The 53,866-nt window shown below is 41.0% G+C and overlaps 1 protein-coding gene across 3 annotated transcripts; it reads left to right on the top strand.

Moving 5' to 3' along the window:
• Nucleotides 1-972: 972 nt before the first annotated feature.
• TRAF3IP1 (TRAF3 interacting protein 1) lies at nt 973-46,812 on the top strand. Of its 3 annotated transcripts, none has more exons than XM_049800287.1 (15): nt 973-1,169; nt 1,982-2,050; nt 6,331-6,492; nt 8,363-8,494; nt 8,651-9,121; nt 10,339-10,416; nt 18,039-18,114; nt 23,452-23,550; nt 29,116-29,203; nt 29,974-30,057; nt 30,700-30,820; nt 30,971-31,007; nt 31,831-31,907; nt 42,742-42,965; nt 45,695-46,812. In XM_049800287.1, the coding sequence occupies exons 1-15, from the start codon at nt 1,047-1,049 to the stop codon at nt 45,858-45,860; spliced, it is 2,007 nt and encodes a 668-aa protein (XP_049656244.1). In that variant the 5' UTR covers nt 973-1,046; the 3' UTR covers nt 45,861-46,812. The 3 variants fall into 3 exon arrangements, with proteins under 3 accessions (XP_049656244.1, XP_049656256.1, XP_049656249.1); XM_049800292.1 differs by having other exon boundaries at nt 1,034-1,128; XM_049800299.1 differs by lacking the exons at nt 42,742-42,965; nt 45,695-46,812 and adding an exon at nt 33,443-35,417 and having other exon boundaries at nt 1,032-1,169.
• Nucleotides 46,813-53,866: the final 7,054 nt, after the last annotated feature.

The raw sequence follows: 53,866 nt of genomic DNA, 5'->3' as shown, positions 1-53,866 counted from the left end.
CTGTCAACACCTCCTCTTCTTCCCAGGCTCACCAGATCCTGTAGTCCCAGTCCTGTCTGGGAATGTCATCAACCCACCATTGTGTTGGGCTGGGGGAAGACAGAAATTGCTTCACTGCAACCACCTGCTCTCAGGAGCCCAGGTGTAATTACCCAGTCAGCGTGGAAGCTGTCTGCTTCCCTTCCTCTGCTGAAAAAATAACCTCTTTCCTTGCCTGAACTAATACCAGATAAATTTGCTTTGTAATGTCTCTCTTTTTGTCCCCAGATCTGATTCATTCTTCTAAGGTTGTTCAGCAAGGCAGGGGAGCCAGAGCTGTAAGTTGAAGCACAGGTGGCACAGCCCCCATGCAGCCCTGTTGAAGTTCAGCTTTCAAACACTCACGGTCATGACTGGGCAAGCAGAAGAACAGTATTTTCTTTCTCAGGTTCCCAAACCTGGTCACGGAGATTGGCAGTGATGTGGAGGCTGGGGCACAGCCAGGTTTTTGCTTGTCTATGGGGGCTGCAATAGGGGGAGGATGAAGTGTAGTACGCTGCCTGGTGGGAATGGGCCTGCAGGAGACGAGGACGGTGCTGGGGCTCCTGTGCTTTTCTTTAATGGCCATGGCCTGGGTTTGCTACGTTGTGTGATGGGGCAATCCTGACATTGGCTCCTTCTCCCCTATGCATCGCTCTTGCTTGTAATTCTTTACCTCAAGAACAACTAAAACACCCCAACCGCGAACACCAAAACGTACAGTTGAAGTTTGAGCACTGTTTATCTGCTGATTATTCAAACAAGGGCTTGGGGTGTGACTAGCTGCGTGAGCCAAGAGGCTTCGGGGCTGATTCCGGGGGCTCTTCCCTCAGGCGCGGGGCGGGGGCGGGGGCGGGCAGGGCCTCACCAGGCCGCCGGGCCGGTTGCTAGGGCCGCGCTGTGCCTAGCAACCGCCCACTCCTGCTCTGCGCTTGCGCAGTGAGGCGTCCTGCGCCGCGGGGCACGCCGGGAATGCTCGGAGCAGCCGCCGGTGGCGGCGGCGGCGGCGCGGTCCCGCCGCCGCCGCTATGAACGAAGCGGTGGTGCGGCGGACGCAGGAGTCCTTGGGTCGAGTGATCCGCAAGCCGCCCCTGACGGACCGGCTGCTGAGTAAGCCGCCATTCCGCTACCTGCACGACGTGATCACCGAGGTGGGCCGGGAACCGGCCTGCGGGCCCGCTCCGCTGTTGCTAGGCAACAGGGCCTCCCTGCCGGCTCGGCCGCCCCCTGGCGGGCGGGGGGAGCTGGGGGGGTCGGCCGGGCGCGGGGCTGTGGGGGGGCTCTGCCGGGGGGCTCTGCCGGGGGTCACCCGGGAGGGGGGGACCCAGGCGCCTTACCGGGGCCTGCGCGGGGCTGGGCGGCACAGGCGGGTCGCTGCTGCGAGGGGGTACGCTCCGAGTAGCAAGTAAATCCTCGGGGTTTTAGGGCAGTGGGTGAATCGCCCCGGTTTTAGGGTAGCAGGTAAAATCTCCGGGGTTTTGCTGTTGCTGGCGGCGGTTAAGACCAGAAGAGGGGTCTGACTCGATCTTTCATGAAACCTGCCCGTAGGTTGTTTTTCCATCTCCCACTTAAAAAAAACCACCAAAACACAAGTCTTAATTTTTCACCGAGCTGCTGCTGCTTTTACGTATAGTCACATGCAGAGAAGTCAATAACGTAGAGCTGTGTTTAAAATGCGTATGCTGGTGTTTACATTGTGAATCTACCGGATTCACCAATCATCAAGGTTAAAGATGGAATTAAATAGGAAGGGAGGCCTGAGCTGTAAGCAAGGATTAAGTCTCCTTGTTCCAGAGCGTGTTCAGAGATGCAGCAGACCTCCGAACCTGCTTTAGAAATAGTTCTAAACAAGGTATCATGGCTGAAAGCAAATAAGGCCAACATATTTCCTATTGTCGCACCAGCTTTATTGAACAGAGGCCTGCAAGTGTTCTTAACTTAGTCCTTTTCTTTTATTTTGAAGGTAATCAGAGTGACAGGTTTTATGAAAGGACTTTACACAGATTTTGAATTGAAATCAGATAATGTTAAGGTGGGTACGAAACTTCCTTATTTATTTAGCTTTAATATTAGTATTCTTTGAAACTTGCCACAGAGTATTTTTGGTCTTTTCTGCGTTTGATGTCAAGTACCTGTCTTTAGTTTTGCGAAGAAATTATAAAAGCTATTGCCTGTTGCTTATATTACGCAATGCTGAGGTGAACACCCATAGATTGCATTTGTGGATGTGACACAAAAAAGGTGCTGTGTGTAGAGAACTGTTTCTGTAAAGATCTCAAAACAGTGAGGGTTAATCTGTGACCAGATGTAGGTTTCCAAAATACTATTGTATTACAGATGAAAAGAATCAATATGTAGCAAGATTGTCTTGAAGTAGTTAGGCATTGATAAAAAAATCACAAACACTAGAAGTCTATTTACAGCTTTTTAAAGAGTCTTGGGGTCTTTCAATGGAATGTATGTTTTTATATTTATTGCTTTATATATGTGTGTCTATACACACATACATATATATATATACTGTATACATACAAACAGCAAATAAACTTGCCTAATATCCTAGGACTTGCCGAGGTATTCGTCTAGTATACGCATTCCACAATAGGTTTATTACAGTATTCAAATGGCTAATTACTGAAAGAGGAGGTTAATGTTATTACTGAAAAATGCTTTTCTTAAGTACAAGGGTGACTTTAGTCTCTGCTGCTCTTCAGCTGTATGCCTCTGCTGACCTGATGCTGACTTCTCCAACTGCCAACTTGATTGGAAACTTTGGTTACTTATTCATGGCAAATAACGTAGTGTTTGTATGTTGCTAGTTAGACAGCTACATCCATTGGTGATTGTTTAACTTAGCAACTGAAAGTATCAGGTCTATGAGCCTGGCTTGTCATCCATACAGCCAATTGTATAGATGTTTTATGTACTTCTTGCAGCTAATTATCAGTCTGATATGTACATTTATTTCTGTGACTGTTCTTATTGTTGTTTGGATAACCAAAATCTAAGTTATTTATGCAATGGATTGTTGTTTTTGTTGGTACTGTCCCTGTTGAAGCTTGTCAATAGGTTCTGTGATGAGGAGCAGCTTAGCACATCCTGCTTCTTCTTGGGAGAGCATGATGCATTTTTTTTGTGGATTGAAAAAGCAGATTTCTTAGCAACTCCTGGGTAGGTCTTTGTTTGCATCTACATACTGTGATAGCTGTCAAGTTGCGCCAGTCTTGAGTACCTCTCTGAGAATTTCCTTCACAGTCCATAAGATCGTGGTCTTCAAGAGTTCAAGCAGAGGAGATCAAAATGCTGTGGTGTGGGGGGAAAACAGCTGTGTTCTTCTCAAAACACTGGTCAGCAGAAAGACTTTGTTCTCACAGGATGCTTCCTTACTGTGATTTTGGTTGGATTTGTAGAAAATCAGGAGGGTAATCGTTATGCAGTGACCAAAACCAACTGCAGAGAGCTCGAGTCTGAGGGCAGCAGCTGGAGTCCATGTTGTGAATAGCTGTGTATATTTCTATGCAAGGGTGATCTGCTTTATGTAACTCGAGGGAATCGTACTTATCTGGTGTGATGATCCGGCAGTAGATGCACAGACTTGGAACGGGCAGGATGCTTTCAGAGAAAAGAAAAGGTTTGTACCCACTGTGAAATAATCCCAGTGCTGCAGTCCACAGTCTGCTTGTTGTGGGCTGGGAAGAATTGACAGGTGCTCTTTGCAAGCTGGCTGTTCTGTGCTGTTGCAGATTACGAGGTGTGTAGACTGAAATGATGAAAGCCCCAAAGCTAATGGTCCAGCCTCTGTAGTGGCTGGGGCTGCTCCTGGTCTGGACATCCCCTTACATGCTATGCAGCATCATGCACACATACGTGCAGCAACTGTCTTCGTTTCTAGTTTCAACTCGCCTCTCCCACCTCGACGTAGCAGTGGGGTCCTGAAGTACCCACTGTTTCTTCTGTGCTACCTTTTATGTCTCCACTGTTGGGATAATACATTCTGCTCGGGTAGCTGGTCCCCTCCTCCTGCACAGAGAGATGCAGGAGGCAGGCTGGAAGCATTGCACTGGCCAAATCTGCCCCGCAGAGCATGCGCGTGGACCTCACCGAGTTCTAGATTGTTTCAGGGATATATAGTCATAGCAATCAATTGGAGAGAGATGTAAGGGGAATTTAAAGCATGAGGATTCCTTAGTTGTTGGGACTTCTCAGAAACAAATACACCTCTTCTACTAGCTACATTGGATGATATTGCTGTCTGCGTGTTTATCAGAAAGGTTCATATCTAGTAAAACATTGTTCTCTTATAAATGGAAAGATTGGATATCAGGCTTGCTCTTTTAATCTTTCATATCAGCTTTGTATAGATATACACACACAAAAAGGCTCTATATCTATATATAAAGTCTGAGCACTTGATATAGGGGAGACACCTTTTTTTGAAATCTACCCAATAAAAAAATATTTTCTTAAGCTCTCAGCACTGTTTCAGATGTTTGTGTCTATTTTGATGGAATTTTATTTACTGATGCAGGTGGGAACCGTAGATTTCTTATTGGGTTCGTGAGGATTTCTTATATGGACAGAACACACTGATAACGTAACTGCTGAAAACGATGAGGATGTACAAGAAAATTTTGGATCTTTATTTGCAAATGCTTGCTTTAGAATAGCGTCCTTTCTCCTTCTCTAAGTTAATAGATTGTGTATGTCCTTGGAAGGATGGGCAGCTGTTTTAATAGAAGGAGGTTGCAGTGTTTCCTTCCTTTCCTTTTTTATTTTTCAATGCAGGGAGCACTGGTGAGGGTGAAGTACTCCTGATGTTAATGGAGACAATCTGAAAATCCCAGCTATGTGGCAGTTGTTTGTTTTAATCCATTTAGAAGAGCCGAACATGGGAAGTACACTGACTCCAGAGACTGTCTTCCCATGCGTTTAACTATCATTTATGTGCTTGCAGCAGAACCCAATTCTTGTTTATGGAGAGTGGCTCTGGGACTTGAGATACCATGTGAACAGCCCTGTTAAGCTGCAGTGCCACAGGAATAGATAGTGCTACCAGATGGCCTGTAAAGAGTGTTGGCCTTGCTAAGCCGAGGAAATACAGTTGCTTTCCTCTGTATCAGTATGTCTGTCAAATTTGATCTAGGTCATTCTGGATCTGTGCACCTGAGATACTCGGACAGTAAGTGCGGTGCAAAATCAGATGTTTTACTGGATGATTACAATTGCTCCTTTTCTGAATTAACTGAAATGATAGTGGTCTACTTTTCAGTTATCAGTTTGAATGCAGTAGTTTATATTCTTTTGAACTGATACCTATTAAAACACACATACAGAATTGTTCTTATATGGGTTTACTTTTTAACACACTAGTAAAGTACTTTCTTTATCTCCAGTCATGAGTGTAAAGGATGAGTGAGTAGACTTCTGTGCTGGGCTGGTAAATATTCCTTGAATTTTATTATGTTTTATTAATAAAAACCCTTTTATTTTCCTCACTGAGTGTTCTACAGCTGCAGAGACTTCACATCATGATTTCATTCCTTGGGCCAGGAACCCTCCAATAAAATTTTACTTGGTGGGGCTTTGTTTATTTTGTCTTTATTTTTTCTTATGATTTTGCATAATCACTAAAAGACATCATCTCTACTGAAGGGCACTTGGGGAAAAGTTGTTTGTAAAGTATAATTTTAAAACTAAAACACATCTGGCAACTGTGGAGATAAAAATATATGCCTGTATCCCTTTCCCACCATCTTTTGTATGTTTTCTTTACTCACTATTAAGTCTGGTTTGTAAAATATGTGTGCACTAGACTCATACTAGTCCCATAACTTTGGGACTTTTGTGCTGAAGAATATTCAGGGCAAGAACTGTCCTTCTAAGCAATATCTGCTGTAACAATCTCATTGTAACTCTTTAGTGATTCTTTTGGTAATACTTGCATGATTTGTTAAACAAAACTTTATCTTTAAAACATAATCCGTGAAAATAGACTGCCAAGGGTCTTACAATGGTCTTAAAATGCACTGGAGCTAAATGATAAACATATTAAAAAGACAAAGTTATACTTTCACTTTGGTCATTCCAGTTCAATGTTCATCCATTATCAAAGCTGTCATTTCTTAATCAGAAATAAATACCTAATTATAAATCAGGGGCAGCCCTCTTTCTTGAATTTACAAATCACATGCTGCTCTTGTTGTACAGATGCTTTCTACAACTATTCCTCCCATCAGAGCTTTTCTAGTCTTTAGGTGGTATGTGGAATTATTTTGGAGTCTCAGTATTATTTATTAATCGCTCTTTTACTAGGATAAAGATGCCAAAATCAGCTTCCTTCAGAAGGCAATTGATGCTGTTGTAATGGTAACAGGAGAGCCACTGTCAGTAAAACCAGCACGTGTTGTGGCTGGACACGAACCTGAAAAAACCAATGAATTTCTTCAAGCAATTGGGAAGTGTTGCTTAAATAAGGTATGACATCACATAATATATTTTATACGCATGGTGATATATTGTCCGAGCTTATTGACACTCCTCTGCTGTTTTTAATTACACAAGATAGACATTGGGTCACCACTTAATAACAACAGCAACAACAACAGAGAGATGGTGTATGATCCTTAGTAGAGTTTGAGCCAGGTCTCCATGCAAGTATAATCTGGATATTTTAGTGCTTTTAATGTATACTGTTTTTTATTTTTCACCTTATTAATTGGTCATTTAATAACATTTGTTAGGTTTGAAGAAGAATATGAAGCTTCAGAACTTTTAAACCTTTTGGATGCAGACACATTAATTATATGACTAGATGCTGCCACTTTTGACTTTATCTCCTTTAACATTTCAGTCAAATCTCTAATTCTCTAATAAAAGTAACTTTTCCAATGTGCCTGCTTTTTTTTTTGCTTTTTTGAATATGGAAATGCAGCAAAGGAGAAATTTGATAACCTGTTAAAAATAACTGCAGCAGCAGTTCTTAAATCATTGTTTCATTAAAAGTCATGGGGGTTCTTTGCTTACAGGTGTTACAGAGATTTTTGAAATAGAACAGTATTATCTAAAACCCTTGAATTAATGAGTATGAAAAAATTGTGTATATTTAACTGTGACATACTACAGTGTTTACAGGCTGTCTGCAAGTTTAGTTTGGATTATCTTTGTCTGATAATCTACTCATTTAAACTTGTGTTATTTTGTTTTAATTAGCTGAGTGCTGTGAGCTTCTTCCTTATGACTTGCTTGAGATCAGGAAGGGGGAAATTGATAAACATAGGCAGAGACTGGATGAGTTAGAAAATTTGCTTGATGGAACAGCTTTGTAGAACGTTGTGATGAGATTTAACATCTAGAGGGTATAGGCTACCTGTTTGAGCTAAGATAATTAGCCCCTCGGCTTTTATTGTGAAACATAAGCTTTATGTTCATTTTGGAAAAGATTTCTTCAGTCTCTAGCTTGATACTTTTAGTGCTGAGCTGAGCACGCTGCTTGGAGTTAGGTAGTTCAGGCAAGTGTTGATAATGTGCAGAAGTTTGTGTCCAAGTGTGAAAACCCACAAAAATTAATAGTTTTGCATTTACAAACAAGGAGAGAATCAGGAGTCAACCCCCAGGGCAATATCCATTTTAGTGATCTAAAAGCTGTTCCTGTTTCAGGAAGGAGAATTCTCCTTCCTGAATGGGATGATTTTTTTCTTTTTTTTTGTTAACATAGTCAAACTCTTTGCCACTTGGACACAAAAACATGATGTTAATTTGCTGTCTAAATGATCTAATTAGTAGTTGCTTGTTGTCTTAACAAATGAACGAGATGCAGAAGCTTTTAAAACAGTTTAACTGCAGCTTATTGGAAGTTATTCTTAATGTAGTTTTCTTTAGTGACTGTTGGTGATTGAGCAAGTATTAGGTGAAAGTGGAGTGGCCTAAGAGTGGATGGAAGTAAAACATATTGTGGTATTAAGAGTGTTTAACCATTCTAGCAGTTGTGATATAAGGATTTGACAGTCATTTAGCTTACCATTTTGAAAAATATTTAAGTTGTTGGAATAAGAATTGCTATTGTGCTATAATACATAAAAAGCACCATATATTTATATAGCTCTAGTACATGTAATCAAATTATTACAAGAAGTACAAAGAGGTGTTGGACGTAAAAGGGCATTATTATTCCTGTGAAAGAAAGTTTCCAAAAGAGCAGAAATATCAGCTTTATTTATAAAAAACAACAAAAAAACCCAAACAAAAAACCCCAACCCCAAGTCATGGTGATTGCAGAGTTAGGAAGAAAATAGATATTTAATAAAATAATTTACTCATTTCAATGATGGTTTTCTATTCCTTGCAGCTGTCCAGTGATGTTGCTGTAAAAAGGATCTTAGCTGGGGAAAGAGCTGATGCTAAAGGGAAACCTCCATCTAAATCTCAAGATAAAGAAAGCAGAGAATCCAAAACAGAAGAACAAAAAAGCCATAAAGAGGTAGGCATTTACAACTTTTGTGGGGTACAGGGGCTACCACTCTTTGCAGTTTGTTTGTTTGTTTGTTTTTTGCTTGCATTTTTGTCTGTGTAAAGTGACTGTGTGATAGAGTTGCCATATATTGGAATTAATTTTCAGTTTTTACTTTCTTTTTAGGGTGGAAGAGACACTGAAATTAAAGACAGAAGCTCAAGCAGAGACAGAAAACCCAAAGGAGATTTGAAAGAGAGCGAAGAAAGAGAAAAAGAGAGTGATAAACAGAAGGATAATGAAGACAGGCACAAAGACCCTGACAGGGACACCTTTAAAGAAGGAGAAAAACAAGAAAGGGAAAGAAACAAAAGCAGAACAACAAAGCAAGGAAGAGAAACAGAAAAAAACAAGGGAAAAGGAGGCATAGAACGAGAAGATGATCTTGAGCGTGATAAAGGACAGGAAAGAGAGAAAAAAAATGAAGGAGGAAGAGAAAAGGACAGACTAAAAGGAAGAGACAAAGATAAGGCTAGGGACAGAGAACGAGAGAAAGACAGAGATAGAGGAAAAGATCGGGAAAGGGATAGACAGAGGGACATAGAAAAAGATAGGGAGCATTTAAGAGAACATGGAAAGGATAAAGCAGAGAAAAAGGTAATTGAAGCATTATTGCAGAGAACAATAACTTTTGGCATGCTGTGGTAGGGACTGAACGTTTGTTATAATGACCTTGCATGTTCGTATTCTCTGCTCATTTAACAATTAAGTACTTTCTTTAACAGCAATTACTCTCATGAAGTGAAAGTGTCGGTGTGGATTTGATCTGGTAAGAGTGTGACTGAGGCCGTATGTGTAAATTCATGTCTCTGTCGTGATATATCTTGACTTGAGCCATCAGACTCATCTGACTGTGCTTCTTGAACATCTAATAAGCGTTTCTTTTCTGAACTCTGCATGTGTGAATTCTCCTGATCACATTAGATTATGTTTGGCAGAGAGAGGTGGCAGCGACTATTGGAACCGTGTACTTCTATCCTCATGTGTCTCCCCAGTAATGCATGCTGTTCTTGCAGCCATAGCTGGCTTTTAGGGAAGATGGGGCTGAAGAGAGTTCCTTTGGGCCATAACCAGTCTCTCCTGAGCTGACTTCTTCTGTAGCAGGACACACAGGATGGAGTTGCACATCTGTATTTTTCTTCTGGCTTTCTAGATTAAGCTGCTTGCTTCCAGCTTGGGTTCTTGTTTTTGTTTTGGTTTGGTTTTTTTTCCTTGAAAGAACTGTTGGGAAGCCCATCTAGATTCTTGCAAGGGTGCTCTGTTTGCAGTGGACTCCACACATCATGTTACATCTTTGAGAAGGAACACATACACTGTTTCCCCATACTTGAGGCCTTCTCAGTGTAAAGTCCTAAACTGCCTTAAGAGCCGTCTCTTCATTGCTTTTCATTTTGTTGTTCTTTTATCTTCTCTCTTCCTCCTCTAAATATTTCCTATTCTCTTTTTCCGTTCTGTTGCGTGCTGGTTCATAGTAGAAATTTGGGATTAATGGGCATCAAAGATGATTCTGTTAGGGGGTAGCTTAATTTTATTAGATGTGAGGAAAGCAATTCTGTCAGTACCTGTCTGCTGGCTTTAAGGATTCTTGCCTTCCTGGTGTTACTCAGAGAGAACAATGTTTAACTGTTGATTTTCCTTGGTTAGTCTCCTGCGTGGGGGAGGCAAGGTAAAGAGGGCAGGTAGATGGATAATGTAGATGGATGCATGCTGTAATGTGCTTAGTTCCACTCTATGCTTATTTTCCCTTTCACGTTACTCAGGTAAGTAGCTGGCTTCTCAGCACACTGAATCTAAAGCAATTAATTTCTTTTCAGTCTTCAGATTCTGAGGAATCCATGCTTAGAAAAATGCAGAGGCCAACTAAAGACAGCAAGTGCCAGCCAGATAATGAGGTTAGTAGCATAGAAGATCTGAGAAGGTGAATATTTTTGTTTGTTTGTTTTTTAAATTTCTCTGAGCTTGGACAAAAGAAGGTCTACTCAGCTTATTTCATTTTCCAGATATTATTTCTGTGTATTGATATGTTGGGTACTTCAGGAAAAATATTTATTTGTTCAAAGCTTTCTGTTTATTCCTCTGGATCTTTCGTGGGAAAGCTGTTAGGATTTTTTTGTACTTTAACAGAAGTTACTGTTTTGGAAAGAAAATGAGTCCAGTGTTGAGTCTGGGCCCATGTTTTGCAGCTGGATGATGGTAGGGCAGAATAGCGACTCGGTGATTGCCTCTGAACAGTAGCTGTTGCTTGTGATACCATTGTGTCTGTGTCTGCTGCTTCTTGATGACCTGAGGCAATTGGGGCAATTATGGAGCCATATGGCTAAAAGTTTAAAGAGTGAGACTTCAGTAAATTAACCTAAAGCAGCTAGGGCTAGGAAAAAATAGGCAGGATCCCAAGTCTAGCAGGAGTCTCTGTTGAGAGTCTGTGGGCTGCTGACATCATTGTGTCTTCTACATGAGATGACAAATTTATAGCTATTCTTTGACTGAAATCCAACCAAACTTTTTAAATTATTGGCACTTGGAGGGAGAGCTTATAAAATAGTTTTTAGCCTGAAGCAAATGTTCATGGCCAAGTTAAACTTCCTGCAAATTGGGTCTCTAATGGAAATTCTGAGCCTCATCCCAAACTATCGTAGTGCTCTTGGGCACCACAATAATACACTGGGGCAGTAAAGTTTCATTTCCCGTCTTAAGTGCTTTTGGGAGTCATTCCAAGGCATGTGGGTTTATTACCTTAAATCTAGATGACATGCTTTCCTCTACTTGCTTGCGTAACAGTAGACACTGCTTAGTTTTTAGGTGATGAAAACACACACTTTAGACCAGTGCATGACAAATGCTCATCATCTTAAGACTGTGGAGGAGACAAATTAAATGAAAATGTTCCCAATGAATTTTTAGAGTTGGAGAGCTAAGATAGCTGCACAAAGTGGTTTAGAGGAAATTCCAGCATGAAATAATTGGGAAATGCATCTAAAGGACTGGGGTTGATCTTCCTGTCCTCACAGTAGTTTCACAGCAGGGTAACGCCTTTATTTCCAGGGATTTACCCTGATTTAAACTACTGTAACTCCATTTGAGTCACGTGGCAGTGAAACAAGTGTATTAAAAAGGGGGGAAACAATTTACGTCTTTATGCATATGAAGAGTATTGAATCAGATTTTATAGTCTCTGCTGCATAATTAATAAATATTCGGCATCTGTCTTTAGCTTTTTGTAAATATAATACAAGTGAAACAATTTGGAGCAGCCCCTCTCAAGCAGTGGCTGATATGCCAGTACCTAACATGTCACCCCTCTTTTCTGCCTTAAGGATTGACCTCTTGTCTTTTCTCGTTTTGTTCCTGTTGTGCTCATTTACCCACTTTGCCTGGCTCCTAGTCCTGCTCTCTTTATCTTCACGCTCCTAGCCACAGCTCCTCTTTCTTTCCAAGCCTAGTCTCACATGGCTTCACATCATAGTGAACTATTTGTCTTCCACTTGACTTTCATCTTGGCAGCATAAGGACATGGAAACAGTGGTGGGGGAAAGCAGTAGGGAAATGGGAACTTTTATTTCATTTGAGATGTCCACAGAATTTCAGGCAGAACGGCTTTTATGCTGCATTTACTTTAGAGAACAAAATAATTTAATTTTTTTTTCTTTCATATTCTACATGTACAGCAAAGCTGTCACTCAAAGTTTAGTTCCTGGCTTTGCTCCTATGAGATTAGCAGTCTTAATAAGATTCAATCTGTATTCATACAAGTCTTAATTTTTCTTGCTGCTAATTATCAGAGGCCAGCTTTAAAATACTACTTAAATTTTGACAGGCTGACTTTTTCTTTTTAAATGTATTTTTCTGGTACTAAAGGAACTCTGTATGTTACCCAGCATGTAATAGTCATCACACAGGTATCTGTAGTTTTCTGGAATGAAAAAAAACACAAGTATAATAAGTAGGAATTAAGAAGAGACATTTGGCTAACACATGGCAGAAGAAGACTACTTGCTGCTTCAAGGCTAGCTACTGCATTCCACTCTGTGATCAGATTGAGTTGAGTTGTATTCTGTTAGCTCTCAGTCCATCTCAGGTAAAAGTCTTGTTTAAAATGGACACTTCATAGCATGACTTGTTGACCTTCTAAATAATAAAGATGTTTGTCTTTTGACAAAAGGTGATTCAGGTCATAGAGCTTCTAAGCGTATGGTGCTGTTTATATGAAGTGACTGCAGAACAGGTATGTCATTTACCCCTAAGGCCAAACACGTTGGAAAAGTCTCTTCCATTTTACAGATGGCTGCCGAAACTCTTGGCTAAAGCTTTTTGTAATATCCTGTCACTTTTGGCCACTTCTATAATGACTTTTATTTTTGCCCTACAAACTGTATGGCTCTGGAATTGGTCACTTGAATCAGCCTTTAAGTCATATCTAATGAACTTCTACTTCTGTTGGATCTCATCTCAACTATATAATGAAACAACTACTGAATGAAAAAAGACATAACTGCCCTAGAAGCAACAGAGAGAATCATTCCATGGAAATCTGCTGGACATGGCTCAAATATTTTTGTTCTGGTGCTGTGAATGACCCTCTCTTTTTGGTGTCAGTTATTCATAACTGGCTCATAAAATACAAATCCGTCATTAAAACTTATGTTTTAAAAAGCAGGAGATGTTTTGTGTTTGAAAGGTTTTAATTAGCAGAAGCTAACACCAATAGAACACCATCTTGCGATCCTTCATTTGAGTAAAAGATAATTGATCGATATTTTCTGAATAGGTTTATCACCACAGCAGTCAAATTGACCTTAGCAAGTAGAGCTCTTTCCTTGTTGCTGTTGCACACTAATAAATTCTGCCCGTTAATAATGATAGCTGTTTTAGGAATAAAAACTGGAAATACAGGCAGTTCGAGAGAAAGAGCAAAGAAAGTCTTTGAGGGATACATAGCTTTCAGTAAAAGCATTAGAAATGAGCCATGTTTATTTGTTGAGGAAGAGTCTGTTGCACAAAATTAAAACATGTATTTATATATGTAGTTGTATTTTACATAAAACTTTTACACACACATACACTATTTACAGCATACATACATGCAAGTATACCTCCTGGCACTGTGGATCTAAATAGAAGAAAAGTATTGTGGAGGGTTGATTGAATTAGATTTCTGTTCACAGACTTAATTCTTGTTTATTATTAGTGAACTATCAGTAGATCTAATGAATTAGAGGGGAAAAATCACAGTGGCTGATTTATATAATGAGTTATCTCTCTCCGTTGCTTGGGTAGGACTGTTTTTTCTGCCTTTGACTGTTGATGCATGGAGTGGCCATGGTTAGAGGAGATGTATGTAAGCATGTATAGAACTAGTTATGAGAGCCGTATAAAAGTCACTGATAGAAATTGTTCATGACATCCTTGCATGAATGTAGAGTTTGATTGTTGTATGGAAAGGAGGGAGAATTAACAGTTTGGCAGGATGTCTTTTCAAAGCATGTTCCTCTTCTTGACCTGCTGAAACATTAGAAATCACTGTTATGTCTTAAAGTGAAGTGAACCTATTTAAAGGTTAGTAATGAGGACAAAGCGTAAGATTGGATGGTTTACAACAGGCTGCTCTATCCTCTCCAAATAGAAATGTAATTACTCAAAACTGGGAAATGTGCATACATCCATCTAGGATTCCACTTTAATATGTTTTTTCCAGGATGGTGTGAGATGAAGTGTAAGATTTGTTTTTAATGGCTCCAGTGACTGCTTTTCAAAGTCTTGGAGCCTCTGAATTTGTAAGAAGAAGAATTACCTATTTTATCTCCCTCTGGAAAGACTCAAATCATAAATATTGTGGGATTTATGTTTTTGTGTGCTACCATAGTGATTAAATTTTAGCTTTTACTTTGCACCTGTTGCCAGTGTGCACATGTGGCTCTACAAGAATGTTAAACAGTGTTTATAGTCACTACCTGACATAAATAAATGACTGAATCCACTCCTCCAGGAGCCTCAGCACCTATTCTCAACTCCTTCCCCACCTGTGCTAATAATTACATCACCCAAAGAGCTGCTGAAGTTTGAGTGTACCAGATGTGGCCTGCGGGCCTGTAGAGCCAGACTCTGATGGTATGTGAGCTTTAATTTTGCTCCTTGCATAATGTTGTGATTGTGAAAGATGGTAGTAATTAAGATGAACTAAAATGAAGATTAACCACTTCAATATTAGCCATGCATTTTAGACTTCTGTCTATTTTTCTTCATAACATGCCTGTATCAGAAATAGTGTGGCCAGCAGGAGCAGGGAAGTGATTGTTCCCCTGTACTGGGCACTGGTGAGGCTGCATCTCGAGTCCTGTGTTCAGTTTTGGGCCCCTCACTGCAGGAATGACATTGAGGTGCTGGAGTGTGTTCAGAGGAGGGCAACCAAGTTGGTGAGGGGCCTGGAGCACAAGTCTTATGAGGAGTGGCTGAGGGAACTGGGGTTGTTTAGCTTCAAGAAAAGGAGGCTGAGGGGAGACCTTATCACTCTCTACAACTACCTGAAAGGAGGTTGTAGGGAGGTGGGTGCTGGTCTCTTCTGTCAGGTGGCTGTAGAGAGGACAAGAGGAAATGGCCTCAAGTTGAGGCAAGGGAGATTTAGGTTAGATATTAGGCAAAATTTTTTTACTGAGAGGGTTGTCAAATATTGGAATGGGCTCCTCAGGGAAGTGGTTGAGTCACCATCCCTGGAGGTATTCACGCGTAGACACTTCAGGGCATGGTTGATGGTTGGACTGGATGATCTTGAAGGTCTTTTCCAACCTAAATGATTGTATGATTCTATGTTTCTATTTCCTGAAGTGTGAAACAAAAATATTGGTAGCTCTGGTTGTGGGTCTAATAATAATTGTAATAATCCAATGAAGATAGTATAAATCAAAACTAGTTTACGTCAAAGCAGGACCATGTACTGTCCATTCGGCTAGATTTTTGCAAAGTGTAGGATGTAGGGCTTTCTTTTGACTGATTGAATACCTGAAATTCTGAGTGTGCATGTTATATTACAACACGTTATATTACACCTCATGGAGGTGAAGGAGATGTAGTTTCTAAAGGGCTTAAACTAACTGTTGAAGCTGACTTTTGCACAGACTGCCCACTTTCCTATAAAGCACCTCCAAGTACTTCAGCTTCTCAGTTTATCTCACACAGTTTGCATGCTGTGATTGTCTGTTGTTAATAAGCATTTCCCCTTTGTCAAGAACTTCTTTTGAGCTCATGGTGCATTATAGCATATACAAAAGCAAAATTTGCCTTCAAAGCAAACTTACCACCATGTCCCTGACATGTAAACTTCATTCCCCTCCTTCACGTAGCTGTCTCTTTGGGGCCAGTGGATACACTGTTGTCAGCTTGTAGAGGTGAGATGATGCTCTTGCATGGTCACCTAAAGTAGTTTGAGTAAAAAGACTTACAAGTATCCTATATTTTTAGACACCTTGTAGTGTTTGTTATTTTCCATTACAACATGTATGGTCCATTGTCCTGTATGCAAGATATTATGGAAAATGAATGTTCTACACTGTGTAATTTGACAATTTTCTTTTACAGGTTATTGGAACATATAATGCTAACATTTGCATAGGAATGGAAGAATTTGTAGTTCTCATTTATGTTATAGATATGGTCATTATCAGCAGGGTTGTTGATAACTCTTGAATGCAAACTGCATAGACTGTTAATTCACACAACCTTCAAAAAAGCAGTTAAGGAGGAAATCCTGTGAGGTGCTAAACATATTTCAGGATTTTGAACAAGATGCAGAGATGATTATAGGGAGAGAGAGCCTAGAAACATAAAATGGTATTCTATAAATCACCTGTACTTCATCTGTTGTGTTCAGAGGTGGTTGCTTTCTCTTTAGCAACAAGTGTTGCTAATGAAACCAGGCACTTAGGTAAAAAGACAGGAAGGTTATTAGAAGCATGAATGGGCTGTTGGAAGCTACTGGTTTATTAGTGTGTACAGTACTGTAAGAAGTGGGAAGCCCTGTGTGCATGTATAGTGGGCCAGATGCCATCGCTGGCTTCATCCTCTGGTCTACATGCAAGCAGAAGTCATAGAATCATTTAGTTTGGAAAAGACCCTTAAGATCATCGACCTCACACTACCATTAGTGTGAGGTCATTAACCTCACATTACCAAGTCCACCACTACTAAGTCTGCCCCTTCTGCTAGCTGAGATTGGTGTAAGGGGATGGACTGCTTCCTTCCCACCCTGATCACATGCCCAGGAGTTTTGGTGGGCTGGCAAGAGTCCTCCTTTACACCTTCCACCTCCTTTGGAGGCATTTGGGCCCCAGCTGTCCTTCAGGTAGAGTGAGTAGTAAATCTATACTATACCCTACCTAGACTAGTGGCAGCTTTCAAGGACCTGCCCCTCTGCCTGCTCTTGCCAGGATGTTTTTTTGAGCCTTTTCGTAGGGCAAGTGCTGTAGCTGCCTTCAGCTTCTTTAGTGCTATCTGTGCACAGGCTCAGTTATTCCTTCACACACAGGGGACCTCACAGTCCAGGTGGCCTTGTCTCTGGGGACCAATGTGATCTTGTCTCATGACAAGGTGCTGCTTATGCACGTCTTTTTCCCAACATCCCTTCAAATGGACCTACTGATTTAACTTGCTCCTTTCCAAGGGTGTATGTCCATTGAAATGTGTAACATAGTGCCTTCGCAGAAAGTATTGTCAGTCAAACTTTCTTGACTTCAGGCAGTGCAAGCTATATTCAGAGAAAACAAAAAAATTCTTGTGTGTGCTTGCCTGCTTTCATTTCCTGGCCCATCGGAATCACTTTCGGACTAAGGTCAGAGTCCTCAGAAGTGTCCTGAATTTGCTTCCAGTTCAATCTTTTCCACTTTTGAACTCATATTCTCCTTCCTGTACCAGTTGCACCTTTGGATCATCCATTGCTTGTCTGCTGGACTTTCTGGCAGGACCCATTTTTTGGTTTGTCCAGGGTCTTTGTCCAGGGAAGTTGCCATTTGAGTAAAGGACTACGCAAGTCTAGTGGCACAGTTTTTTAGTCTTTGCTTCTATTTTGGAATGAAATTTAAAATACTTCCCAGAAGGTTAAAGCGGAACTGTGTATCTGGTGTAGCTGAAACATACAGGTGATTATAAGCATCTTGCTCCTTTTGGTAGCTCAGTGGTAACTAAGCGTTGTATCCCAAGACCAGCAGTGGCATCATAGATGCTCTACAGATTTCACAAGATTGTTCTTCCTTGGATGCTCTTAGTTCACATTTGGAGGTTGTCTTTACAATAACAAAATCTAATCATATAGGTTCATTTAGAAGCATGTATCTAGGAAAAATACTTGCAGACTTTGAGGAAAATAGACTTGACATATTTTTAATCATATATGTGTGGGTGAGTTTTGCAAGTGAATATTTTTTATGTATAATACATATAGATAAAAAAGCAATGCATGTAAGTAAATTTAATATATAAATATATATTTTATATACAATTATATAAATTTGTGTTGTTTTTTTTAAAGAGTGAAAGTCCTGCAGGAATATTAAGGCAGCCTTCAACAAAAGGATCAAGGCAACGCGCCAAACCCGGAGGAGAAGGTAACTAGAAGGAGGATATTATTTCTATTAAATATGCTGGAGGGTTATTGAATAGGAATAGCATAAATACTTAAATATCCGTGTTTATTATTTTCAGTGCTTGTTTTATACTCCCAGTCTGCATTTATGAATCCAATAGGCAATTTTTCTGCATGGATTTGATACATAGAAAGTGGTGCTCAGTTCAGTTTGCTCGTGTTCTTCATGCACAATTGCAGATAGAAATTCAGCCTGCTCTTAATATTTATTGTGTTCTCTCTGAATGGGCTTTTTTAGTTGGTCTACAACTATTTCTTTTTCTATTAGTTTCACAAGAACTGTTTCTTTGTTTAATAATCTAGCAATTTTAGACAAATATGCCTTGTAAAACTTTGGCTTTTTTTTTTCTTGTGACTGAGGATTAGTGAACAGTATGTCTGAGTTGATTAAATTAATGCACATTTACATAAAGACAAATGTAAAAGTTTGTTGAATGTTTACAGCAGAGCAATATTCAGCACAGTATTTTTGTTTTAGTGAGACTTAAGATATGTTGTTTAAGGTTGTTTTAGTAAGATGAAAAAAATTTGTGAGGCAAGATGTCCTTTCCTGTAGGGATAAATCATAAAGCCACGAACCCTGAATTTGTAACTTTATCACTTACCAATATTTGGGAAGAGTGCTCTTCCTAAATTTAGCTAGGGAATCCAAACTTCACTTATTTTCTCAGTCTTTCAATTGTTTCTCGAGGATTTGAAGTCTTAGCATTTGGTCTTCAGAAATTTTGTGTTTATAAATGAGATGATTATATTTGTCAAAACCCCCCAAACAACAACAAAAAACAACAAAAAAAGGTATGTTCCCTGAGATTAACTGAATGCAAAAAGAAATTTCCCTGGATATTTGTTTGATAAGCAGTACACTACAGCATCCACACTTGTGTTACACTTTCTGGGGTTTCTTCAGTGAAAAAATGGTTGGGTGAATTCAAGACTAGCCAAACCTTCCTGAGTGATTTCCATAGCTTGAGACACTTAAAATACTCTAGGTGTAAGCTGAAGAACAGGTGAAGATAAGATGTTAAGCAAAACCTCTGGCTTGCAGCCCTTTTGATGATTAGAGAAGATTCCTCTGAGTATTGCAATAACGGCACATGTTTGTAGATATTTGACTTTCTCCAATGTCTGTCATTACAGCTGTAGTCAACTGTATTGCACCTGGGTTGGTGTCAGTCTAGGACCTTCTGATTTGAGTTGGAACAGGGAAGGTGATCTGGGTATCACCACTACTGAATCCTATCCCATGTCATCTTCCACAGTAGCTCCACCAGGTGTAAGGAACCAAGCCCTGCTGCATTTCTGCTGAGTGCTTGGGAAAGAAGGACAGATACTTATTGTTACAGAGGAATTACCAGCAGGAAATAAGAATCTGTAAAACGCCCATCTCTTTGTGCTGGCCAGGAGTTGTCCCTGATAGCGGTGTGGCCACCACCCTCAGTCTTGACAGCGAACAAGGCGGTAGCTCCATAGTCATCTCATCCTTGCTTCAGTGTTAAGTCTGTCAAGACTGTCACTTGTGGATAATAGATCTGTGGTATCTGTGCTTGCACATTAGGAAGTAGATTGACAGAAACTGTAATTGTATTGCTTACAGGCCATTTTAACAGCCTTTTGATGATAACCTCTTCTGAGTCTTTGTTGACTGGAGCTATTTAACAAATGGTATAATCATTAATAAACATCTCTCCTCATCTGCCTTGCACCTGCATTAGTCATTTCTCTTTGTCTCTTTGGACAAGATTTAAGTGAAAATTCTAGTCTTGGGATGGTTTTAACTGAGTTTAATAGACAGTTGTGCCAGGCTTTGCGTGTAAGTAAATTATTTTATCTGTTAAGGTGCTTCATTGCAATGATTATGTCACCAGCTTTTCTATGTAAGTGTATTAATTATTGTATTTGCATACTAACTGGAAACTAGATTCTCTTCAGAATATCCCAAGTACTTAATACTTTCACATTAGGAAAAAAGAAATCTAAACTTACTACTGCCAGCCCTTTGTTTAAGAAAGCCAAGAAGAAGAGCCTAGAGAAACACGTAGGTAAGGAATAAAATTGGCTGGTACCCAGACCTCATACAACAGTGTAACTGCAATTTCTGTCTGTATCTAAATGCCTTTTCCCCCCTACTCTTATTTCAGTGACTTGATTATTTACTGTGATTCACATTTTCTTTCCATGGTTTTGTGCCCAGGGCGCTGATATTTTATCTCTAATGAAGAAGTCATAGTACATAAATCAGTTTAACATCTCTGTTCAGAAGGTAACTCCTGTGAATTGATACCTGTCAAAATAGCTAATTCTGGCTAAAGACTGGTACTGTTTAGACTAATGAACCATGAAGATCTTCATACACTTAATCTGCCAGTGTCACTATTATTAATTTATGTAAAGAGAGTGTGAGTTGCTGTGTGTCTTCCCAAGCATCCGTGTTTTCTTTGGGTTTCTGTTTTAGTAGGTTTCCATGTGTCTGAGGCAAAACGCTGAAGTTATATCAGAGCTTGGGTAGTGTTTTCAGAACAATCAATAGCCATGTTTTCAAAAGAACTTGGGTGGGGGGGAAATTAAAAAGATGTTTAGGCACCTTAAATACCTTGGAAAAGATCTGGCACTTTGGATATGAATGTCTGTTGACTTAGGAGCTTAAATGAAGTTGGTGCTTGAAAATCAAAAATTTTACATCCCATCTCATGTACTTATGTGCTGTGAGGCTTTAATAATTTTGCAGCTGAAAAATACCATCTGGATTCCATTAAATGTAGTCTTATTTTACTACTTAGTGATCCTTAGCTGATCCTATAACTTTTTTTTATTTCCCAAGATTTGAATATTTGTTTTATAGCCTGAACTGGCACTAAACTACAGTGACCAGACATGCCCCATTTTATAGGATCGTCCCTTCTTTAAAATCAGGATCCAGTTTTTCTGATAAATGAAATATGGTTAATGACTTATCCTGTGTTTTGGCTTTAAGGTTAACATTTTAAAATACTTCTCATGATGCATCAAGCCAGTGCACTCAACTTACAGTTTACCCAAGTGATAAATACTTTGGGACATTAGCCCTCTTTTTGTTCTAAGGCCGCAGAGCTGCAATAGGTGAGTAGTGCTCATAGATGCTCCAGTAAGCAATCCAGAGAGTAGTAAAAACCTCCTGGAGCTATGCTGCTGCCTGTGCTGTTGCACACTGGTCTCTGTAATTACTGGTGATGATGATCAGTGCTTTCTATATTTTCTGGTATTAACTGGAGATAAATAAATGCGCAACAGGAGAACGCAAAAGGACTAGTGTCATGACTAAACTTGTAATAAACAAAACTGAAGTGGTGAATGAAGGACTAGTTAAGCAAACCCAGGTATATTTGCTATCCTGGTAATTAAAACAAGTTATACCAGCATTTACCCACCTTTATTACGAATAAATTCCTAATGGTATTGGAACAAATGTTTTGGTTTTTTTTTTTTTTTGTAGTTAATGTTACATTTATTACTACTCAGGCGATGACTGCTTTTATAGTTGCAACATGCCTTGTGGCAAAACTTGCATCATGTAATAGAGACCATTTTTGCTAATTTAGAAGTTGATTGATAAATTGAATGTAATTTTTTTTTAAACTTGAAGTTGCTCTTCATTGAGGTCTGAACAGGTTTCTGTTCAGACACTGAATTACTTTCTAAATGGAAATGATGGAGTAAAGTGCTTCACTTTCCACTGTTGGTTTGGCTTTTCTGCTGAACTCCAGACCTTATGGGTATCTTGTAGCACTGCTGTGTGGGTTGGTGATGAATGTTTAAATGCTAGTTTGAGTTTTATTAAATGACAATTCATCCTGGCCTTAGTCAGCACAGGTAAATGAAAGTGCTGGTTGACATTTCTCTGCTCTGTGTGTGTTAATCTCCTCAACTAGTAGAACTCAGCATTTCTGCTGCAATGGACTATATATCTTTGTGGATGCTTCCCATGGCACGGGTGGAAGAGTAGATCCTCCGCTATTGATATATATGTCCTGAAAGCTTCAGCTTTATGGTGTATGCAGCAATTTCATCACTGGTTTTGCAAGTGTTGGATGTTTCAACCCAAGCATTAGGCAGGGCTCTATCTAGTAAACCTTTTCCCATGCTATCAAAACTGTTTACTCATTTGTTCTGGTGGTGGAAATGTTACTTGAGGTGTCCTGTCTGTAAATAGGGGCCCTGTGAATCTGTTCTTTACCTTTGCATTACAGTTACCTGTTGGCAGATATGGAGATTTGGAAGTGCTGGGTTCAGCTCCTGGGCAGTGCTTGGGTACCTCTGTTTTAAACACGCATGCTCTTTCTGTATCTGTAATCTTGCCTATTTCTGAATTTATTCTGCTTCTGCTGCATTTTGAGGAGTGTGAGAACTGAACGTATTACTCCAAGTGAAGGTGTGTGTGTGTGTGTGTGTGTGTGTGTGTATATATATATTTAATGATAAGACTAAAGCTAAATATTCTACCCATTCTGTAGATATCTTGACAAACCGAATAGTTTAACTTTTCTTGACCACATGTGTTCAATGCACAGGTATATTTTCAGGAATGATGTACAAATGGTGCTGAATCGTTTCTCCTTTGCATCCCTCCACTCAGAATGTCTCTTCTCCCTGGGCAGATAATTTAGAAATCAGATGTGTACCTGAATATTTCAGCTTTCTTCTACTGTGTGTTACTTTGCTTTTGTCAACATCTTCCTGTTGTAACTGGGGGAATTAATTTAAGGTAATTGGTCCATTAAATGGTCTTCATTTTTTTGCAAAAATAAAACTGGTTTAGGTAGCATCAAAAGTGAGCAGCATTTGTGGACTAGGCTCTTCTGTGGCATTACCAGCAAGTTGTGGAGTTCAGCTACCAGAAATCAGCTTTTCTTGCTTGACATTTCTTAATGGCTTCAGTATGAAATGTGTTTAAAGCTAAAGCCTTTGAAACAAACCAAAGGGCATTATGCATTCCAAGTAGTATACAAATAATATTGTGTATTTTAGCAAATTAGACTTTATTAGGTAAATATTGTATCGTTTCACCAGCTATCAGGCTAATAAATTATATCTGTAAATCATTTCTGAATTGCGGAAGTTGCCATTGGTTTGCAGTAACTTAAGGAGTTCAATCAGCGGTCATGTAAAAAATCTTTGTGAATTTTGAATGTTATTTATTTACACTCAAGATGGTTTATTAAACTAGGATAGCCCTTAAACAAATAGTAAGTATAACAGGTATTTAACATGGCTAAATTTTTATTGTATCTCTGGTTTCATTTGACTATAAACTGTTTTGTTATAGGAACTGTAGAAATGAAGAGTGTGGTAGATGGAATTTCAGAGGACGGTGTTGCTAAACTGCAAGAGAAAGCTGAACCAGGACTTGCAGTAAAACAGAAAGGTAGGAAGAATAAAAACCTGACTGCCTTGGGAAGTCTAACTTGAGTGCTTTGGCGTTGAACTTGAATCCATGCAGCTAAATGATTTAAGGAGGGTGATTTACACTTAATCGAACTGCTGCCTTGTGTTTTAATCACATTGTGTGATTAATGTCCTGGTTTGAAAAATGTATGTTCCTTGATAAAACAGTTACTTTTATTTTCTCTTTCCTTAATTTTACGAAGTTTTCAAAGAGACCAGCGCTTACACTGTCCCAAGGAAAATACAGGGCTGCTGCGCATGAATCCCTTGGTGACTTGTTCTATGTAAGAACGGAATCATTGCATGTTGCCTTTTTATACACGTATTTGGAAGAATCACTTAGTGTTTCCATTTTACAGGTTTTTAGAGGAAAATTCCATCTCTGCATTCTTATTTCTCCATATTTTTTTTTCAAGTTGTATATAGCTCCCAAGACATACGTTGTTAATGAGGTATTTGTATCCAGCTATGGTATACATAGAGCCATAGAAGCAAAATGTAGCAGGAAGAACTGAGATTTAAGCAAAAAGCTGCGCTTTTGTTCTCTCCAGATCCAGATGCTTGACCTAGTTGGGAGAGTTGATACCATGTATGTGGGAGGTCAAAGGCTGTTTCCCAGTCCACCTGTGGCCTTCAGGGCCTCATAGCTGTGTCAGCCTAATGAAATGTAGATGGTTGGCCAAGACATTGTGTGACCTTACACAACTGGGAGAACTTCCGTGCTATTTCCTTTTAATCTTTTGGAGCTGTCTTGTCTGTTGGAATGTATCTGTTATGGAATATAACTTTATATTCCCCTATTTATAATTTGAATGTGTGTAAGAGGAGTAACCCCAGGTTCATTATTGATTTGGCTTGGATTCTCAGGTGGTATAATAACCAAATACTGTATTGACTGTTCTTTATTTTCAGCTTTATTCAATAAGATAGTATAACATAGTAGTATATTAGTGAACCTTAATTTTCTGTAGGTTCTTATAGAGATGAAATCATCATTTGCACATTTAATAGCTTTAACGGTTGGAATGTGAAATCAGTTATGACTTGATAAGAACAGTCATTACAGATAACTAAGTTGGATGCTATTTGAAGTAATCATAAGACAGTGATCACCTGCCCCTTCTTGCTGTGTTCTTGTGTCTTTAACTGCAAATGAAAGTTTCCAAAGGAAGAATCATTTATAGGATTTTAAAAACATTGTTTACTGGCTGAAATAAACTTATTTTCCTGGATCTTTTGGAGTATTATTTCTGCATTCTGCTTCAGTCTTATATTCTGTTTTTGAGCATTGCGACTCTGAACCTTTCCATTGTGGGTTTTGGGGTTGGTTTTTTTTTTTAATATAAATGAGGATTTGTCAGCATATTAGTTATTCTCCCTTGGTGTCCTCCGTTAGGAATCCTCACTGGCTAGTTCATGGTAGCCTCTTAAATAAGAAGTACATGTTTAAAGCTTTCTGGCTAAAGGGTGTTTTGGCCTGCCTCAGCTGTTTGCTCCTACACCCCTGAAGTTACTTAGGTTTCACTTGCTTTAGAGATGTGCATATAAATGCACCCACTGTGGCAAGAAGGGAGGAACAGTTGGATTTCACAGTCACTCTATAGAAGTGTGGGCCTGCACGAGGCTTTTTCAGGAGCTGATGATTATGTAAGATTTTTCTGAACCATGTTATATTCTAAAACAAGCTTTTTGGGGGAGTTTCAGTGGTGCAGTTTATCTTCTCACAGTTTTGGTAGTTACGTTGAGGTACATTTCTCTGGGAGGAGTAATGCCAGGCTCCTTTCTAAAGTTTATCTCGAAGTAACCTTAAGATGTTGTCACTCATTCAGTTGAGCCATCACAGCCACCTACCACCCATCCACAGAGAACTGGCATGTATGTAAAATATGAACGTTTTTTCCACCACAGGGTCTGGGAGGGCAGTGTCTTAAACCGAGTCATGCTGATCCAGTTCTTCAGGCAGCGTGTGAATGAATGTGCTAACAGGAGGGAATGGGAAGTGTGAAGGCAGGAGTGCTTATTTGGTAGCAGTGCCAGTTTACACTAGTGGAAGGATTTAGGAAGCTCTGCTTAGTTTGCCAGTGCCTGTTGAAGCATCTTAGAAATCACAGTCCTTACAAGATGCTTAGGTGCTGTCTTGTTTGCTTATGTAGCAGGTCCGTGATACTGTTTGGTTGGTTAATTGTGCATTAAGATATTTACTCCAGCTAACTGTAGTGGAATTAAATGGAAAGTAGGTTTTGAAACTGCTTGAAAATCACAGTTGCTGTCCTTCTGCAGCTCCAAACCTACCTTTGGAGTAGGTTAGTTGGAGGGGAGCTGAAGATAGTTCTTTCACAAGGTTTCCAAAGGTTTAGGGGGTAGTTGGGGCTACTCAAAAAAGAAGTATTACATTCTATGAACTGCTTTGGAATTTCCTCTGGACCTTTAATTTTTATATTTGTGGACTGTGTAAACTTACTTTGAAGGGTGAGCAGTCCCTGTGCTTTCCTAGTTCAAAATAAATTGGCATGGCTTTGGCTCTCAAATCTGTTGTACAGATTTATACAATTCACCTTTTACACATCTCATTTAACTTTCAGGAGTGTCTACTCAGATATTCTATCACGACAAACATTTTGATCCTCCATTGTCTTTTGACTTTTAAAAAAAGTTTCATTTCTGATGAGTGTGTTCACCTCAGTGACCAGAACATTGATGTCGTTAGCACAGAAGTGCAATTTTGTTGGAAATGCTCCCTAATGTGTTTCTCTCTATTCTCCCAGCCCCAGTAGTAGTTCCCAAGCAAGAAGCTGGCTGTAGTTCTTGTGTGCTTCATGCCTAACTTGGTCAGATTCTTACTAAAGAATTTATGTAACTTATCTGAAAAATCAATGGATTTGTTATCTCCAGGTGAATTTGCCAGTGACTCAGGAACATTATAGTGCCAAAAGACCAGCACTGAACATACCAATGATAGTTAAAAACTTCTAATAGAAAAAACAGTGCTTTTTGATAAATAAAGCACTTCTCTAGTTTAGTGCTGTTTTTCCTTCTATGCTATGTATTAAAGAATTTTTAAAAAGTAACAAAACATAATTTAGTTGTGTTTGAATGCTTTGAGTAGGCTTTATCCAAGTAGTTTCTGTTTAAAAGAATACCAAAAAGCCATCTATGAAAGTGCTTTGTCCTTTGGGTTAAGTGGTTTTTTTTTTTTAAAAAAAACCAAAAACAGTTTATGAGCATTTTATGGGCTCTAACTTGCAAATAAGCAGAGACTGTGGGGAACTTTTTGCAATCTATTATGGGTAGTTTTTGCAACAACCAGATTAGTAAAACGTACATTTTCCATTTTCTTAATGTCAGTACATGACTTTGTTTCCCTCCTTATATTACCTATTGCATTTGTGGCTTCTGTTTATATTAAAAGTGAAAGCGATCCACAAAACCTTTCTTCAAATAACTGGATAATTGGGCCAGTAATAGACAGTGAATCTGGAAATCTCCTAGAAATCTGGTATATGTGAGGTCCCTGAAGCATCTTGGTTTGCTCTGTGCAGCTGTCACAGCACTGTGCTGTTATACAGTCACTGCTCTGTCTCCACTGGTGCTATGGGGCTGGGATAAACCAGGGACGTGAGATTTTAGAGATGCTCCAAAAGCTAAATTTCTTTAGCAGGCTGCCCTCCTTGCTTAATGGTAGCTGTTTCTGTGAAAACAAAAACAGTGGTTCTTGCAGGCATTGTTTCCTGGGAGCTGGGTGTATAGAGAAGCAAGGGAGGACTGTACATGCTTCCCACAAACCTGCAGAAACCTGCTGTGCCAAAGGTCAGTGATGGCTTTCCAGTATGAGAAGTGAAGCTGTGCTATTAACAGACTGAATGTAACACACAAAAAAATTAAAAATCCTGGATGGGCTCATGCCTCTTCCCAAGCCTGTCTGCATAAAGGCTGCCAAAGAGTTCTTTGTTCGGTCTGACTTACCCAGGGTACATGTGGTCACCAGTGGGCTGTCTCAGCTCCTATGATTGCATGTGCAGGCTACAAGCAGAGCCTTTATGCAATATCTATTAAGGAGCAGACCTCTGTTTTTTATTTCTCTGTACTTTTGTGATCTCCATCATGTGGGAAAATCCCTTCTGCTGTGTGGAAGGGGAATTTTGAAATCCCTATCACATCCATTAGGCAGGGATGCTAAATTAGGTACCCAGGGAAGCGCAAGAAGCTTGTGGTACGGCCAGCAACAGAGCACAACTTTCTGACTCAGGCCTGGCTCGGTCTTAACATAAGGACCACTCCAACTTGTGTCCCAACGACCATAGGATTGGCTGATCCATGGTTCCTGTACCAGTAGGGCTGAGGGAAAACTTAACTGCTCAGTAGTTTTAAGTGAGAAGATCCTACCTCCGAAATGGCTTTTCAGAGAATATGCACAAACCTATTAGGAAAGTGGAATGCAGTAGACTCTGGGAAAGAAATTGCATTTCTTTGCCTAAACTTGGGCTTGTAAAAGCCCAGCTGCCTTGGCCTTTTTTCTTTCAATGGTGCCGTTTGTTGGTGATGTCAGAGCAGAAGGACACTTAAGTGGACAATAGTGTTAGAGGAGTACTGGCATTATATGGAAGAAATACTTACCAACAGATTGTTCATCTGAGCAAGCTTTCTAGATGGAATCCAAGAACACTGAAAGCTTTTTACCTCCCGAAATTATTAGTAGAAACACTAAAGCAGAAAGTGGTGAATGATGTCTATAATCCTGTGCAGTCAGATTGTCAAGGCAAAGATGTCATTTATCTTGTTCTGTGCCATTACAGAGAATGGTTTAACCTGAGCTTGGCAGGTGGGGGTTTGTGCTGTTAACTGCACTGAACTGGTCAGAATAACTTGGTGGGAAACCCATCAACTGGGAAGGATTGGTTAAAGTGGTTCTGTGCGATTTAAATTTCAAATGGGGTCAGCCCTATGGAAAGCATAACTATGGTTGAATTACAGAAGAAGCCTTCATCCTTGAATTGTAGAATCCTTGTTGTTGAAAGGGACGGACAGTCCAAGCCCGTGCTCAAATCTGGGTCAACTAAGAATATCAGTAGAGGAAAATATGAAGTTAAGGTAAACAAAAGAAAGGTTTAAACAAAACCACAGCACAGAGAATATAGAGGGTTTTATTACAGCTTTTCCTCTTATGATTTTGTATAATGAGCAACTTGAAGTATTGCAAATGTTACCATGCAACTATGGAAGAATTGAGTGAGATGATGTCATTTTCACAGGAGACAATTTCACAATATTAAGAAATAAATAAAAAATAAGGAAATCTTAAATGTTTTTTCAGTGTCCCTTTTGAATTATGAATGCTCCGAGATGTTTAAAAAGTGGAAATTCACAAGATATTTAAGTTTATATAAGCTTATAGAACTTTATTTCTAATTTTAAAAGTTTGTCACGTGATGTATTTCATGAGCACACGTTCAAATATAGTGCTGATAAGATTAAAAATACTGTTGTAAAAAAAGTTAGGTTTGCCTTGCCAGCTAAGCCAAAATTATATGTTTGTCTTGTTTAATAGAAGAAGTGGATAATATGGCTCCTGAAAAGCATGCAGTATCTGAAAATGGTGAAGTACCTAATGATCTTCCACCTCAGCCTATCCAAAGGTTTGTTTCTATGCTTTATTCTGTTTGAATTGAACTATGACATGTCTGGAGGTAATAGTCAGTCCATTTGAAAACAGCAAGGAAGCTTGGAGCAGTATGTTTCTGCTAGCGGTACCGAATAATAAATATTATCCCACATATGGTTTGCCTTTATACACTTTCATTTCCTTCTACAAAGAAAACTGTAACATTGTGAAGTGTTTTGGACTTATTTTCTTAATCCATAAAGTGCTTCGATGTAATGTTATTATAATATGAGGGATGTGAGAGTCTAATGAGAAGAACATTGCATTACGTACATGCATTTCATAAGTACGTAAGGTGTTCATAAGTAAGGTGTTATGGATAAGGTGATCTTGCCTTTTAAAGCCCAATTTACTTTTTCTTTGCCCAGCAGAGGCTTGTGTAATTGTTTCACTTGCAAAAATTATTTTTTTCTGTTTACATTGCAGTGTGTACTATTAATGCTAAATTTGTTGTTAATGGTAAATAACTGCTGTATACAGGCTGCTTTTTTAGTGAGACAAATCAAGAGGTGGTTTTACACAGAACCATAGTTTTTTTGGTTTTGGACACATTTTCTAGATTTTCCGAGACTCCTACTAGGATAGCAAGTATTGTGATATTGGATTGTATACTGGGGATGTTTTCAGTGTTGTTAGGCTTTGGCTAGTTTACTCAGCTCATGTGTGGGTACATGTCTGTTCCTTTGGAGGATACGTGAGGCTTCCTTTTACAGTATAAATGAAAAAACGTCTTTGTTATTGCAGACGTATTCCTCGTCCTAGCAGTGCAAGACCAGCACCACCCCGAGTAAAACGTCAAGAAAGCACAGAGGTCTTACTTCCAGAAAGGTAAGGAATATGGAATACAGAGCAGATGTTTCTAGCTCTTATGCCACACTATTCTTGGATCATCTGTGCCTCACCTGCTGCTGAACAGCTTTAGGATGGATCACCTCACTGCTCCTTGTTTCAGACAGGAAAATTCAAGCCTGCTTTATTTGTTTTATTGTTTCTGCAAATCCAGTGCATTATCTAAATGTTGTGGTTGGTAGTCACATCTGGAATTCCAAAAATACGATGTAATTTTTTTGCCTTTGGGAACTCTGAAACAGATAACCCTAGAATGTCAATCTAAACTACTGCTAGAAGAGAACTGTAAAACATGCAGTGAATAGCCCATGTTCAAAAAAGGCTGAAACAGCCATTTGGAACTATGGACAAAATGGCTTACTTGATCTCTGATAAGTGCCAGTCACTGAAGTAGTGTGTTTAGAAGGAAAATATACATCTTTTTGTGAGAGAACGACGGCTAACTGTTTTCAGAGTTGGGCAGTGAATGGAAATGACAGAATTTGATGTGCTTTTAGTTGGTTGGTGCTGCTTTACTTTATGGGAGGAAAGGAGGGTACTACTGTCTCTTCTATTCTGGATAGATCTTAATAAGTTTGGACAGATGTTAATAGGTTTTCATTTTCATTGTGTCTTTTACAGGAGTGGTAGTGGTAAAACAGTCTCAAACGTGATCATAGACCAGCAGATTTCTGATGATGATGATGACCAGTTTGTGGTGGAGGCAGCACTGCTGCCACCAGAAATGCCAGATACAGAAATGGTCTGTTCATGTTGCAAATCATAGAACCTTTTTCCATACTTTGTTTGTAACTTAGTTGTTTAAGTAGCTTCTAGCTGAATATTTTTGAATAGTTGTATATTATAGCAATGCCAACTTTTTGCAACTAAAGCTGTCTTCCTGCATGTGTAGGAGCCAGAAGTGGAGCTGGTTGAGGATCAAAAGCATGGTATGTTTGCTTTTACATATGTGTATATATATATAAAATAAAACCATGGCTTTAAACCAAATGCTGAACACTTAGAACGCTGAATAAAGCAGCAAAATACTTCCTGAGGGTAGGAGCTTGCAACTTTTGCAAGAAAACCAGAAATTATTTATCAAACAGTCTTGTTTACTTGTGCAGCTGGATTTGCAACTGATGTTAACTACAGATTTTCTATGTGTATTTAATGACAGCAGCACTTAAAATTCTGCATAAAACTCATAAATTAATGTTTCTTATAGTGTCAGGTACAGGTTATCTGCTCTGAGATATGAGATGGGATTGGCTGTTCAAGGCAAGTTACAAAAAAGCTTTTAGAAAAATTGATGGAATCGTTCTCTAACATTTATGCTTACTTTTGACCTCAGATCTGTTATTCAGGGGCTTCCGTTATGGTTACACTGGATGTGATTTAGGCAGATACACTTATTTGCATCCAAAAATGTGTTGCAAAGGAATATGTATCTATATACCTGTTGTGCAGTTCTTGAATTCTTCCAAAAGATGCGTGCAAAGGAGAAGCCTTTGTGTTAATACAGCTCAAGGACCCGGTTCTGTACCAAGGGTCATTCAGTAGATGATACTGATGATACAGTTTGCTTTAGAGGACATTGGAGAAAATAGATCAAATAACAAATACCTTGTATCTCAGTAATTAAAATACATAATAGAATGCTGTTCATGTTGCTCTAAAAATTTAGCAGTTGGCTTTGATTTTATTGTGTGAATGTTTAAAGCAATATTTTAGTGCCAACCAATGCTGAGAAATATACTGATTTTTCAACAGGTGGGCTTGTAAAAAGAATCCTAGAAACAAAGAAAGATTATGAGGCATCACAGAAATTAGCAAAGACAACAGAGAGGGTAAGATGGTAATGGCCTTCAAAGAACTGTGAATATTAAATACAGTAATCGTGACCTTTTTCTCTGCCTTAAATGGTTTTTTTGTTTGTTTGTTTATTTTCCATTTATGGTCAAGCTTTCCTCCTTGATGTGTTATGCTGCTTTTTTCCTCTGTTATTCTGTCAGATATTGTTACCTTCTCTGTGTAGCGCTCTCTCACCTTTAATTTTTGTGGTTTGGGGTTTTCAGTATTTCAGTACAATTTTTCAGGGAGCCTTCTTTAGCCTATTCTTTTGTTTTCCAGAACAAAGTCTGCTGATTTCAGCCTTGCCCTAGATGTAGTAGGGCACACTGTGCATTTGTACAGCTGCACCATTATTGTTTCAATCTTACTTGTCCTCTGGGCATTTGAAGAGCAGTATCTATTGCCCAGCAGTCATTATCATTGTCTAAAAAAACCAAACAGGGATCTCTGGTGCAGTTAACCATATAAAGTATTTTTGTTTCACCAAATGTTTCTCTAGTAACGTCCTAGCATACCCCAGCATTCAGGTCTGAATCTATGAAGTGATTTTATTTGATTTTTTTCCCCATGATCAGTAGTTGGGAAAGGGAAAGTAGTTTGGTTTTTTTTTTCTGGGTGGGTTTTTTTGTTGTTTTTTATTGTTTTGATCATTACAAAAGGTCTACAAAGGATCTAGCAGTGATCACAAACCAAAACCAGAAGTTTGAACCCCCCTGATGTCAGTGTTAGAACTGGAGAGCTCTTGCTTTTTCAGCCTTGCAAAGCTTGTGTTACAGGAAGCAGCAAAAGACAGAGCATTTAGATGGACTTTTCTGATCCATTGGCCTTTTGGAAAGTTTCTAAATCACTAAGCTAGTTTGATGTGCTGGTGAGGAGGCACTGAGGAGTGCATTGCAGAGTGCTGTTACAAAAATACAGACAGGTACGTAATGTTTTGGAAAGGCGAGTGCTTCTCATGAACTCTTAAATCTTCAATTCCAATCACATTTTTTTTTTTTTTAATGTTAATTCAGTATTGTAGGTTTTTGCTACCTATATTCTTTTTCAGGAATGAGCTATAGTTTGGCATGCTGTTTTAAGATGCTGCAACTCAGACCTCAAGAGTCCAGCTTTTCACAGAGCATCAAGCTCTTTCAAATAGCCATCTGAAATCAGTAGTGAGTTTTGAAGCTTTGACCACTTGACTGCCTCTTTTGGCTTTATCAGCTGTAGTAATTTGTCAATGAGTAATGATATTATGATAGGTTATGAGCAAAGTGTACAGCAGAAAAAAATGCCTCTGAGGGACTAAAACCATGGTAGACAGTAGACTGTTTTAAAAACCTGTTCTTATCTAGAACCTGTATGACTTTATAATCACCTCTACAATCTGCAGTAAAAGTGACACAGTGTTAACTTGTATGCTTGGATTTGGGAGGGTAAACCCAACAATTCTCTCCTCTTAACTAGAGACACTCCCATATGCTTTCGTGTCCAGTGGTGGTGGGTTATGCTGCCACACAGTCCAGCCTTTTCATTTCTTCCCCATCAGGTTGAGAAAGTTGGGATGGCAGATCCGACCCTTGGGGGAGTATCTTCCCATCTGAAGTTTGGGACTATCCGAGATCCAGGCCTGCTTGGCTGGAAGAAAAATTCCTTTCACGTATTGCAAGGGCTGAGATTATAGAAGGAAATGAATTCTTAAAATAGGAAAACACCTTTCATTTTTCTGTTCATAATCTGTTATGAATAGTGACAGCTTTATCCAACTTGCTAAATTATATACCATTTATTATAAATGCGCAGCTTGTGGTGTCTGCGTACTGATCATTGGAACACTGTTGGCTATTTCTAAAGAACGTGTCTAATGTGGAAATTTGCCTGCTTGAATAAGTTCTGTCTTTATTTCGGAGAAAAGAAGGGTTAAAAGTTGATACTGCTGTGTTTATGTGGTAGCTCTAAAGCTCATTATTGGAGCGCATGTTGAGCTAGCACTCTTGTGAGAACAAGAGATCCAGCTGTTCCTGTTCCTGGTTTTGTAACTAGGTGGTGCTGTTGAATCATCAGTCTCGAGACTAAGTTTTGGTAGTCGTTAGTTTAATAATATCTTCTGCCAGTACGTAATTGTGCTGTAGGCTGTACTGTTTGGTCTTGTGTCCTGTCAGCTCAAACACTGGACATAGAAAGGGACAATGGGGGAGGGTTTACAAAACTGCATGGATTTCATGCTCGGGAAGCTTCCTCTGGTGTTTGTGCTAAATTTTCTGTGTTTTTTTCTGAATAAGAGTAACTAACTAACTAAAACAATTCCCTTTTAACCCCTTAGATTTTTTTTTAATGCATGTGGACAATTGTGTCCTTCTACAATAACTGTTTAGTCCAGTTGCCCATTTTCAGTCTCTAAAACATTCATTCAGTCCTTGTTTGTCTTTTGTTGCATCTTTTGAAGCACTGATCTATGTTAGCAACGCTGATAATAGACAACTAATTCTAGAAAAAAACGTGCTGACTTCCTAGTCCATCACGTGAAAACTTGCATACAACACTAAGCTCCTGGAATATCATCTGATCTCATATTCAAGCAGCTGGCTGCTACTGCAGTAGGTTTCTTTGCTGCTACTGCTTTTCAAATTATGTTGTTGAAGTCGTTGCAATCCAGAGAGGAGAAGCGTAGTTTTCCTGACAGCAGAGGAAAAATGATTAAAAATGCTCAGAGTCAGTGACTGGGACTTGACAGATGTAGTTCAGAAAACATGAGCTGGAGACATTACTGAATCCTGGGAATATATTTTAGAGGTTAGAGACACTGTGACGCAGGAGACAGTAAAAGTTAAAAAATGTATTTCCAACGTGGCATTGCCTCTGGGAATATTTCACGGACCAGATATGCACAGAGTAGCAGGCGGGGGTCTGGCACACTCGCGTCGCCCTAGCATCATGAGCCTGTTTCATGTCTGAGGGGTGTTCCTAACATCATGAGGAAAGCAGTGGCAGCAAGATTTTTTTCTTGTGAGACTGCAGACCAGCAGTTTTTGGAGGAATACTTACTGGTCTGTGGAATCTCTTCAGAGGGAGGCAGCAAAAGTAATTAAAAAGAAGGAAGAGTTGCAAGTGGTTTATTCCTGCCAAGTGGTCTAGGCAGGCAAGTGGAACCACGTCCTGTTATGTTGATGGGACTGCGAGAATGGGTCAATGAACTCTGGTCAGTGTGCTCTGTTCAAATGGCCGTAGGTTTTGTGCCAGGTCTAGCTCTGCAGTCTGCTGGGAAGCAGTATCAGTCTGGGATTTGACCATTTCTCCCCAGACTGTCAGCTCTTTTATTTAATTTGTTTTCCATCAGACTCTCCAGAAGAAATATCTTCTACATCAGTATGCAACCGTATTCCAAAACGTATTCTGCATTGGAGAGTAAAATGTAATTGTACTTCTGCATTTTGGAGTAAGGTAACCAAAAGTCCAGTGAAAATTTGGAAGAATACTTGCTTTGGGAAATTATGTATGACGAAGTGAAGTTTATCCTTGTGTCCGTCAGTAAGAATGTTCATCTTCCCTCGTTTTGTTAAACTATTCAATAAATACAAAATAAATGAAATATTTTCCCAGTTATATTCATTAGTCTTTAAAGCGTTGTTCTTCTGCCCGTTGGGAAACTGAATGGATTAAAAAAATATGTTTGTAGTCTGAGTGCTGGAACATTTGGCTAATACTTTAAGTCCAATACTTAGCAAAAAAATGATCAATGTATCTACCTGATTTATTGTGGATTAATCACCTAGAAATTAGGTGGAGTTGGTGAATTAATACTTAATCCAAATGTAACACTGGTGAACTCTTGGGGATGTTCCACACCTTTACTTCTAACTGCTGATTGCTGAGGAGCATTTATTTGTGTTAAAAACATTCCTCTGAAACCTTTTATGTGCTGCATTTTGCAAACATGCATTTGCTTTTTAAGAAGTTTTAATAAAGAAAAAGAAGAGAAGGAAAAGAGGGCTGGGGCTTTCATCATCTAGGTTTTGCATGTGCAGAAACTTAAAATAATATACAAAATTTTCAGGTCAAACAAAGAGGTCATTCTGGAAATACACAAGATTTTTGCTGCCTTGATTAGCTGTGTTCAGCCTAACAAATTCCTAAAAAGACTTCCTAAATGTATTTGTTTAGAATCTAACCCTCTAATGTTAAACAGAGAAAGAAACAGATGTTACATTTTGTATTCCACTTCATTTATTTGATGTGTGGAAAATGTAGGCAGGTTATTAAATAGTTTAAGCAAGTGGGATCACAGAATTTCCATCTTTGCACTACCAAATACAGTCCGTGGCCTTCAGAAAAGAAGCAACTTTGAGGTTTCTGTGAGGAACAAGTGATACTAAATTGCTTAGTACCTGGATAATATTAACTTTAATTACCAATGTGATAAATTAAATATGTACTTCTAAGCTTAGAACAAATACAATCATTGCTGATTGTGTTTGTTTAAAGTTCTTCAGGTCATTGATTTTTACATTAACCCATCAGCTGCACGACATTGGGTGTCCCTTCCAGTCAATGCAATTAGTAATCTGTCATGTTAACCAGATGTATGCATATGTCCCACCATTTAAGTGTTTTGAAGAGGCTCACCATTCAAGACCACAGCTTCTCAGCATCCTGCCAGCTTAATATGTCATAAGAAATGCTGCCAGTAAAATTTAATAGGAGTTACCTGCAGAACGGCTTTCATCTTTGTGTGACAGCTCTGTTCATGACGGTGTGATGTTAATGCAGTGATCTGAATAAAGCTGCAGTGAGAAACTTTTAGTGCAGGCATACAATTCCTCAAGCATAAGAACTGTACCCAGCAGTCTGGTTAATTACAAGCACCACAGGAGCTTAAATTGAATGAGTGTGTGCTTGAGTGTCCTTGTTGCACTACTACCCACTCTCAGAAACAAAAAACCTATGGTCTCCACGTAACTGTGTTACAAGCTGTGAACACAGGAACAGGATTTTTTGTCACTCTTGTGATATTCCTGGTACCACGGCTCCTTTGCTGTGGCCTATGCACGCAAAAACACAAAATGTTCTCTCCTGTGGGTACGGTATAAATACAACATGAGACAGCAGATGGATATGTTAAACAGAAAGGATATATAAAAGTGCAGTGAGACAGCTGTGATTTCCATCCCTAGGAGAGGATGCCGTGCATCAGCTGTGTAGCAGCAGTGTGTTGTAAGACACAGTACAGGTGACTCACATATTTCAAGAAGCTTATCAGTGGATTTGGCTGGGGCATAGACTGTTGTGAAAGCAGTTGTTTAACACAAGGAACAGGTTTATTGCAAATTCTTTTTGAACAGTAAAGAGGCTGTTTTTCAAGAGAAAGGGGGTCGTGGACCCAGAGTTTCAGGAGTTGAGCAGAAAAGGAAAGCTGGGCAGGACTGGCACCCAATATGCCATTATGGTTGAATTAATACTATCTGCTATCGTTAATTACGATTAGAGTTGTCTGTTGGCATGTGTGTGGTCAGACTAGACTCACAGGATTCTGCTTAGCGTGCTGAATACTGCACCAAATACGTGAGGTTTTATGAACTGACTTCTCCCCAACATGGACTGAATGTGAAGGAAAACAGACTGGCTCTGGGGGCTGAGGTGGGGTGTTTATGTACGTCTGAAAAGTCCAGCTCTTTTTAGAGGTATCAAATATGAACTGGGGGGAAAAAACCACCACCACCCCACGCCCCCCTCCCCAAAAAAAGAAAAAAAAAGCCCCCTTTAAAGAGCTATCCTTTTATTTTTCTTTTGGTACCTTCCAACTCAGAAGCAGGTCAGACTAACTCTGGAAAATCTAATGGTAAAGAACATTGTGTCTCCGATTCCTTGGCCTGTTACTGAACTCGGTACCTGGCATAAGCAGAAATAGCATCCTGTTCGTTTGAAATGATTTAACATTTACTGTTTTCCCTGTGTTTCTGTGAAAGAGTTTCTTATGGTGATCCCTAGTGGATAGTTACAATCTACTTAAAATGCAGACTCTGTAAAAACCAGGAAAAGAAAACACCCTTTATGATCAAAAAATATTTTGTACAATAAAAAACCCCTACCTTGTTGTTTTTGCATTGAATGTATCAAAATTACTTGTCCAAAATGAAGTTTCTGTCCTGTCCTATAGAAACAGGGAGGGGGGAAATGGTATAGCTTAATAAAAGTATGATTACTTGGGTCTGTTTTCATAATGGGACATAATACAATAGTTAAAAGGGGCTGTAGAAACTATTAAGTACTTGATGGATGTTTGTTCTAATCTGATTCATATTTAAAAACTGTTAATTAAAAAAATGGAAACAAAGGAGAAGCTATATAAAAGTGAGCAAGTACTGTTTCTAGAAATAAACTTCTCAAACAGTAGGGAAAAAAATAATCTTATCACCTCTTTAGCTTAGTAGATGTCAGGCACTTCAAATGCCCTCAACAGCCCAGCTATAGGAAATGGATGTCTTGTGAATGATCCATTTTTAGGGAGCTGTGCACAATGCAATATTTATACTAATTGCTTTAGCGAGGGTAAATTAAACACAAGTAAATTCTGGTGGTTTCTGGAGCCCTGTTGATAATTTCCCCTTTATTGATGAAAAAGAAAATTCCTGCTTTTTAATTTCTCAGGTCCCTGCATCTGAGTCCACGTTGTGTTCTGTTCACATTGAGGTAATGGGAAAGGCAGACTTTTTCTCAGGAATCCAAAATAAACATTTATCTTGGTGCCTTATGAAAAACACGAAGGAAAGGAAGCGTGTTGGGCCTACAGAAGTGATATAGGCTTTTATATGGGGATAATTTATTGATTCTTGGGCTTTTGTGAAAGGAGAGTTCATTGAGGTGTAGGGCCTAATTAAATAGACTGGAACAATTCTGATTCTGGCATTTTCCTTAAAACTGAATATATCCTGTTACATGTTTGTGCAAAATGAGCAAAGGTGGCATTCAGGACTCTTACCACCCACATTGCCTGTTGTAATAAACCATCTGCCATAATTCATAGTGATTTAAAAGAGTGTCCCTCGTAGATTTTAACCCATAACCGTAACTATGAAACTGAGAATAGACACTATGGCTTTCCCCACCTCCCGCCCCTTAATTACTTATAATCGGCAATAGCTGGCAAAGCTTGGGTGCTTCATGGTGATAATTCTCTGTCCTGAGCTCAGCTTTCTGTAGACTGCAGGAAATGTAACATGGTATCTTGGTAGTACAGGTGTTAGTGAAATAATAGAAAGAATTGCTGGTTATTTTTTAACTTGTGTGAGGAGGGACACTGCTGTGCCAGTTGAGCTGCTGCACCTTCAGGTGTTGGGAAATTTTCTTGGGAGCTTGAAATTTAAGTGCTTCTCCTTTAGAGAGATACGCTAAAAAACTCTTGCAGGTTCTTACACCACTTCAGTATCATATAGTATGTATTTCAAAGACACAGGGGTTTTTAACAAGCCTATTGATGTACCTGTTTAAGTCCAAATAGTATTTCAAGGATTTTTAGTGGTAGTATGTTTCAGTACTTGAAATGACTTTGGGTGGGATAATATTTTATCCTTTTTATGTCAGTTTTGAAGAATTGTACTACACAAAGAGTATGCTGAAGTTACAGGGACACTAAAATTATTTTTGAGTATTTACTGATGCACTTTAAGGGCATCTTCCTGATTCATAGAAAATATTCCATGGTGTTTTATTTCCACTTAAGCTGTTCAAGCAGCTGTGTATTTTAGCATGAAATATTTCAAATTGTTAGCTGGATTTGTGTTTTAAAGTATACCATTCTGGTTTGCTGAATTGTGGGATTTTAACTTCTTTTTCGATTTTTTATTTTCATACCATACTTGCTGGTGTTGAGAAGTGTGGCTGCTTGGACTGTCTAGGTGTTGGGGAGGTCACACCAGCATTACAAGAACGTAAAACATTGAACTCCACATTTGGAAAAGAAAATGGGTTTTCATACACTCAACTGTATCCTCAGATAATGGGCTGGCTGAGTCTTCTTGCTTTTGAGATAGTTGTATTTGAAACAAATTCCTTATCTCTTGACTGTGGCTTCTTATAATGGATGGCAGGGAGGAAAGTGGTAAGGGCTTGGTGCACTTAGGAGCAGAGGAAAAACAAGGCAATGAGACTTCTTCCTGGGAAGCTGTTGGATCTGATGCAACTCTGCTTTGCTGCTGAACTGAAGGTGATTGTCTTTATAGGTAACTTGCCAATGACATGTGGAAAGTATGGTGCCATGGATTAAGCCTTCCCTATGGCTTTGGTGGAGAACAAGGTGTAGCAAGGACTAGGAAAACAGAATTAGAATAGGGTGCAAAGAGTTCTGAAACACTGTTAGAGTGCAGATCTGTTCATACATCTTTACTAGCTACAGCAAGGAGAGAAACTCTTGTCAACCTGAGATGTGTGCTTAGCCCTAGTAAATGGCTGGTGTGCAGGACCCTGTCCTGTGATCTGTGCCTTCAGGGCCACCTGGGCAAAAGCTTTCTTCTCTGGGGAGCTGCAAGATCAACGGGGAGAGAAGCTGGATGACATTGATGGGAACAGTGTTGGCCATTGTGCTCGGAGGTTGGCGAAGGAGGGAACCCAGGAGAGAAGATCTGCTCAACCCTAAGCAGCTGTGCTTAGAACGGGGGTGCTCACCAGCTCTCAGGGGATGAAATGGGGCAAGAAGCAGCGCTTTCATCTTTGCATCATAAAGGATAGCAAACACATCGATGGCTCCAGAAAGTATCTAAATAACGTGTTTTATGTAATGTAGTATAATGAAACACCTGCTTCTGTGAGAGAGGTATGGGTCGCGTGAGAAGGAATTAAGATGAGTGTTATTTTTAACAGTTTAGCCAGCACTCACGAATTGACTTAGGAAGCAAAGGTCACAAGTTCAGCAGCATTTGTCACTTCAGCCCAGTTCCTAATTAAACAACTTCAACATTATAAAATTGCAGTAAACTCAGAAGTCCCACAGTTTTCATGGACCGCGTGTGTGGTAAAACACAAGCATCAGACGTAAAGAAATCCCAGCCTTCAAATTTTTAGAAGTATTTTTCTAAAATATATATATATACATATCTGAGTTCATCAGTAAGCCAAGGGCTGCTGAAATGTGTTTGGCAGTAGTCCCTGCTGCCTCCAAACGCAGCTGAACAAACAGCCCACAGCTCACACAGGAAGACAGGCCAATTGGGTAGGAGGGCAAGAGGGGACAGCGTGGTAGATTTGGTGTCCCAGTATGAGAGAGAAGCACACTGCCACCTCTGTGTTTATATAGCCGCTAGGAACTGTGCTTAGGAATTGGTTGATTCTGTGGTTGGGGTGGTAGAGAAAGATCTTTCTAGTTTTCCGGCATACATTAAATGACCACAATGACTTTAAATAAACTTTACTTAAAGCTTTGTGTGTCTTAAAGAAAAGCTCATTTTGGGAATTCGACCTGTAGGGCTCTTGGAAAGAAAGAAAAATTAGGTTGTTCTTCTTGATGGGGGAGAAAAAACACAGCGGGCTTTTCTTTAATGGTGATTGTTGTTTTCAGGGAAGGCTTTCCTGGAATAAGATTATTACAGTGTGTTAGTAATGTGGCATCACTTTGCTCTTTTTATGGCATCCTTTTTCTCTTCATTGACTTTGAAACTTTAGCAAACATTTTCTCTGTATTTAACTTGCAGTAAGCTAGGAGGCTTCAGGAGGTTGACCACAGAGACTCCGCTGGCTGCACATGAGGGAAGTGTGCACAAGACCAAATTATTTTTGAGTAGTGGAGTTTATTGAGGCCACATCTGCAGCCTGCATGATTTTACAACCACTGTTAACAGAAGTACAAGGCATGGAATAACCACCGTCTATTTTAGCTGTGCAGTGTGAAGTGCTGTTATTAGGACGAGCATTAGGAGCTGGAAATCCAGATAAAGGCAGTGGAGGGAGAGAAGCAGCTTGAAGGGACCAATTTGGAGAACTAGGAGGAGACTGTGCCCTTCAGCATCCACTGTAGCTCCCAACTAGGAGCAAAACACTGTGGCAAGCAGGTCCAATGAATGTTTATGGTGTGGTAGCCTGTAACATCATAAGCGGGGGTGCTTCTGCTTCTCCGAATTACTGCCTTTCAGATTTCATAATCATCTTCGCCCAGACTTTAACATGACCTTTTTTTCAGTGTCGTTATGCAGTGTGACTTGCAGCAGCATTGAGTAAATGCCAATCCACCAAGTCCTGTTGCAGGGCTCTGGAGTGACACAGTGACAGCCCAGCCTTGCCCCATAGAGTGCGCAGGGGGAGGATGGATGGACGTGTGATTTACACAGTGAATGCCAGTGGCAGCAGCAGATTGATTACAGAAGTGTTGTTGAGTATGACATGGCTGCTGAGAGCTTCTGTTTGATGATGCTACATTAAGCCACAGAGATTTCCCTTTCAATATATAGAAATAGGTTGAGGTAAACCATGACTGAATGTGAAGCAGGTTTTCCCCCTGCTACACCCACTGCTTGGGAAAGATCATGTCAAGAATGAGAACATCAGTGAGATCATTTATAGGAACAAATACTAACTTTACTTTTGTGCACTTGTGATCTGGAAAGCACTTTAATATTGCTGATGCCATTGCACAGTTTTGTAGCAGTCCTCTGTAGCAGTGGTGACTTGGATATGGCGTGCTTTCTGCTCATCTATTTCTAGACTATTGCTTCATTTCTTCTCTTTCATTGCAGATTGTCATAAACATTTCTCCAGATACTTCACAGTTAGCAGTCTCTAAAACATTCTTCATTCAACACCTCATGTGCAACAACCGTTTTCCCTAGTTTTGATGCTTTCCTTCTTATTCATCCTTTCTGTTAGGAGAAGCCCTTTATATCGGAAGCAGCTAGGAAGAAAGAGAGAGACTTGGTAGCCAAAGAAATTGAGAAGTTTCAGGTCTCTATTCAGACTCTGTGCCGGAGTGCCCTTACACTTGGCAGGATCATGGATTACATTCAAGAAGACATGGATGCCATGAAGAATGAGTTGCAGATGTGGCGGCATGAGAACAGACAGCATGCAGAAGCTCTACAGAAAGAGCAAAGGTGAGTGTGGTCAAGGAAAGTTTGATTTATCTCTTGAGACAGATTTCTGTTTTTAGGAGAGGGGAGAGTTCTACTCATTTTTTTCAAAGCAAATTTGTCATCAGTCATGTTTGTGGTTTGGGGATATTTTTTTGCAGTCTAAATTGTTTTTTGAAGTGTTAAAAGTCTTAATGTCTTTTCAGCTCAATTTCACACGATGTATGTGACACCAGAGATGCAAATGCTTGTGTGGTATGAGAGGGCCTGATTTGTTTCTTCTCACAAATACATAAGGAGCAATGGGAGAAGAGCTTAGTAAACAAAGTAGTTTTTGAATTGGGACTAGGAGTGGGTTCCTGAATAACAACCTGCTCTCTTTGTGCCATTGAATTCAGCATGTTCTGCAGTGGTGTTAATAAGTTGTTATTTGTGCAAGATTAAAAAACAACACTGGAAGGCCAGAGAGTGAAGGTGACATGCATAATAGAAACGAGGAGGTCAAGCCTAGAAACAGTTTCTTTGACCTTACTTGTCTCACCAATGTGTCCTTATGCTCCTTGAAAACAGAACGTCCCTTCTAGGTGTGTGTCCTCTGATCTTAAACATGAACTACATAGTGATCTTCTTGGATTCACAATCAGCCTAGATAGATTTGTTGCTCCCTGAATCGATGTGCTTCATTCATGCAGAAGCAAGTATGGGTGATATTCTTAGCTAAGCCCTATCTTGGTAGGTAACAATGTGTTAAATGTTGGAAATTTACAGCTGCTGGCTTAGTCCACTGGCTGGGGTGGGAATTAGGGCTTTGGTTCACATATAAAGTGTAATGATGTTAATTCCTTGCACTTACATAGCACCTTCTATCCCAAAACCTTGACAGGCTTTAAAACTGTGGTTGGCCTCGGAATGCACCAGCCCTGCAAAGAGAAAGGAAATGGTGTTTGGCTTTATTTTACGGTTGGAGAAACTGAGGCATTGACTCACTGGCCTTTGCACCACGCCTAGTGACAGGGAGAAAGTCTCAGGTCTTTCTCCAGGCATGTGCTTACTCAGTGGATCCACTTTGGCCTTGCCAAACAAGGCGTTTATACTTCGGCTGCTTTCCCAGCACAGTGATTATACATGCTTCGCTGTCCCCTGCGTTCCCAGGCAAAGAGTACTTGGGACAAGACTGTCTTCTTGACATTGGTGTGGAAGGAGAGGGGCAGTGGGCAGAAGGAACTGCCCAGCTAAATTTGTTTGCAGATTTATGTCAAACCAAGCTTTACAATGGCCAGCTGTTTCGTCCAAGACTGCAGGCAGGCTAGCGTCCCATCAGCTGAGCCAGTCGGTTCCCTTTCATGAGCCGAGACTGTCACAGCATATCCCTGCACTGCACAAAGCTTCGTATGAGATCTTAATCAGATCAGTGTAGTGCTAAGGCATGTCCAATCCTTCAGGAAAGAATTACAGAGTATCAGACATGAAGAAGACAATGCTTCCCATATGTACTGGAATTTGGATGCATGTCTTTGTTTTCTTTGCTTCTGTGAAAGACAATTGAAGGATCCCATTGGGGAAATGTTAGTGCAATTTCTGGCGATGCTTTTTGTGATTTATGCTAATGGGGTAGAGAGGAGGGGAAAACTAAATGGTTTTGAGATGCGGACTTTAGCTAATGAGTCCTCAAAGTGACTGGGTAATTCAGAATGACAGCAGGCTAGTTCAGGCTGTCATTTCCCTGGCTGTTCAGTGTTCCTGAAGACCAGCAAAACATTACGGAAGGGGGCACATTTGTTTTAAAGCCAAACAGCCCCATTCACTTCAGATGCATCAGTGTACGTGTGGTTTATTAGCATAGGATTTATTAAATTTCCTATTAGTGTAGGATTGCCTGCCCTTGTCAGCAGCTAGTGATGGGCCAGTTTTCATATACCTTGCTTCTTCTCAGATGTCTACCTGCTGCAGCTTGGTGCCACTGGCAGCTGCTGATGTCTTGCTGCTGGCTTGCTGGTTTATTGTAGGAAATAGCTGGTAGCAGGCCAGCAACCTCCACAGCAGTTGTATTTGTCCCTCTCTGCCATGTGCTTCTTTCCTTTAAGCTCCTGTGATGAGGCCCACAGGGATGGCTGTTACCATGTGTATCATGGTAGGACTCAGGGGCCCCTGTAAAACGTGGGTGTCCTTAGAATCACAGAATGGTTTCGGTCAGAAGGGACCTTTAAAGATCACCTAGTCCAACTCCCCTGCCACAGACAGGGACACCTTCTACTAGACCAGGTTGCTCAAAGCCCCATCCAACCTGACCTTGAACACTTCCAGGGATGGGGCATCCACAACATCTCTGGTCCTTTTTGGGTTATATCCCACAGAGTCCAGTGCTGCTTCATCCCTGAGCCAGGTGGTTGCAGCTTTTGGCTGGGTAAAATGAAAGAAGTGCTTGACGTATGCCCAGCGTGGGGTGAAATTACTGCAAAGCAGTTTTTAGCAGAATTTTAGCAGAAAGCAGGATTTTAGCAGAAAACTAGATTAGCCAAGAAGTGACTGTGTACTGCTGAATTGTGGGTGATCTCTCTTGAACAATATTCTACTCTTTCCATGTTGTTAGCTTTGTTTTTGTGCTGCTTATTCTAAACTTTCTTTCAGGAAGGGTGGACGCAACTTAAATTCTTTGCGAACTTTCAGGTATTGAATGTACTTTCTTGGAGGCTTGAGTAACCCGAAGCAGCATAATGTTTCCAATAATATTATTCTCTTTGTGTCTCTTTCAGCATCACAGACAGTGCTGTAGAACCATTAAAAGCTGATCTGGCTGAACTGGAACAGTTGATTAAAGACCAGCAAGACAAGATCTGTGCTGTAAAAGCTAATATTTTAAAGAACGAAGAAAAAATCCGGAGAATGGTTCTTAGCATAAACTTGTCTTCAAGAAGGTGAAGAAGGGGGAAAAAAAGCAGCCTTGGGACTGACTGACATTCCTAACAAATAAAAACAAAATAGCAGAGAAAACCAAGATAAGCCTTGTTTAGTTATAAAATGTTTAGGGACCAGAAGCCTAAAAATTATATAAAATCCATTATTGCATTGATCTTTAGATGTTGTTATTACCCAGGATAAAATGAGACTCATTTGAATGCTCAAGTTGCAGAGCTATTAAAATAACTTCTTTGTTTAGATGTGAACTTCTGTTACTCACTCTCCAGGTCTTCACAGCCCTCTTTCCCTCCCTGGCCTATTGAGCACAGTTTCTGAGCCACTTCTCTCTACATCTTCTTCTCCTCATTTCCAGAGGTTACTTTTGAACATGCTATCATGAAAAATGGGTATTAGATACTTTTGCACCTTTAAAAAAATGTTCCAAGCTCCTGCAGGTTAGAAGGTTCCTGAATCCTGTTTGTTATTAACAGGGAGAATTATCTACAAAACAATGCCACAAGATCAAGAAGTAAAGCCTTGTGTAACTTGCAGTTCTTTGTACCCTTACAGAGGTGATGTCATGTTTTCAGAGCATTCAGGAATCTTATTAGGAACAACTGAAAATGCAATATGAGCATCACCATGTAAGGGAGCAGAAGTATTTTATCTGCACAGGTGTTAATTCCATTTTTATTGCATATGTTCATTTGGAAAGGATTAATTTAAGTACCTGTTTCCTCCCAAATGCATGTTCCTGTAGCTTTTTGTATGTGAATAATTCCACTGATTTTTTTAGTTAACTGCAGATGTCTGTACTGTTTTCCTAATGACCTGAGTGTACTGCATGTTAGAGTCCAGCTTTCCTTACTCCGAAATCTGCAAAGTGTATTAGGGTAGAAGCAACTATATGACACTGCACTGAGCACAGAAGGCTTTAGTCCCCTGCAAGGCTGTTCTCTCAAGATTTTTGTAATGTGCAAGCACATCTTCTCCTCCCATGTTGTTTGGATTGTGTATGAAGTGCTAATGTCTTTTTTTTCCTTGTTTGATTGGCAAATCTGTGGGTTTGTTGGGGTTTTTTTCTTGCTTTCTTTTTCTGGTATCTGGACCTTGAAAAATCTACCAAAGGATCATCACCAAATAGCGTGAGTATTTAGTATGTTAAATACAGACATTTTAAAGGGAAGGATTCTTTGCTGCATGGGGTTTTGGTGGGGGTGGAGAGAAAGTAGGGGACGTGTGAAGGAAGGAATAGGAGGAATACTCTGATCTGTTTTTAACAGCATATGACACTATGGTTTTTGCTTTTGCATTTTTGAATTGTCACTTCCATGTTTTTATTTCGATACGTGAACTTAAATGGTGAAGCAATATTGTGGGTAGAGTCCAGAGAGGCAGGACTCCTGCAGTGACCCAGCCCTGCGTTACCACCCTCTCCTACCGTGCATTGCTTCTCACCCAGGGTTGGAGCCTGTCCGCTGCATCCTGGGTCTCATCACACGAAGGAAAAGTGGTTCAGGATGTCCACCAGAATCCCTGGAGCCCAGAACTGATGGTGAAAGCCTGCGTGGTCAATATATAACTTCAGAGTGGTTTGAATGTTCCCTCCCTTCTCCCTTTAAATACTTGCATCAAAAAATATGGGGTTTGGTCAGATTGCTCAGACCCCTGCTTAGATGGTGTTTGACCCTGTGAGCCCCTGGTCCCTCAGTGCTTCTGTTGCCACTGCTAGAAGCCACCCTTTAAAAGCACAGAGAGACTTGTTACCAGTCCTCCAGCCCTTGTCACCTCCTTGGTGCCTCTCCCATCCCTCTTCTGCACCCACAGACAAGACCAGCGTGGTGCTGCTAGAGCACGAGGCTGGCAGGAAAGCCGTAAGAGGAGACCAGTAGCAAGGTATTTCAGGTGTTCTCTAGGGACATGAAGTGATTTCAGCTCAGCCCTGGGTTAAAGAGGTTTTAAATCATGACTTTTCCCTCAGCTACTCCATTTCACCGAGTTCTCTTCACCAGACACTTGCTCCTCGTCTTCCCCCTGCTGACAGGCACTGCCTGCTCTTTGCGTGGTGACATGACCCATGCGTTCATCTGTCCTTACATTAGAAGTCACTGCCCCCCGAGGTGGGGTGGGTGGAAAGCCTAGGGCTCATGTAAACCTGGGGCTCGGAGGCACTGATTTGGTTTCTGGGAGACCTTAGGAATGACTTCTTGCATCTTTATCCACCCGTTTTATTATGCTTTCTGCATCAAATATCACTTTAAACAAGAATCAGTTAGTGTTAGGGTTTAATAACGTCTAACGTCTCCCGCTGTCTTAGCTGGCTCTCTATCTAGGTTTGCTTTGTTTTCCAGTATGACAGAACAAAGCTAGTGCCTTGGAGCTGAGGCTCGGTTTAATTTTAAAGGCAGGTTGAGGATGCAGCACCATAAAAGCAAATAAACAGCTGTGCCACACAAAGGGAAAAGGAGCTTCTCTGCAAATGGATAGAGAAGAAATGTCTGTGTGTGCACATCTGCCTGTGTCTCTCTTGTACACGATGCCTTGCCTGTGCCTTGGGCTTGCGTTTCAGCTTGTGGGTGGTTCATTAGCAAGCGGAGCTTTGCTAGCGTGGTGGTTTGGGGTTTAAAACCCTTACATTGTCAGGCCCCTCTGGCGCTAATGGAGCCTGACAGTTCTGGGAAGCAGGACCTGTATTTCACGACATGCCTGACATTCCTCCCTTGTGCAGATCAGGAGGTGGCTGCCAGCCCCTCTGGGTTAGGGTTGGGGAATAGTTCTCAGCTGAAAAGGTAGAGCTGTTGGCAGGATCCCGAAACGCAGTGGCTGGCCAGTGAGGGACACTGGTGGGGTGACAGGACCTTCCCAGGTCAGGAGGACTTGGGTCCAGGGTCAGAAGAGGCTGGAAAGGGATGGTGGGGTAAGCTCAGAGGTCTCCATCTGAGGACATCAGTGAGTGCTCTGGGTGTTGGAGACTGTACCCTAGGATGGGAATGGAGGAGGCCCAGTTCTGCATTCAGTGGCGCAGGGGAAAGGAAGCCTCAGGGGTTGAGGTGTGTGAAATGGGACTCAGATGAAGTTTAGGTACCTGAGGGTCCAACTGTGGTTGTGAGGGTCCCCCTGCTCACCTGGGACGTCAGTCTTCAATTCCAGAGATGCCAGTGCCAGGTGTCCTGAGTCCAAATACACTGGCCATCTAAGCTGCTTCTAGACTCAGCCCATTTCTTGAGCATTCTTCAATACACCTGGTTGTCAGGCTGAGGTCAAAAGTAGGGCTCCCTAGAAAAGCCCATTTCTCTGCATTGTCTGTAAGAGTAGCCTTGGGCAAGAAAGTTCAGGTAAGGCCGTTTACTTTGGCGGCATCTAAAGCTGTGAGATTTGTCTCGCCCACCCATGACTTCATGAGTCCTTCAGTCTCGGGCCCCACACCTTTAGCTACGAGATCAGGTGTCTTTTCCTGTCTCGTGGAGGTTATCTGCCAGGGTTCCTCACCCATCACAAAGGTAGATGCTCTGGGGTAGCAGGCTCTGCATACCCTTTCTCCCCCAAATTCTCACTCCCCAGTGGTGCCCTCCAGATGGAGACAGCTTCTTTAATTCAACCAGCTCGCTCAGGGGCAGAGCCCACTCTTGTTTCGGTCCTGATGGACATGGTCCTGAGTGGAGGCATGTAGACGTGGAATTAACAGTTTTGCAAACAGGCAGTTCTTGCCAGAGCTGGCACTGAAGTGTTTGTGTTTCAGCCTCGAGGGTAAATGCTGTGTGGTTTGTCTCTTCCCGAACTGTGGCTCCAGGCTGCCTGCTGACCTGGGAAGACAGTCCTACCACTGTTCACATCTCATTATCCTCACCACTTCGGGCAAAAGGAACACCAACATTGCTATTTTTGCCTTGAAATCTGAAATTCCTGATCATGTATGTGCAATGCAGGACATACCACCTCCAACATAGCCGTGACGCACATGTCCTTGAGTCAGATCTGGCTTTCTCCACTTCGTTGAGCTGGTGCCTGATCTTGCTGTAGCTCCTTCTGATCTGGCTCGGCAATACCGGTTTGCTGTGCTGTTGGGGATCTGAAGAGCAGATGGAAACTCCTTCTGCTTGCTAAGCCAGGAGAACAGAGAGGGACACGTTGCTTCCTTCATGGCCTGCCCTTGCTTTCAGCTGACTCCTCGCTGCAATTTGCTGTATTGGATTTCTTCCTTCGTGAAGCCAGAATAGCTCAGAGGCCTCGGAGACGGTCTCCTGCCTATTAGGTTACTTCCCCTAAGCACATCTTGGAACGTAAAGGGGAAAATGCCAATTACTTTTAAATGCTTTAGAATTGCAAAGCTCTAGCTGTATTTCTGTGTCAGTAGAGAAAAGCCTGGCATTTGTAAGCCAGCCAGCCCCTACATGATTTAGGGGATGCAGCCCATTGAAAGCTAATTGAAACTGGGCTCCCAAACAGCTTTGCTTTAAAAATTAAAAAGCCCCAGTGACTTTTTTTTTTTTTTTTTTTTTTTTTTTTCCCCCCAAAGCACCTTGGGTCCATCCACTGAGGAGGCAACCACTGCAGCCTGATAGTGCAGCAGAGGAGGGCAGGACCGTGGCTGCGTGAAGCCCAGCAACTGCAGGGCTGCTTGGGTGTTTCAAGGGCTTTTGGGAATACTTCCTGCTCCGCCAGGAGAGCCCAAGGGGGTAGGCTAGCACTGGGACCTTGCGTATCATAGATGGCTGGACCCTGTCTCGGCTGAATTTGCACTCTCCCCTCTTCCCGGAGTCTGAATGCATGTGTGGAGGCGCGTCAGTCTAGTACGTGTGATGGACTCGGGAGCTGCCAGCTGTGGGGTGATCCTCATCTATCGGAGAGCCCCAGACATGTCCCGCGATGCCCCAGATAGCTGCCTGCAATGCCGAGGCACGCCTCTTCCAAAATGCTTCCTGCCGTGTTTTGTGAAAAAATATTAAGAAATAACACTTCCGTTTTCCAGTGAGAAATTTAATTAGAAGGAATTAAAAGGTATAGTTTATAGTTTAATTTAATGTGATGAAAAAAGGATTAGCTCCCTCCCCCTCCTTCCCAAATCCCAACCTGAGACGATGGCAGCCTAGCGTCCAATTGCATCCGACAGCCACAGAAGGGAAATGCTTCCCAAGAAGAAAAGGGAAAGAAATTCCACCCCAGATTTATGACTTGTGAAGCAGAGGTTGCCTGGGTTAGCCTTATTTTATGTTGCGCGGGGTCCCACAGACTTGACTTTGTTGTGTGCCCAGGAGTAGGCTGAAAACTGATTTTTTTGGCTGCTTTTGCAGGTCACTTGTGTGCTCAGGTGCTATTTTGGGCCACTGAGGCTCTTGGTTGTGTGTTACGTGTCAAAGCGTGTGTTCAGACGTGCGGGGAGCGTGTGCTTGTCCCTGCAAGGTGGGTTTTTTCCCTCGCGCAGTTTCCCTGTTTCTGGCATTTTTTTTTGGCTAGTGATAGTGATTAGGAGTAAGAGGGGTCTGGCCCCGGGGCCATTGGCATTGTAGGGTTTCCCCCTCGCCATGCTCAAGCCAGTTGGGTGGCAAGTTCTGGTGGGCAGGAGAAACACTGCCTGGTGGTCCCTGCTCCAGCCCTTCTCTATCGTAAACTTACCAAAGCAAACATCTGCTGCTCAGGGGAGGAACCCAGGTGTGGCTTCTTCCTTCAGGATCTGTCAGCCTTGTGGTGCAGCCTGATGCAAGGGAGCTTTCCGCAGCCTCCCAGCCCTGATGGCTTTGACCACTGGGGAGATGATCTCTGGGGAATTTTTGAACGTCTTGGGACTTCAGCAGAACCAGGAAGACTTGCAGCAAAGGGTAACAACATAGTTGTGCTGATCAGCTTTGGTTGTGCCATTTATTTTGCTCAGAGGCAAGAGGAGGGCATGGGAGCCCTGCTGTGAGCTGGCACAGGGACACCTTCTCCTGTCATCTTCATCATGCCTTGTTTCTGCAGCAAGGGGTAAAATGATCACCAGAGCTGGGACCAGGATGGAGCTCACCTCCTCCTGTTGCTGGAAGTTTGGGAAGCAATGTGGCAGGATCTAAATGGGTTGGCCAGGAGGTACGTGAGTCCAAAGCAAATAACACAGTGATCCTAGAAAGCCTCTAATCCTCCCGTATCTACACTTGGTGGCAAATGTGCTCAAGGCATTTTCCCCAGGTGCCACATCAGGGGCACCCAGGACACATGGGAAGAGGGTGCCCAGGCATCGCCTGGCCCGGTACTTCACCCAAAGTGCAGCACTGGGAAATGGACCGGGGGACGTGCCATGAAGCGCAGGTGCCACCTTTGAAAATGCATCCAGCCCTGGAGGACAGGGAGTACACCTGCTGCTTTATTTTGGTCTCACTCTGCTCTGTGCTGGATAAGGTGGAGAAGCCAAAGATGCTGTGGAAATACCGTCTTTGGCCTTATAGGGAAAGCAGCCATGAAGGCAGGGAGAAAACGGACATGTTCTGCAAACGAGTCTCCTTCTGCAAGGAAAATGGGTGTCTTTCTCTTTTTCCAGCTTTTGAAGAAGTGCAAATTTCTTTTAAAGAAAAGTGTTGGTGGATTTTTTTTTTTCTCTTTTTACAACTTTTTTTTACTGTATGTGGAAAGGCCAGGTGATTTCTGTCTTTTTCAGTACTCAAGTACTTCCAGGTGTGCTGGCTTTGCAAAGGGACAGGTCAGGGCCGGTGTTAACTGCTGCTGGTCCCACACCTTGCGGGTGACAGGCTTCCAGAGATGGCAGGGGACGTGGCCTCCCTGTGTGTGGGGCATGGCTTAGATAACTCCTTTCTACAAACCAGAGCAGCTACAACCCCATGGGTTTGCAGTCACGTGCTGAGGCACGATGCTTTCCCGAGGGACATGGAGGCACGCACGAGCAGGGTTAGGTGCTTGGCTGCTGGAGCAGGACGGGCCTGGAGACCTCACTGAGCATCACTCTCCTGCAGGATGTGCTGCTGGGGAGGCTCCCTGCTCCGCCTTTCCTCCCAAGAGGATGTTGTAGAGGCAACGACCGAAACAAGTCTACCCGGAGGGCCCTATATGCCCATCTTTACTGCAAGGTCTGTTAAAGGTTAGTAGCAGAAATAATACAGAGAAGGAGATCTACACCGGAGAAACTACTTAAATACCTAAAATAACTTACAGAATCCCAAACCTGAGACAAATAGAAGGAATTTCATTTTCTTGAGAAGAACAGCAGATATAGTCTGCTAGTGGTATACCTGCAGGGTAGGTATATCAGGACCTGTCTTCTCTCCGTCTCCTGCTGAACCACATTTAGGGAGGTCTTGTGCTGCAATGCTGTGGAAAGGAACAACCCTTGCTTTCCGTCCAGTGTAACTGCTTTTGTTTGAAAGGCTAATTATGGACGTAAATTCCTCCCTCCCCAAAAGGCCAGAAAAGCCTGTTCCACATGACCGGGATATAAACTGAAAGGACTTCCATTGATTTAATGGAAAAGGCATATTGTAACAGAGCTCTTTTTGTTTCAGAAGACTGACTCGGTCTAGAAGGAAATGGATGGGAAGTGGTACAGGCGAGCAGCGTGGAGGAGCTGCATAGTATCTCTCAATTCCTGGGCTGGCAGCCTAGCCACAGGGACCATTTTCTGGCTAACAGCTTTATGTCAGATTAACTTGGTGGCAAAAGGTGCTTAATTTCTTCTGTGCTTTCAGGTTTCTCTGCCTTTTGGAATAGCATCCGCTGATGCTGGAGACCAAGTGTCGGCTGTGCTTGGGAGGAGCTGGGGATACACAGCGTATTGCAGAGCTGTGTGGGAAGAAGAAGCTGTTTGGATAAGAAGCAGTTGCTCTGAGCAGGAGGTTCCAAGCTCGTCTGGCTTTAGCCTTGGGAGAGAGAAAGGAAGTCTTTCCGTCCAATTCAAATACTCTCAGCAGTACTTCCAGTGCACGTTACAAAGCTGGAAAGTAGAGTCAACCTGAGGTAGGTCCTGGGTCAGAATCAGTGCATGGAGTGTAGGAAAGGATAGGTAAGAACCAGAAGTGACACTGATGGATTGTGAATGAGCAGTC

Source organism: Accipiter gentilis, chromosome 1 (assembly GCF_929443795.1).
Source record: "Accipiter gentilis chromosome 1, bAccGen1.1, whole genome shotgun sequence".
Taxonomy (NCBI): Eukaryota; Metazoa; Chordata; class Aves; order Accipitriformes; family Accipitridae; genus Astur; species Astur gentilis.
Note: the sequence above shows the minus strand (reverse complement) of the source record. Positions and strands in the feature narration are given on the sequence as shown.

Excerpts from the sequence above, each read along its gene's own strand:
- TRAF3IP1 (XM_049800287.1), top strand. The coding sequence starts at position 1,047 with ATGAACGAAGCGGTGGTGCGGCGGACGCAGGAGTCCTTGGGTCGAGTG. Across the intron at positions 1,170-1,981 it reads TGCACGACGTGATCACCGAG|GTAATCAGAGTGACAGGTTT; the intron begins GTGGGCCGGGAA and ends TTTATTTTGAAG. Across the intron at positions 31,908-42,741 it reads TAGCAAAGACAACAGAGAGG|GAGAAGCCCTTTATATCGGA; the intron begins GTAAGATGGTAA and ends CCTTTCTGTTAG.